General features: G+C 48.6%; 3 long non-coding RNA genes and 1 other non-coding gene across 5 annotated transcripts in view; 3 read left to right on the forward strand and 1 right to left on the reverse strand.

Annotated features, from left to right (window-relative positions):
• Positions 1-4939, reverse strand: part of LOC122701429 — a 73184-nt gene extending 68245 nt beyond the window's left edge. Inside the window, exon 1 of the long non-coding RNA XR_006343078.1 lies at positions 4611-4939. This is a non-coding gene — a long non-coding RNA (uncharacterized LOC122701429). The remainder of the gene's footprint in view (positions 1-4610) is intronic.
• A 146-nt stretch (positions 4940-5085) lies between these two features.
• On the forward strand, positions 5086-5157 carry TRNAT-CGU. Its single transcript has one exon. It is a non-coding gene; the product is annotated as a tRNA-Thr (tRNA).
• A 24607-nt stretch (positions 5158-29764) lies between these two features.
• Positions 29765-36672, forward strand: LOC122701430. The gene is made up of 2 exons (XR_006343079.1): positions 29765-30001; positions 36465-36672. It is a non-coding gene; the product is annotated as an uncharacterized LOC122701430 (long non-coding RNA).
• Positions 36673-42838: 6166 nt separating this feature from the next.
• LOC122701431 lies at positions 42839-52886 on the forward strand. Of its 2 annotated transcripts, XR_006343081.1 has the most exons (3): positions 42839-43253; positions 46016-46771; positions 52403-52886. It is a non-coding gene; the product is annotated as an uncharacterized LOC122701431 (long non-coding RNA). The 2 variants fall into 2 exon arrangements; XR_006343080.1 differs by having other exon boundaries at positions 42839-46771.
• Positions 52887-66393: the final 13507 nt, after the last annotated feature.

Consider the following 66393-nt stretch of genomic DNA (forward strand, 5'->3'; position numbering starts at 1 on the left):
ACCACAACTAGAGAGAAGCCCCTGCGCTGAACAAAGACTGCATGCCGCCAAAAAAAAATAAACATTTTTTAAAAATTAAAACTTCTGCATTTTGAGAGACAATATTAAGAACATGCAAGCCACAGCACAGGAGAAAATATTCAAAATACATATATCTGAAAAACAACTCATATTCAGAACATACAACAAGCTGGTCATTCAAAAACAGTAAGATAAACAAGCTACAAAAATGGGTAAAGAATCTGAGTAGACACGTCACAAAAGATGATGTAACAAATGGCCAATGAGCACATGAAAAGGGGCTTAATTTCTTTAGTCATCAGGGAAATGCAAATTAAAATGAGATGCCACGTATTTACTAGAGTAACCAAAATGCAAAATACAGATGGACTTAGAGATTACCATACTAAGTGAAGACAGAGAAAGACAAATATTATATCGTTTATACACAGAATCCAAAAACAAAAAAATTATACAAATGAATTTGTATACAAAACAGAATTAGACTCATAGTCATAGAAAGCAAACTTATGGTCACCAAAGAGGAAAAGTTGGGGAGGGATAAATTAGGGGTTTGGGACCAGCAGACACAAACTGTGTGTGTGTGTGTGTGTGTGTGTGTGTGTGTATGGGCACTCACACTAAGTTGCTTCAGTCATGTCCCACTCTTTACCCTATGGACTGTAGCTCACCAGGCTCACCCTCTGTCCATGGGATTCTCCACACAATACTGGAGTGGGTTGCCATGCCCTCCTCCAGGGCATCTTCCCAACCCAGGGATTAAACCCACATCTCTTATGTCTCCTGCATTGACAGGTGGGTTCTTTAGCACTAGTGCCACGTGGGAAGCCTATATATATGTGTGTGTGTGTATATGTATATTAATATATTATATACATATGTGTATATACATAATATATATTATATATGTATATATATAATACATACATAATAATACATAATAATATTATGTATATATGTATATATATACACATATATATGTATATTAATATATATAAAAGCAGATATAACCTATTATATGTAAAAATAAACAAGGTCCTACTATATAGTACAAAGAACTATATTTAATATCTTGTCATAAGCTGTAATGGAAAAGAATCTGAAACAGTATATATGTATGTGTGTATATATATGTATGTGTATGTATAACTGAACCACTTTGCTATATACCTGAAATTAACAACATTGAAGTCAACTATATGTCAATCAGAAGAATAATAAATAGAGAATTTGAAAGATGTGATTCAACTGGAACGCATGTATTTCTGGCAGGAATGAAAATGGCACCACGTAACCTGGCCCTCCACCCCCTATTCCGTGTGGCCTCCACCCATTCAGCTCACAGCTTCATATATTACAACCTGCCCAGCCCCACCAAGCCTTTGTGGTGCTCAGCCTGCTCTAAAATCCTGATTTTATCAGATAAAGCAATGAAAGGGGGCCGTGGCCTCCATCTCTGGGTTCTAAACTGTCCATTCCTGGAACTCCCCTGGTGGTCCAGTGGCTAAGACTCAGCGCTCCCAGAGCAGAGGGCTAGGGTTCGATCCCTGGTCAGGGAACTAGATCCCACATGCCACAACTAAGGGTCCTAAGAGTTCGCATGCCAAAACTAACAATCTGCTCAGGGAACTAGATCCCATATGCCACAACTAAGGGTCCTAAGAGTTCGCATGCCAAAACTAACAATCCCACATGCTACAACTAAGACCCAGTGCAGCCAAAGAAATAAATATCCATAAAAAATAAATGGTCCATCACTGACAGTGAATCATGGGGATGCTGTGAGTAGCTAAGTGAGCCTTCTTCAGGTGAAGTCTTGATTTAGGTTATCAGAGAAAACCCTGCTGGCATCAATCACCTCAGCTGACCTAAATATCCAAGCCTGATCGTTTTTGTTTTTTTTTAACCTTCTTTTGCATGAAGATGAATTTCTCCAAGAATACTTTAGCACGGTGGTTCTCAAAGTGAGGGCCCAGAGACCAGCAGCACCAGCACGGCCTGGGAGTTGTGAGAAAGACAGAACCTCAGCCCCACCGCAGTGTCCGTCTGCATTTTCCCGGGATGTGCAGGTCCAAGGGCTGAGCGTGCCAGGGCACTATCAAGGCTCCATGGAGCTAATGCAGGTGCAAGCCCCTTACACACTTCAGTCTGCTGAAACAGATGGAGCCCTTGCTCTGGGAGGTGGGGGGCAGGGGGTGGGCAGCAAGCGGGGTGAGGGTGGCCAGGACAGCAGCCTGGCTGCAGGAGTCCTGCCCGGAAGGGGACAGGGTTTTCTAGATACCTTCATTTTTTTAAGCGACCTCAACTGTGGTGAATCAATTTTAGGCGCCACTGTCTCTGAGTCGGCTCTGGGTGAATCATGAACCATAGGAAGAGGAGCGAGGGAGTAAAAAGGCTTGGTGGTTTCAAGGACCCTTACCAGGCCTTTTTGAAAACCTAATAAAAATCGTGACATCCCTTTGCCAGAAACACACACATTTTACATACACTTCTGGGGAATTCACAGATTTCTTGGTCTTGAGTGCAATGGGCACCAGATTAAGAATCCCTGCTCTGGGGAAAGGCACTGAGAAATAGAAGGGCAGGAAAATAAAAGATTCAGAACGACTTTTTTTCCAAAGTGGAAAAAGGTGACAAAATTTCAGCACATAAACACAGATGCTTATAAATTATTCAGATCTAGGCTAACTCAATTACATAGATGAAACCCAAAAGATCAAACGTATTCCATCATGTCACCTGGCTTCATCACCAGATCAATTTCAACACTTTCTCACTTAAAACAGCACTTTCCCAGACTCCTCAAAGCACCATCTGTTTCAGCCAGCCCTAGTTCTCCCTCTAGCATCTGGGGAGGCCTAGGATCAGGTCACAGTCATTTGTGTGACATCAGGCCCCCTGCCCCAGGGACCCTGTAAGGGCACAAGAAACATTTACTGGATTTAAGTTCCTTCCATAAGGGTGAACAGTGGACAATTCCTTATCACCTAAGAAGGTGAAAGTTTCTGCTTGATCAGGGAAGGGCTTATTGGAAGTTCAGCACGGGACTGTCCTGATACCGTGGTTGGAAGACGCTGTCCAGGGAAGTTCTCCAGTACCACGGAGAGGACCACACTGAAAGGAACCTACATGTTAATTTCCCCGACAATACTTTTTGAGGACATGGTTGTGCAGGGGCACGGATCCTTCAGCCAGGTGTCCGAGATCTGTGGCTGCTCAGGGCTCCTCACACCTGTGAGATAAAGAGGCTCAGACCTGTGTTCTCTACTTCAGGACTCAGGGATGGTCAGAGGGCCAGCCTCCCTCAGGACACCCCAGACCCTGAGTACCATGGGCATCCCACCTGCCCATCAAGATATACAGATGCATCTCTATCATTCAACGCCCTCCCTCCCCTTGGAAGACAAAGCTGAAAAAAAGCACCTGTTAGAATCTAATTTCCATTCCACCAGCCAGTTAGTTCTGGGTTCAGCCCACACATGATGTTCTCTCATTTGCTAATTTCTTTACCCTTTTTATAAGCCCCGTCCTTTCTGCATAATAATTTCAACAACTCAATGAACACCAAAAAAATGGATGGCGACAGTGGAACCAATTTTATCATCAACTATTTGAAAGCAATGCTCAGAAATACATGTCTTAATTGTGAATATGTTCAATTTTTTTTAAATTTAAATTGAGCTACAGTGTGGCTTGCACCCAGACCTCAAGCCCTCCTGGCGCAGTCTCAGAGTTCCTATCCTAGTATCCGAGGGTAAATGTCAGAGCCTTTTCCAGTCGCCTGACCAAACCCTGTCATTTAAAACAACTTGGTGAACACAATTTTAGGGTTTCTATTTGCCTAAACACCTGCACTGTAGGCTGTGGACATTCTTAATTTACATCTCCTTACACCCTACAAACATCACTAGTACCAGGCCGACAAAGGCTCAAATAGTAGAACGTTCTGTGCAGGGGGAGAAAAAAAAAAAGCTGCAAACAACCCAAAGCCTTACTCCCAGAAACTGATTAAATCAACTATGTCACTGGGTGGAAAGCCGAGCAGTAATTAAGGAGAATACGGCATCCCATCCATGCATGATGATATTATAGTATATAATGCAGTATATATAATTTATGACGCAATATTGTAATAGTACACATCACATTAATGTGTAAGAGAAATTTAATTCATTTAAAAAATAATATATGCTATTATCTATCGCGATTATATTATGCACTACAAGCCAATGTCTTAGTTAACACATTAACTCATAGAAAATCAAAGAGGACAGAACTGTCAAGTCAGTCCACTTGAATAAAAACAAAAGAGCTCGTTCGAGTCTATAAACGTGAATATGCGTATCAACTGTCCAGAGCATTGGGGTTCAGCCTTTGCCGGCGCATCAGCATCACCTGGAGAGCCTGTTACCGCCCAGATCGCTGGGCTCCAGCAGCAGGTCTAATTCGGCAGGTCTGGGCTGAGCGTGTAGAAGCTGCAGTCCTAACCGGCTCCCAGGTGCTGCCGCTGGTCCCGGGGCCAGGCACATTCCCGGGGCTCCAAAGGAGGAGGAGTTTGGGAGTTTTTATTTCAGAAAACTTACACTTACACATTGATTCAACAGCCCTTGTTGAGCGTCAGCTCCGTGCAGGGCAGCGGTGGATCGCCCCGAAGGGTCCGCAACCTTTCCTCCGCCTCCTGGGTGTCTCACCCGAGAGGGGAAACTGAGGCCCCGAGACCGGTCATCCAAGGTCGCCAAGTCTCTATGGAGGAGCTGGGATTCGAACCCCAGGCTCTGAAACGACGGCGAGCGTCCCGCCCGCTCCCGAGCTCCAGACGAGCTTCCCCCAGCGGAGAGCCCATGAAGATCCTGCGGACTCCGCCCGGGCCCGGCTCGGACGAGCAGGAGCCGCGGGGCAGCCCCGCCGGAGCGGCCGGCACGCGCACGCTGGAGCCCCGCCCCCGGCCGCGACGAGGGGGCGGAGCCGGGCGGGCGCGCGCGCTGGACCTGCGCTCGTGCTCGCGGCGCGAGCGCAAGGGAGCGGCGCCAGGATAGAGGCTCGCCGAGCCGCCATTCTAACGCAGGCGCGGTGGCCAAGTGGTAAGGCGTCGGTCTCGTAAACCGAAGATCACGGGTTCGAACCCCGTCCGTGCCTGTAAGGCGGACCCTTCCCCTTCCAGGGGAGACTTTTTAGGGGTGTGAGATCACAACGATCATCGATTTTCTACCCATCTTCGATCCGGTATTTAGGTCCTCGCCCAGGATCCCAAGCGGGCCAAGTGTTTTCACTCAGTTTAGATTCAGGCTCCCTCGCCCGCGCAGAAGGTCCGAGTCTCGTTGGCCTGGCCTGAGGTCGGGATAGTCGGGGGCGCCGGGCGGACCGGGGTCGCGGGCTCCAGGGCTCACGTGGAAACCGTGGCCCGAGCGCTGACTTTAGTGCAGAAGAACTTACTGCTGATGGCACTTGGCTCGAGCCACTGAGCATTTTTCTGAACATTAAAGTCCAACTGAATCCACTCTCCTGAGAGAACTGCCGTTGCCTTCCTGAGCCCACACCCAGAGTCAGCTGGTGTCTGGCTTGCTATTTTTAAAAGGAAATCCATTGTAGGCACTGCGTTAGAGGGAGGAAATCCTGCCCAGACTTGGAGCTGGTCCGACAGGAAAATCTGCACCTTTCTCTCTCTCTCTCTGAGCCTCCGTTTGCCCCCCCAGTAAAATGGGTCTCTGGTCAGGGTTGGCCGAGAGACTGGCCTCAGTCAACGCAGCTACTGTCGTTGGGCACCTGTTTTCTTTGCATCACCAGGGGGCTGCCCGCCTGCATTTAAAGATGTTATGCAAAAAGATATTATGCAATTACCCCTACCCTCCAGGAGCTGGCGTATTGTATAATCTGAAAACCAGCTTGACCTAAATTGGGGAAACCTGTTTTCAGCGCGAGATGTCTAACGGAAGAAAGCATTCATGGAGCTCCTGGTGTGGGCCGGGTGGAGCCGGACTCTGGGGGCTCTCTCAGTGCGAGAAGGTGGGGGAGATGGATGCGAAGGGGGTCGGAGAGCCTGGCAGGAGCGGCTGGGGCTGAGTCGTCCTCTGCCGCAGAGTTCTCCCACTTAGCAGTAGTCATCAGCATCACCTGGAAGGAAAGTTAAAATGCGGAGCCCTGGGCGCCACCCCAGAGTGTCTGCATTGTTTTGGTCTGCTCTGGGGCTTGGCATTTGCATTTCTAAGGAGCCCCCAGGTGATCCTGATTCTGCTAGTTCCCCGGACCACCCATCCAGAACCATTTCCCTGAAAATAAGGGTATTTTATAGCCGCATTCTAAACCCAGGAGCACGTGTATATGCATGAACACAAACATGTGAGTTACTACATATAAAACAGCGAACACCAGGGCTTCTCACACTTCAACCTGGGGATGATGTGAAAATGCAAGTCTGACTCTGGGGCTTTGAGATGGAGCCTGAAACTCCGCGTTTCTAACCTGTGTTTTGGCGATGCCAACGCCGGCTGGTCACCTCACCCCCTCACTGAATACAGGGGGAAAGAAGGATCCTGACCAAAGTACTGAAACTGATCAGGACACCAGGGAGGCTGGGGAAGGGAGATCTTCCCCCACACTCTCTTCTCTGAAGTACCTCTCGATAACAGTAGCGAATGCACATTTCCTGAGTTATTTTACAGATGTGAAAAACCTCCACCAAATGGAAGATGTCAACTACAGTACTTGATGACCGAGCACATAGCCCCCAGGCCTCCTAGAGCTTACGATCTGATAGTGGTAACCCCTGTGACACCACCCTGTACGCTCACCATCAACCAGAGCATTGTGCGCAAGCTGATCACATACGCTGCGACACCCCAACCCCCAACCTGGCCTTTATAAACTCTCTGATGGTGGGACTAAAGAATCCACCTGCCAATGCAGGGAAAATGGGTCGATCCCTGGTCCAGGAAGATCCCACATGCGGAGCAAGCCCATGGGCCTGTGCTCTAGAGCCTGGTAGTCACAACTACTGAAACCCTCACCCCCTAGAGCCTGTGCTCCGTAACAAGAGAAGCCACTGCAATGAGAAGCCCGCACACTGCAACAAGAGAAAAAGCCCATGCAACAAGAGAAAAAGCCCATGCGGCAACCAAGACCAGCACAGCCAAAGTTAAGTAAATAAAACTTGTTTTTTAAATGCTTTGCTGAAACCCTTCAGGGAGTCTGAGGGACTGAGGGTATGAGCCACCCATCTCCTTGCATAGCCCTTGCAATAAACCTTTCTCTGCTCTAAACATTGATGTTTCACTTTGTTTGGCCTCCCTGTTCATCAGACACATGAACTTAGGGTCACTAACAATAACAGTTACCTTTGTTACCTTGTTACCTTGTTAACTTTCTGGAGGGAAGTAGGATGGGGGAGCTGTGCAAAGGATTCCTTCACTTTTCACCCTGTGAACTTTCACATTGCTTGGATTTTCTACCAGATGATCACCTCCTAGAATCACCTCCAAAGTCCACAAAGGCAACGATAACCTATTAGCCTGCAGGCAAATTAAACAATCCAGAATTGCCACATCAATCAATGCTCAAGTGTTCTGTGCTCTCCACTGGGGTGTGTCATCATTTCTTTTTTAAGTGACACAAAAGTACATTTATGTTCCTCCCTATTAAAAATATCCCCAAAGAGTTCTCCCCATTAAAAGACCACACTGCCCCCAACAGGCAGGCCAGTATCTGTGGCGCTGGTTAGATGTCCACACAGATTTCCTGTCCTTCCCTCCAAAACAATGAAGCGACACTCCTCTGTGACACCATCCCAGGAAAGAGTTCATTCTCACCCACCACTACCGCTGCCACACCCCAGTCCACCCCACCCTGCAGAGGGTGCTCCCCTCTGTGCCCCAGGTGAAGAAGGACTTTAGAAAATTTACCCAATGGACTGTAGGCTTCCATTTATGCACACACACAGATACAATGCATAAAACATCTATTGAGAATCCCTTGGACAGCAAGGAGATCAAACCAGTTAATCTTAAAAGAAATCAACCCCGAATATTCATTGGAAGGACTGATGCTGAAGCTCCAATACTTTGGCCACCTGATGTGAAGAGCTGACTCATTGGAAAAGACTCTTATACTGGGAAAGATTGAAGACAGAAGGAGTAGGGAACAACAGATCTTATGTCTGAATAAGCAATATGTTCTGTGTTAATTTAAACTGCTTGTATTCATGAGTATATAAAGTCATGTTTGGATCTCGGTAACTTTTGTATGAATTTCATGTCTGAAAGTCACTTTGAAGTCAGAGGTCTTTGTTCTGTGAAGAATCATATTCTGATCTCCCTTAGAAATGTAAAGAGAATAGAAGACCCCCAATGCTGGTATTAGGAGGAAAGAGAGGCAGGTGTCACTGACCTTAGAGGGACCTCCCGAGACCTTGCTGTGCAAACTGGACTACTGGGAAGGAAATGGGTTTGCATAAGGAGCCCAGGGATTTCTGGGAAAGTGGAAATTAAATTAGAGATCTCTTCAAGAAAATTAGAGATACCAAGGGAACATTTCATGCAAAGAGGGCACAATAAAGGACAGAAATGGAATGGACTGAACAGAAGCAGAATGTACTAAGAAGAGGTGGCAAGAATACCCAGAACTGTACAAAAAAGATCTTAATGACCCAGATGACCACAGTGGTGTGATCACTCACCTAGAGCCAGACTTCTTGGAGTATGAAGTCAAGTGGGCCTTAGGAAGCATCAATATGAAGAAAGCTGGTGGAGGTAATGGAATTCCAGCTGAACTATTTCAAATCCTAAAAGATGATGCTGTTAAAGTGCTGCATTCAATATGCCAGCAAATATGGAAAACTCAGCAGTGGCTACAGGACTAGGAAAGGTCAGTTTTTATTCCGGTCCCAAAGACAGGAAATGCCAAAGAGTGTTCAAACTTCCACACAATTGCACTCATTTCACATGTTACCAAGGTAATGCTCAAAATTCTCCAGGTCAGGCTTCAAGAGTATGTGAATGGAGAGCTTCCAGATATTCAAGCTGGATTTAGAAAAGGCAGAGGAACCAGAGATCAAATAGCCAACATCTGTTGGATCATAGAAAAAGCAAGAGAATTCCAGAAAAACATCTACTTCTGCTTAATTGACTACACACTAAAGCCTTGACTTGTGGATCAGAAAAAACTGTGGCAAATTCTTAAAGAGATGGGAATACCAGACCACCTCACCTGCCTTCTGAGAAACCTGTATTCAGGTCAAGAAGCAACAGTTAGAACCAGACGTGGAAAAATGGACTGGTTCTAAATTGGTAAAGGAGTACATCAAGGCACTATATTGTCACCCTGCTTATTTAACTTATATGCAGAATACGTCATGCGAAATGCTGGAATGGATGAAGTACTAGCTGGAATCAAGATTGCTGGGAGAAATATCAATAACCTTAGATATGCAGATGATACTATCCTTATGGCAGAAAGTGAAGAGGAACTAAAGAACCTCTTGATGAAGGTGAAGAAAGAGAGTAAAAAGCTGGCTTAAAACTTAACATTCAAAAAACTAAGATCATGGCATCCAGTCCCATCACTTCATAGCAAATAGGTGGAGAAACAATGGAAACAGTCACAGACTTTATTTCTTTGGGCTCCAAATTCACTGCAGATCATGACTGCAACCATGAAATTAAAAGATGCTTGCTCCTTGGAAGAAAAGCTATGACAAACCTTGACAGCATATTACAAAGCAGAGATAAATAAATAAATAAATAAATAAAAAGCAGAGATATTACTTTGCTGACAAAGGTCTGTCTAGTCAAAACTATGGTTTTTCGAGTAGTCATGTACGAATGTGAGAGTTGGACCATAAAGAAGGCTAAACACCGAAGAATTGATGCTTTCAAACTGTGGTGTTGGAGAAGACTCTTGAGAGTCCCTTGGACTGCAAGGAGATCCAACCAGTCCATCCTAAAGGAAATCAGTCCTGAATATTCATTGGAAGGACTGATGCTAAAGCCGAAACTCCAATACTTTGGCCATCTGATGCAAAGAGCCAACTCATTAGAAAAGACCCTGATGCTGGGAAAGATTGAAGGCAAGAGAAGAAGGGGACCAGATGGTTGGATGGCATCACTGACTCTATGGACATGAGTTTGAGCAAGCTCTGGGAGATGGTGAAGGGCAGGGAAACCTGGTGAGCTGCTGTCCATGAGACTGCAAAGAGTTGGACATGACTGAACAACAACAACCCACTTTCCCGTTTTCTAAAGTGGGTTTCCCATTTTCTATAGGTCCCGTTTAGACCTATAAGGATAGCTCATGATATTCAGTGGCAGAAAGAGGTTCAATATGACTTTTGAAGCCAAACAGGGAGCCAGAATCCAAGTGTTAGCAAGGGAGGGCTGTTTGTCAACAGAGACTGCACAGGAGCAATCCTCAACAGCAACACCATGTGGCAGCAAGAACAGCACTAGGCGGATCTGCCCCGCATCTGCAGGAACCGATGGGAGACACAGACTGGCCTGTAACCTCTCTCTGCCTCTATTGCTCCATAACAGCAGGGTGGTACACATTCACTGGCTTCCCCTCTCATGTAATTCTTCTGGTGACAACATCATAAATATTCACCAGCCAGAATGGTTCAGTGAAGGGTGAGCCATCTGCCTCATGGCATCATGTTGTTTTAGTCACTAAGTCGTGTTGGACTCTTTGCAACCCCATGGACTGTAGCCCTCCAGGTGCCTCTGTTCATGAGATTTCCTCAACAAGAATACTGGAGTGGGCTGCCATTTCTTTCCCTAGGGGACCTTCCCCACCCAGGGATCAGACCCAAGTCTCCTGCATCGCCTGCGATGGCAGGCAGATTCTTTACCACTGAGCCACCTGGGAAGCATCATGGGCAGTCATTAAAAGAAACAATTGGTGGTCCAGTGGTTAGGAATCTGTCTGCCAATGCAGGGGACATGGGTGCTATCTCTGCTCGGGAAAGACCCCACATGCCTCCGAGTAAGTAAGCCCACAACTGAGCCTGCGCCTAACTACTGAGTCTGTGCTCTATGAGCCGGCGAGCAGCAGTTAGAATCTCCATGCCTAGAGCCCATGCTCCGCAACGAGAAGCCATGAGAAGTCCACGCACTGCAATAGAGAGTAGCCCCTGCTCATCGCAACTAGAGAAAGCCACACACAGCAACAAAGACCCAACACAGTCAAAAACAATAATAAGTAAATACATTTTCTAAAGGGGGGAGGAACAAATAATTTTTAAAAAGAAATGACTGATTTATCGGTTTGAAGAAGTGATAATGGGATACAGCTAATTGAGCAAAGTTGATATCCTGGTTTGGGGCTTTTGTCTTACAGTTTTACTGAAGTATATAACTGATGAACAAAAAATGGTGCATATTTTATATATCCAACTTAATGCATTTGGACACTTGCATATACCTGGGACATAGCCCCACATTCAAGGTAACAGACACACCCATCATCTTCAAGTTTTCTGTATTCCTTTGCTTTTTTTGTGTATATGATAAGAACATTGAATGTGAGATCTACCCTCCTAACAACGTAGTGCTGTTAACTATAGGCACTGTGTTGTACAAAACATCTCTAGAACTTACTCATTTTTTCTTTTTATTTTAAAAAAAGTTTTTAACTGAAGTACAGTTGATTTACAATGTTGTGCTCATTCATTTTATATAACTGAAACTAATGTCCTTTTTAAAAAAATAAATAACTATAACTACTACATAAACAATAGAGCACAGGGAACTATACTCAATATCTTGTAATAAACCTCCTAAAGTTTGGAGATATGTGTACAGGTATAGCTGATTCATTCTGCTATGCAGAATTCCATGGACTGTATAGTCCATGGGGTTGCAAAGAGTCGGACACGACTGAGCGACTTTCCACTTCACTTTCACTTTCAGAAACTAACACAACATTGCAAATCAACTGTACTCCAATAAAAATTGATTAAGAGGAACTTCCCTGGTGGTCCAATGGTTAGGTATCTGCCTTGCAATGCAGGGTACAGGGTTCAACTCCTGGTCAGGGAACTAAGATCCCACATACTGAGGAGCAATGAAGCTTGCAAGCCACACCCACTGAGCCCACGCACTCTGGGTCCACACACTACAACTAGAAAGTCCATGTACCACAGCAAAAGAGCCGCACAATGCAATGAAGATCCCACATGGTACAACAAAGACCCAAAACAGCCACATAAATTAAGAAACAATTTTTAAAAATATATCTTATATATCTTATAATATATATCTTATAACATATATTATATATTTATATATAATATAATATATATTTACATATATTATATATTTATATATAATATAATATATATTTATATATATTATATATTTATATTACATATATATTATATATTTATATTACATATTTATATATATTATTATATATTTATATATATATTTAATAATATATATAATACATAATAAAATATATCTTATAATAAATCACCGACTCGATGGACATGAATTTGAGCAAGCTCCGGGAGTTGGTGATGGACAGGGAGGCCTGGCATTATGCAGTGCATAGGGTCACAAAGAGTCAGATCTGACTGAGCGACTGAACTGAACCGACTGATGTGTGTTTATGTACACACACACATATATCTGAATCACTTTGCAGTACACTTGAAACAAACACATTAACTATACTTCAATAAAAACTTTTTAAACATATGTGAACCAGTCAATCCTAAAAGAAATCAGTCCTGAATATTCATTGGAGGGACTGATGCTGAGGCTGAAGCTCCAATTCTTTTGGCCACCTGATCTGAAGAGCCAACTCATTGGAAAAGACCCTGATGCTGTGAAAGATTGAAGGCAGGAGGAGAAGGGGAAGACAGGGGGTGAGATGGTTGGATGGCATCACTGACTCAATGGACATGAGTTTAAGCAAGCTCTGGGAGTTGGTGATGGACAGGGAGGCCTGGCGGTGCTGCTGTCCATGGAGTGGCAAAGAGTCGGTCATGACTGAGTGACTAAACAGCAAGATGCAATAAATAAATAAGCAATTGACCAATACAAGTAGTGCAGTGTAAACTGTTTTTCGAATGTGAAGAACGTCCATACTACAGACAGAAGGCTCAATGTTATTTGTACAAAATAAGTCAGCATAACTACTGCATATACAATAGGGAAACAACAAGGACCTACTGTACAGCACAGGGAACTATACTCAATATCTTGCAATAAACATCCTAAAGGAAGGGGATATTTGTATAGATATGGCTGATTTATTTTGCCATGCAGTAGGAATTAACATAACATTGTAAATTGACAATGAATTTGTGGGGCAAGAGGTGGAGGGGAATTGCAAGAAAAATAACTAATTTTTCCCCCTAATATTGTGGCATTGGAAAGAGAAACTGTGTCCCTTTGGATTCACTATTAACAATAGAAACAAGAGAAAATGTAAAGAAGCTGGAGATGGCAGGCTCTGGGGAGCACAGGCGCTAACACAGAGCTGGCGCGGCATCCGTGAGACACAGCGTGTCCGGCGCGATGGTTCTCTCATCCTCCGCTCTGAGCCTCTCCGAGGGGAGCCTCCCCTCCACTGCCCTGGCACGTCTCCCATCTGGGCTGACATCATGCGCTGAGAAAACCTACATTAAAGAATAAAAAATGGGACGCTTAATAAGGGAGTGAGTGGTTTGTAGCCGAGCAGGAGCCGAGAACCGTGTTTCAAAACCAGACGCGTATTTCAGGCATGAGTAGCACTTAAAAGAAAATATTGTGGCAGGCCTCTGGAAGCAACAGACGTTGTTTATGTCACATCGACTTGAGTTTTGCTTAGCAAATCACCAGGCTGGCGCACGACACGCTTTTCCCGAGGCTGTGTTCCCTTCGGCCCCTGCCCTGCCCTTCCGACACAGGTGAGCTGAGCTGATCTGTACTTACTGGGGGATTAAAAGGAACCCCTGAACCCGAGGCCCTGCTGGATAAAAAAATATATATCTGTAATAATTCTTGAAACAGGCCCCGATAAGAAAGTCCACATGGTCTTTGAGACGTGCTGGCGAATGGACTCTAAGAAATCCACTACCCCCGCCTTTTAGGATCAACACCCTTGTGTTAATCCCTTCCTCTGAAGTGTGAGTGGGGCCACAACAACCCACAGGATACAGCAGAGGTGTCACAATGTCACGTTAGACGGCAACACCCATCTTGCTAGCAGACTCTCTCTCTCTCACTCTTGTGGGGAAACAGGCGGCCGTGTGAGGGAGCCCCACCCGACAAGAAAACGAAGGCTTCTCGCCAAAACCAGGAAAAAACCGAGGCCCTTAGTCCAACAGGCTGCAAGGAACTGAGTTTGTCAACAGCCACATGAGTATGGAAGCCAGTCCTTCCCTGGGTGCTGTGGCCTGAGTGTTTGCATCCCCCCAAAATTCATGCATTGAAGCCCTAACCCCTTGTGTGATGGTGTTTGGAGGCCTTTGGGAGGTGACTGGGGGTCAATTAGGTCATGAGGGTGGGACCCTCATGGTAGAATTAACACCTTATCAGGCCCTCTGTCTGAGTGAAGTCCATCAGAGAAGGAGAAATATCATATGACATCCCTTCTATGTGCAATCTAAAATGAAACGATACAGACGAACTTACTTAAAAACAGAAAGAGACTCACAGACTTAGAAAACGAACTTATGGTTGCTGGGGTGTGGGTGGTGGGTGTGCAGGGGGAGAAGGGGTACCTAGGGACTTTGGGATGGTCCTGTACACACTGCTATTTATAAAATGGATAATCACCAAGGACCTCCTCATGGAACTCTGCTCCCTGTTATGTGCCAGCCTGATGGGAGTGGGGTTTGGGGGAGAATGGACACATTTTTATGTATGGCTGAGTCCCTTTGTTGTTGATCTGAAACTATCACAACATTGTTAACCAGCTACACCCCAGTACAAAATATTTTTGGTGTTAAAAAAAAATTAAATTAAAAAAAAAAAAAAGCTCTCTCTGGGCTCTGTGAGGACTCAGCAAGCAGGCAGCCATCTGTACACTGGGACGAGAGCCCTCACCAGACACTGAATCTTCTAGTACCTTGATCTTGGACTTCCCACACTCCACAACTGTGAGAAACAAATGTGTGTTGTTTAAGCCACCCAGTCTGTGGTACTTACTTACACTGAACTGACAAGGACCCTGGCGGGGCATTGAGAACTCAGCCCCAGCCGACACCTGGATTGTTGCCTTGCAGAGAATGCAGCTAAGCCATGCCTATACTCTGATCCCCAAGTCTGGGAGATAACGCACGTGTGTTGTAGTCAGCTGCTAAGTTACTGGTAATACTATTATGCAGGAAAAGTTTGATGGGGAATACCAAAATCTCATTGTCTGAGTTCCCATGTGGTTCATGATGACATGTACCTAGTAGCCCAGCAAAAAGCCTGGGATTTATCCTTGTGTTCGTTTTCTCCACTGCTGTACCAAGCTCCTACATTTTAGTGGCTTAAAAGAGCACAGTTTCTATAGGTCAGAGCCCAGGTGGACTCAGCTGGTTCCTCTGCTCGGAGGTCTCTCAAAATCAAGTGAAAGCAAAGTGTCAGTCGCTCAGTCATGTCTGACTCTTTGTGACCCCATGGACTGTAGACCCCCAGGCTCCTCAGTCCATGGGATTCTCCAGGCAAGAATACTGGAGTGGGTTGCCATTTCCTTCTCCAAGGGGTCTTCCCGACCCAGGGATGGAACCTGGGTCTCCTGCACTGAAGGCAGGCTTTTTTTTTTTTTTTTTTTTTACTGTCTGAGCCACCAGGAAAGCCTGTCTGACCAGATGAGCTACTCCAAGGAGGCTTATCCAGGTTGTTGGCCAAATCCAGTTTTCTTGCACTTATAGGACTGAATCCTCTGTTTCCTTGGCTCTACAAGTCTCACCGTCGTGGCTGCACTTGGGGTCCCACATCTGGGTCAAATCCTTCTCCTATTTCAAATCTCACTGACTTCCCTTTCTGCCTCTTTCTCATGCAAGCCAAAGAAAGTTCTCTGCTTTTAAGAGCTCATGGATTTGGGGACTTCCCTGGCAGTCCAGTGGTTAAAATTTTGCCTTCCGATGCAGGAGGTGAGGGTTTGCTCCCTGGTCAGGAAGCTAAGATCCCACATGCCTCGTGGCCAAAAAACCAAAATGTAAAACAGAAGCAATATTGAAACAAATTCAATAAAGATTTAAAAAAAAAGAAAAAAGCTCATGGATTTAGATTGGGCCCACTTGGATAATCCAGGCTAATCACTTTATGGATTTCAGAGTTGAAAGCTTAATCACATCTTTGAAATCCCCTTTGCCACAAAACAGGGCATAGTCAGAGGTTCTAGGGATTAGGGTGTGGACAATATTTGGGAGATCATTATTCTGCCTACCCCAACCCTTGTCTCACCCCTCCACCTCCCCTGCCCATCTCATTAGTCACTGCCTTAACCTTTCTCCAAATCTGTGTTGCTCTGGCCTCCTCTGCGTTGCTCTGGCCTGACTGGCCCCTTTCTCCTTTGCTGTCTGGCCTCTGGACTCTTGCAGGAGACTCCTAACTGGTCCCCTTGCTTTCAGCCTTGCTCTTCCTTCATCTCTTCCCATGGTCCCCTGACCTCTCTCAGACACAGCAGTGAACATGTCACTTACATCCTTTGGTCCTTCACAAGGAGCCCACCACTGCCCAGGATAGATCCTCCTTCCCTCCCTCCTTAGCATGGCATTCTGGGCCCCAGGTGTCCTTTCTACCACCCTTGCTCTTGCCCCACCAGCCTTTGTTAGTCCTTCAGTTCAGCATGATGTTTAGTCCTCTGTGTATATGCTGTTCCTTCAGCCTATAATGCTCTTCCTTCACCCCCATCTTGGAAAACTCCTACTCATTCCTCAAAACCTTGCCTAACTGTAACTAACTTTTTTTAACCTATTTATTTGGCTGCACCAGGTCTTATTTGTGGCATGGGGGATTTTTAGCTGCAGCATGTAGTGTCTAGTTCTCTGACCAGGGAATCCAGGCCTCCTTCATTGGGAGCTCAGAATCTTGGCCACTGAACCACCAGGGAAGTCCTGAACTATTACTAACTTCACTATGATTGGGCCTCATTTCCCCAACCTCTTAGTTGGAGCTAGTTGCTATCTCCTGTATGCACCACCAGCACCTTGGGTGTATCACTTTGATAGCACTTATCACAGGATGTTACAGTTACCAGCTCACAATGCCAAATATCTCCCGAGAACCTGGAAGTTGAAAGCCCAAATGTCCACAGAAGCCAGATAGATCATGTGAACACATGAAATTGTTTGGGTACAAGACAACAGGGACTAGAGTGCAGAGAAGAACTTGAGAGGACATACCAGGTGAAAGGCCACCATATTTCTGAAAACCTCATGTAGGCAAGACCCAGGAATCCTATTCTGAGATGCAAACCATGCAGAAATTCTCATTCATATTCACCAGGTTGCTCAGAGCAACGTTGTTGGGAATAGCTAAGTGTCCATTAAGGGAAGTGGAAGAGTAAACAATGGTTGATCCACAGGGTGGAATCAAGTTCAATGGTCCAAATGCATAAACTATAATTCCATCATAAGATGTGGGTAAAATTCACAAAAAGAGGGGTAAAAACGGCAGGCATAGAAAGATGATACACCATGATACCATCATACAGAATCAACACTTTGCAAAGTGTTGATTTTTGTTGTTTCTGGCTATGGAGGTAGCAGAAGCACAGAAGTATGCTCAAGAGTGATGAAGTCTAGATTCAGAATGGTGTTATCCATGGGGATGTCAGAAGATGGACCGAAATGAAAAAAGGTCACACGAGGGTCTCAGTTGAATCTGGATTTATGTATTAATTCAGTTGGGTGGTCAGTACACAGGTGTTTGTTATTTCCCCTCCTTTTTGGTTGGCCTGAAATAGCTCACAGTTAAAAAAACAAAAAGTGGGTCAAGTGCGGTCTAACCCACATCTCATCTAGCACAGAGCCTGGCACAGAGATGGTTAGGGAAATGCTACCTCCACTTCACAGATGGGATAATTGAGAGGAAGAGAGAGGAGGCCCTCTCCTTGGGCCCTGGAGGATGTCCTGGTGTTGGGTACCAGGCTGGAAAAGCATGGGCAGGTGTAGGAGTGGCTCATCTCTGGGCAGTTTCTGAGGTCTCCCCTGGAACCAGCCCTCCCTGGGTCAGGCTTATTCTGATCTTTGCAGAATGTGGCATTTCCAGGCGATACCAATCCAATACTGAAAAGGAACTGACCAGCTTTTTTGGCTGCGCTGCATGGCATGTGGGATCTTATTTCCTGGATCAGGGATCAAACCCAGGTCCCCTGCAGTGGAATCATGAAGTCTTAAGTACTGGACCTCCAGGGAGTTCTCTGACCAGCCATTTCAGCGTCCACTGTGGGCTCCCAGAAGGTACCAGAGGGGCTGGGGGTGGGGAGTACTCCACCAATTACACCGCTTGGCGGCTTCTCCACTGTCCACACATCTCAGTGAGAAGCAGCCCCTGGCCTCTTCCCAGACTCTGTCCCAACCTCCCGCCGGCCGGCCCCCCACACGATCAGTTATCTTCCTCAGACTGTCTCTCGTGGGTGTATCTCCGACCTGTCCAGGTTCCTTTTGACCTGTCCCCTCACCTATTATCCTGTCAGACCTACCGAGAAACCTTGTTCCCAAGGCTAAGAAAGAATTTTTCTGAGTCTTTGGGGGAGAGGCTGTGGCTATTTAAAAAAATGATACTTTCTTTTCACAAGGCTGACCACTCTCATGGATGTGACCCAACAACTCCGTTCCTCCCAAATTCCCAGCCCAGAACAGCCAGGGTGACCCACCACCCATCCCTGTTTGCCTGGGACTATCCCAGCTTTATTCCCAGAAACCCCTCAATCCTGGGCAAACCAGGATGCTGGGGTCTCCCCAGTTCCTTCCTTCCCAAGGAAGCCAGTTTGAATGTCGTCTCCGGGACTCTGTTAAGAGGCTTGGGGACAAGCCGCCGCAGCTCTCGTAACTCCTGTTAGGAATGACTGCCAGCTTCTGACCACCCGGGAAGGCCCTGCTGCTGCTGGAACCCCAGGCTCCACAGCTTTCCCTGATGGGGCCCCAAGCTCACGTCTCTCACACCCCGCCATGTTGATTTCCGCCATATCCTGTGCCGCCTACGCGGTGTTCCGCTAATATTTTTCTTTGACTTCACTCACCTTGATAACCTGGATGATTTTTATTTCAAAAGAAACATGTTATCTCATTTCCACAGATGGAAAAAGAGCACCATCTGCCATAAATAGATGATAATTATTTTAAAATGCAATGAAAGCAAAATGGTGTTGGTACGTTGCATATCAACAGTGCTACCAATGAAATGTTCTAAGCCAGAAGCTTGGGCTCCCTTCCTTAACAGAGGATTTACTAAGGGTTAGGAAGCTATTACACACAGAGCTATACCCCACTGAGACTGTCTTCTTCACAAGATCAGAAGAGGTATAGGAAAAGTGAAAAGGGAATGCATTTCTACTTGGTTATTCAGAGCTATCTAGTGCCTCCTCCATGCAGGATCTAAAATCAACCTTATTTTACCATAGAGGCCTTGTTTGTTAGCAGGATGTGCTTAGTTGCTCAGTCCTGTCCAACTCTGTGAGACCACATGGACTGTAGCTTGCCAGGCTCCTCTGTCCTGAGATTCTGCAGGAATCTCCAAAAATACTGGAGTGGGTTGTCATTTCCTTCTTCAGGGGATCTTCCCAACACAGGAATCAAATCTGAGTCTCCTGCATTGGCAGGTGGACTCTTTACCATCTGAGTCAACAGGGAATACTCAAAAGAGTAACCTGTTCCCTAACCGGGAATCAAACCTGGGCTGCGGCAGTTAGAGCGCTGAATCCTAACCACTAGACCACCAGGGAGGGTCGTAGGACAATAAGCCAATAGCTGGCAGCAAGCCATCTAATCCTTTGGTGGCTTTCAGAGTGTAGCGACCCCACCACCAGCCAACATCTACTGTGAACTCTCTGGATGCTGAGCCTGGGAGAAGGACCTTTACATGACAAGTTGCCGAATCTTCCAGCAATGCTCATAGCAACCAGAAATGAAAGCTGAGAGAGGTTCACTGGCTTGTCTAAGTTCACCCAGCTAAAAACTGCAGACCGAGGGCTCAGATCCATATCTGCTCATCTTGTGGTCAGTGTCACCCAAGGATTGCTGTATCCCTGAGAAGCAGGTAGAGATCCAGACCCTGGATGAGCCCAGGTTGTCCCTGAAAGCACTGATAATTGCACATTGCATCCGTTAGTGGTAAAACACTTACGGTCATGTGAAGATCAGCTGGCTGAACTGACCTCAGTTCCCACTAGAAAACGAAAGCATTCTAAGTCAAGAGGTCAAAACTCGAAAACATACACGGCCAGGCAGGTGACCTAAGTGGATCAGTCTGGATACTTTATTCTATAAGGACCAGGAATTTCTTGGCTCAATCTCACTTAAACAATAAGATAATTTATTATGCATTTCTCAGGAAATCTAGAAGTAGGGTAGGTTTCTGGATTAGTTATTTGAGCAGCCCCATCAGGAGCTGGAGAAGATTCTTGAAAGTCCCTTGGAGAGCAAGGAGATCAAACCAATCAATCCTAAAGGAAATCAACCCTGAATACTCATTGCAGGGACTGATGTTGAAGCTTTAATACTTTGGCCACCTGATGCAACCAGCCTACTCACTGGAAAAGGCCATGATGCTAAGAAAGATTGAAGGCAGAAGGAGAAGGGGGTAACAGAGGATGAGATGGTTGGATGGCATCACCGATGCAACGGATATGAACTTGGGCAAATTCCCAGAGATGGTGGGGGATGGGGGTTTCGAAGAGTTGGACATGACTTGGCGACTGAACAACAACATATTGGGCCATCAGACACAGAGGTTCCTTCCAGCTCTCTTTTCTGCCATCACTGTGTTGGTTTCAGCCCCCAAGGCTGGTCCCCAAATGGCTCCCGACGTTCCAGGCGTCATATCCAAATCCATTTTGTCTCATTGGGTTGGGATTGTAGCACATGACTCTTCTCCAACCAGTGACAGTTTCCCTTGGGCCCAGTGACTGAGCTGGGGAGAGGTGGGGAAGGACAATGGGAAGAATAGAACTCCCATTACTAAGTGGAGAAAGCATGTAGGGCGGCCACTTGAAACAGAGATGCTGCTGCTTATAAGCCTCTGTGTCCTCCTCTTTCTCCTGGTCCCGAGACAGGCACCACATTTCACAGCCCTGTTGGGCCTCATGACTGGTTCCTACCAATGTGGGACACTTCCCAGTTGATGCAGTCAAAACCTGGTCTGCTTTCCTATAGCCTCCCTCCTGATCCTCCAGCTCAATGAAGGAAGAATGAAGTCCTAGAAGACAGAGCCGTGAAGTGGGAGACACTTGTGTGCCTAAAAAACACCTCCAACCCCTGTGATATTGTAATAAAGAATTTATAATCTATTACAAATTAATCCCTAAGGGGATGTTGCCTACAAGCTTAAATTATACATAATGGCCCATCTCTGGAAACCCTGTTTCTCAAGTAAGGAGCATTAAGCTAAAATACCTTTGTTTAGCTCACAGGAAACAGCCTGATAGTCCCACCTATGAATGACTACAGGAAGGAAGAAATTAACTCGTCTCCTCTGGAGGCTGATGGGAACCAGAAAACCTTTGACTTTACTCCCTCCCCTTGCAGTATAAAAGAAGCCGGAACTCTAACTCAGGCAAGATGATTCTTAGGGACACAAGTCCACCATCTTGTTGGTCTACTGACTTCCTGAATGAAGTCACTATTTCTTACCCCAACAACTCATCTCTCCATTTATTGGCCTGTTGGTGAGCAGTATGAGCTTGGACTTGGTAACAATATGAGCAAGAAAGGAACTGATACTGTGGTAAGCCACTGAAAGCCTGGGGATGTTAGTTATAGCTGCTGGCCTTTGCTGACTAACACTTTTTTATCCACTATTCTGCTCCAACCAACTGTGACCCTGCAGGAAGTCAGGCCCATAGCTGCCAAATCTTCTGCTCATCAGTTTTGTTTTGTTTTTAAGAAGCTTGAAATCTGGATTATTTAAATATGAAATTTCCTGATTTAAAAATGTTGGCCACCAAATCAAACTTATTACTATTAACTTAAAGACTCTGTAGGCCAAACGAAACACATCTGTGGGCCCCACTTGGTGTGTGAGCTGCCATTTGCAACCTCACATCAAAAAAGCTCCAAATTCAACAGCATTTATTTTCAAATCACTACTGGTCTGAGAGGTGGTACTGGGTCAATGGTCATGTGAGTTCCAGAGAAGAATTCTATGAACGAGATGTTGGTCAACTCTCAACCTGGGATGGATGTGGAGCATTCTTCTAGTTTCGTGACACAATTTGGCCACCCATGTTGAAATTCCAAGAAGCCAACTCTGGGTGACACTTTCTGGGTGAGCAGGTCTAGCTGGGTGGAGCTGGCCCACCCACCCAGACCCTGGAGCTGCTTCCACTTTGGCGTCATTGGGCTGAGAGGCAAGCGAGGATGAAGCTGATGGCAGGGACACCAATCACATCTTAAAGGAAAAGCCCTTGCCCTCGTAAATCTATTCCTACATCCCAGGCATGGCTGCTTCAACACCCCTATTGAAGAGCTAATGATAATTGCTACAATTTATTGAGCACTTAGTATCTGCCAGACCCAGACAAGCACTTCATGAAAATCATACAATTTAATACTTTTAACATCCCTACTGCTGACAATGAGGGAACAGATTCAAGAGGACTAAGGATTTGTCCCAAGTCAGAGTCTGATTTCTACCTTCTCTCTTTTTACTTTTTTACTTTAAAAATCCCATGTATTTGGAAATTAAATGTCTACTTTTAAATGATGAGTGTAACTAAGAAACCATAACAAGGAAATAGAAAATACTTGTAATAGAATAAAAATGAAAAGAGAATATATCAGAATTTGCTGCATGCAGCCGAAGCTGCTCAATGCAATACAATGTGGAGTCTTGAATAAGGTATGAAAACAAATAATTCTACCTTTTCTTTTCATTACAAAGCCTTTCTTAACCAGTCTCTTGGGGACTGAGGTCATGATCCCCTTAGCAGGAGAAGATCTTGTTCCCGGCCCACCAGGAACCACTCACCCCTTGGTCTCACCAATAGCACTTTGTCTTTCTGTCTACCCAGGGCCTGAAGTTACCCACCTCCTGGGGAATTTGACATATCAGGTTCATTACCTCTTTTTCGGTACTTTTCCTTCCTCCTCTTATTCATTTTCTAACAAATCTTTATTTTGCCCTACCATGTGAGAGTTGGACCATAAAAAAAGGCTGAGTGCCAAAGAATTGAGGTTTTCAAACCATGGTGCTGAGTCCCCTGGACAGCAAGGAGATCAAATCAGTCAATCCTAAAGCAAATCAACCCTGAATATTCACTGGAAGGACTGATGCTGAAGTTCCAATATTTTGGCCACCTGATACAAAGAGCCAACTCATTGGAAAAGACCCTGATGCTGGGAAAGATTAAGGGCAGGAGGAGAAGGGGGCGATAGAGGATGAGATGGTTGGATGGCATCACTGACTCAAAATGGACATGAGTCTGAGCAAATGCTGGGAGATAGTGAAGGACAGGGAAGCCTGGTGTGCAGCCCATGGGGTTGCAAAGAGTCAGACACAACTTAGCAAATGAACAACAAATGTGCCAGATAGGCCAGGGTGGCGGGCCTATAGGACCTGAGTGAGCAGATTGCCTTCATGTTTTCCCGTTTCATAAAGAAACACAAGGCTACAGGCCCACAACAGACTGGTTCAAAATGGGGAAAGGAGTATGTTAAGGCTGTATATTGTCGTCCTACTTATTTAACTTATATGCAGAGTACATCATGAGAAATGCTGGGCTGGATGAAGCACAAGCTGGAATCAAGATTGCTGGGAGAAACATCAATAACCTCAGATATGCAGATGATGCCACCCTCATGGCAGAGAGCCTCTTGATGAAGGTCAGAGAGTGAAAAAGCTGGCTTAAAACTATGGCTGATTCATATCAATGTATGACAAAACCCACTGAAATGTTGTGAAGTAATTAGCCTCCAACTAATAAAAAAATTAAAAAAAAATAAAATAAAATAAAACTAAAAAAACTAAGATCATGGCATCCGGTCCCATTATTTTATGGCAAATAGATGGGGAAACAATGAAAACAGTGTCAGACTTTAATTTCTTGGGCTCCAAAATCACTGCAGATGGTGACTGCAGCCATGAAATTAAAAGATACTTGCCCCTTGGAAGAAAAGCTATGACCTAGACAGTGTATTTAAAAGCAGAGACATCACTTCACCTACAAAGGTCTATATAGTCAAAGCTATGGTTTTTCCAATAGTCATGTATGGATGTGAGAGCTGGACCATAAAGAAGGCTGAGCACTGAAGAAGTGATACTTTTGAACTGTGGTCTTGAAGACTCTTGAGAGTCCCTTGGACTGCAAGGAGATCAAAGCAGTCAATCCTAAATATTCACTGAAAGGACTGATGCTGAAGTTTCAATACTTTGGCCACCTGATGTGAAGAGGCAACTCATTAGAAAAAATCCTGATGCTGGGAAAGATTGAAGGCAGGAAGAGAAGGGGACAACAGAGGACGAGATGGTCGGGTGACATCACTGAATTTGAGCAAACTCCGGCAGATGGTGAAGGACACGGAAACCTGGTGTGCTGCAGTCCATGGGGTCACAAAGGGTTGGACATGACTGAGCAACTAAACAACAATAACAGGCCCACAGGGACCTGTGACTCTTGGTGGCCTTAATAAAACTCAGGCAGGGGACTTCCCTCATGGTCCAGCGGCTAAGACTCTGCACTTCCAATGTAGAGGGCCCCAGGTTCAATTCCTGGTCAGGGAACCAGATCCCACATGCCACAGCAAGAGTTCACATGTCGCAGCTAAGACCCAGTGCAACCAAATGAAATAAATAAATATTAGAAAAAGAAAGAAAAGACAACTTAGGTGGACCAGGATGTCTCCATCTGCCATCATAGAGCCCGAGGGCCAGGGCCACGGAAATGGTTTCCATTTCCTGCTCTTTGTCCCCAATTCCTCTCGTTCCCTACGGGGCACAGGCACCACCGTGGCGGGTGGGCACGGCCAAATGTATGGCCTTGCAGTTGCTCCCACCCACTCAGCAACCTGTTGAGGGACCCAGGCTAGGGTAGGGTGAGAGTGTGGGGACCGCTGGCTTTAAGGGAGCTTCAAACCAAACTTGAAAGGACCACTGAGCCTAAGGCCTGGTATTCAGAAAGCTACTTTAGGCTAGATTCTGAACGTTATCTCCAGAAGTTGTCCCAAAGTTGTGGTCACTGTCGCCTCCTGATCAGACTTCAGCCTTATGTCCCGGGAACCTCGGTGGACACACCTAAGGATGTATTTTCTGTAAATCCTGCCACTCTCTCATGCCTGGTGTAACTACTTCGTTATGACTATAATCCTGTTTGGGTGTATGTTTTTTTAAAAGTCCACCCCTGTTTGATGCAAATGTTTAAAACCTATTGTACAGGGGCTTCCCTGGTGGCTCAGAGGTAAAGAATCCACCTGCCAATGCAGGAGACAGAGGTTCAATCCAAGATCTGGGAGGATCCCACAGGCCTCGGAGCAACCAAGTCCATGTGCCACAACTACTGAGCCCCTGCTCTAGAGCCCCTGAGCCTCAACTACTGATGCCTGCTGGCCCCCGGGCCTTTGATCCGCAACAATGTTAATCAATCTCACAGCAAGGAGTAACCCAGGTACCACAACTAGAGGGTAGCCTCTACTTGCCGCAACTAGAGAAAAACTCTAACTTCTAGCAGCAATGGATTTGGACCCAGCAGAGCCAAAAATAAGTAAATAATTTTTTTTTTTTTTTTTTAGAAAAGAGGGTAAAAGAAAGATTTTTTTTTTTTTTTTACAAGAATCTTTTGCACAATGACTTTTGTCTGCCTGCTTTGGAAATCTTTCATTTTTGATATTCTAGGAGTCTCAGGAGATGGCCTCCTTTCTGCAGGCCCAGAGGGAAACCTACAAAGAGGCAGAGTGAGACTCCTGCCTGGCTCAGTCTCTCTCTCTCTCTCCGGGCCTGGGAGCCAGGAGTCCAGGCCTTTCCAGGAGGCTCGCCCTCCATCCGTGTGGCCTCTCTGCACTCCTGGCCTGGGCCCTGGCATCCTCCCTGGGCCAGAAACCCAGGTGCGGGTGGAGCTCCTTCCTGGGAGAAGGCCAGAGCCGGCCTCTGGGGCTTCCGGCCCAGGAGCGGGTTGTTTTTGGGAGTCTGGCGGCACTTCCGGTGCTTAACTGGATTTCAGGCCTGCCACTAGCTTGAGTCATGGGAAGCTGAGCCAGAACAGGCAAGGGCAGGCCTCAAAGGGATCCAGGGGGCATCTTTTAGGGTGCTTTTAAAGTGCAAGGCAAAGGCAGGGCCCTCAGTGCCTTTGGTGAGACCTTGCCCATGGGCCCTGCTGGTCCCATTAGAACCTGCTTTTTCCTTCTGCATCCAGCACTTTAGAGTGTGAACTGGGGAGTGATGAGGTGAGCTTCCAGAATCCTGCGGCTCAGGGCACAGATGTGGGTTGGGGGGCAGCTCGTGCCAGGACCCTGAGCCAGGCTGCTGTAGTCTGGGAGCCACTTCAAGCTCCCCAGAGGCGCTTCCCATGGGCTACACCACCCCTCTCACTGCCCCAGTATTTTTCCTCTTTCCAATCTCAGCACAGACATCCCCTCCTCCACGTTAATAACACAGGGCACAACCAATCGTCTGGTGAGTGCACTCAGAGGTCCTTCTTGATCAAATGTTAATATTACAGGAGAAATCCAGTTTTCAGTTTTGAATTACCAACGAATTTGGCAAACCTTCTGCAAAATGAGAGCAAAAAGAGAAGAAATCTGAAATATAACCCTGAAGCTGCAGGAAGATCAGAGCAAAGAGAAAAAAAGAAGCATAGGGACACTTACTCAACAGAAACATCTTTAGATGAAGGAACAGAACAGTATGTCAGCAGGATCTCCGAGTGACCATTTCTGATGTTTGTCAGTATTGCATTCAGACACTGAGTGACTTTCTACTTTGGGTATAGAGGGTGAAGACCTGAAATGCTTCCTATTTAGAGTGATTTGGAAATGTTAATCCATCTACAAAAGTCATATCACTAATTTCCAAAAAAGAATGTATTAAGTAAATGTCTCAATATGTTAATGAAGCCTGTTTTTTCAGCAAAATTTTTTTTTCACTTCTTAGGAAGCTTTTGTTATGTTTTATCAGTATATTTAAAACTGCAACTTCTGCTATTTCCCTAGTGATCCAGTGGCTAAGACTCTGTGCTCCCAACTCAGGGGGCCTGGGGTTCAATCCCTGGTCAGGGAACTAGATCCCACATGCCATAACTAAGAGTTCATATGCCACAACTTAACCCGCATGACCCAAACTAAAAAAGATACTGCATGCCACAACAAAGATCAAAGATTCTGCATGCTGCAACTAAGACCCACTGCAGCCACATAAACATTTTAAAAAACACTTCAACCTTTAAACACAATATAAATAAAAAGAAAATATTTCGAAGAGAAACGGGAATTTTGATTGCCAAATTCTCCTACATGAACTTTGTCTCGTTATTTTCCCCCTAAAAGTTCTATATTGCTGGTACTGTTGTCCTATTTTACAGATGAGAAAACTGAGGCCCGGAGATGCTAAACTGGGCTCAGGGACTTGCAACTGGTGAGAAGCAGCAGGGGGTACAAAGCCTCTCTCTGGCTCTACCCCAAAGAGGGGACCGACCCAGAGGACAAAGCAGCCTGAATGGAGGCACGCTGAGTGGGACCAGTAGCGAGGCCCAGGTGGGACGTCCCAGCCCAGCCTCAGTCTCTCCTGTTCCCTGACCCCAGGCAGCTGGCCTCCAACACTCACGTCCTGGACCAAGAGGGAAGCATGGTAACCTGTGGCTGACTTGGGTCTCTTCCTGGGACAATGAGTTCCTCGAGGGCAGGGACCTATCCAGTTTGCCAGTGTGGTCCCAGCATCAGCTCTGTGGTCAGCAGACAGAGGGCAAGCAAGCCTTAATTCAATGAACAACCTCCAAGCCTCAGCCTTCTCTCATGGCCGAGGTAAGGTAATGGGGTGAGTTCAGTAAGAGTATATATACTATGTGCTTGGCACGTAGTAGGTCCTCAGGAGGAAATGGGGGTTAATGATCATCAGTCCTTTGCCTTAAGAGGGGTCTGACTTAGCCCCCCTTTCCTTCAACCCTCCTCCAAGCCCTTATTGGAGAAACCATCCCGCAGGGGTGGGGGCGGGGGTTGGGAGGGCGTCCCCCAGCCCGGGGTGAGCCCAGAGGCCCCCACCACAGACTTCCTTGCCTCTCCTTGAGCACGACCCCCCCCCCCCCGCCCCCAGACTTCTGGAGTTGGAGCCCAACACAAGGGAGAAGGGACACGAGCTGCAAGGCCAGTGGGTCAAAGTCCAGTGCAGAGGCTACAAGCCACCTCCCAGGGAGGTGGGGGCAGGGTAGGGGCGCAGCTGGGGCCGGAGAGGAGGGGGCTGTCTGTGTGGCTCACTTGCTCTGGCTGGGGTCCCTGGGAGCCAAACCACCCCCCCCCCCCCCAAATGGCATCAGGATCGCCCACGGGGTTGGGTGATGTGTTTTCCGAGTGTGACACCCGGCCGCCAACAGAGGACAGCAAATACATTTTTTATGATCCTGGGAGGCTCAGTCCAGTCACGTTTGCGTGAAAAGAGGCTGGGCGGCCAAAGGGAACAAGTCATGTCTCAGTTATGTGAATCCTCTTCGGGCAGAGTGGTCACTAGTGGGATGACCTGGGGGTTCTGGGAAAGGGGTGCAGCGCGGGGGCAGATTTGAGGAGGGGGCTGGGTTGTGAAAGAGGGTTGGAACCTTCTGAAGTTTATGGAGCGGGAGTAGCTTATGCGGGGCGGGGGGCGGCGGTCAGCACCAGGGGTCGGATCTTAGCCAGGTGGAGAGGGTACCCTCATGCCCCACCCTTCAATTTCGAGACTATCTCCCAGAGCCTGGGACTCTGAAAGTATCAACAGGACTGGACTGGATGAGGGGAAGCACAACTTTAGGTTTGGGGTTGGTATTTTGGGGAGTTCTTGGGAATAGAGCATGTCCTTCCAATTTCAAACCTGGGGCTTTTGGGGGACTCCCAGGAGGGGGTTAGGAGGCCGCCAAGGGGTGGGTGACCAGGTGTGGGGCCAGACTTGGTGCAGCCCCGACTTCTACTGTTGGTTCACAAGGGGAGGGGAGTGAGAAGGGCTGAAAGCGCCGGCTGGCACTGTCACTGAATGTTCCCGAAAGTGGGGGGGGGGGGGTGATCTGGGGGCGAGGTCTGAATCTTAAGCAGATGTATCCCCATTGAGACATCCCCGGCTGAGGGATCCCTGGAGCGCATCTGGGGGAACCCTATCCTCCCCCCACCTCCTCGGAGGGAGGCCCAGCCTAGGCTCCCTCCTCTGGGCCGCGGGGGTATTGGAAGTGGGGAATCTCCCATCTCCCCCGTTCCCCCCCTCCCCAGTTTGGAGAACCCCAGCCTCTGCCCCCCCCCCCCATAGGTCGGGGCTGACGTCGCCGCCACATTTCGAGGAATGCCCCTATCCGCCGACTATATTTGGCGAGGGTTTCTAGGAAGGCCCCCCCACTCCAGACCCGGCCCCCGCCCCAGCCCCCACCCCGGGCCGGCGGGCGCGCTCGGCTTCCAGGCTCTCGCCCTCTCTCCCGGGCCGGGGAGGAGCGGCCCAGCCGCCTGGGCCGCCGCCGCCGCCTCCCCAGCGCGGCCAACCCCGGGCTGGCCCAGCCCCCGCCCCGGGCCGGCCATAGGGCGTGGGGGGGGGGGCGGGGAGCGGGGGAGGGTGGGGGCCGGGCCGGGCTGGGGGGGGCGGGGGCGCGGCTTTGTGGCGGCAGCGGACCGTGGAGGCCGGGTGCAGCCCCGTCGGCTCCGCGCTCCGGCAGAAAGGGCTTTTCTACACCCCCCGCCCATCACTTGGATCTGGTCTGGGTAAGGAAGGGGGATTTTTTTCTGGAAGTCCCCCCCCCCCCCAACCCGCGGTGTAGGATTTGAGGCTGGGCTCCAATCTAGGCGGAGGCTGCAGGGCCCGCGGGGTGCCCCCCGCCCCGCGCACGCCTCCCAAAAGCCCTGGAAGGCACAACCCCGGGGGGCCCCCCTTGCACCCCCAGAGGCGGCAGCGGCGGTGAGTCTACCCTTTCTTTTTTTCCTGCATGGCACCCCTCCCCCGGGCCAGGGTAGGGGCCGCGGCAGGTGGGTGCCCAGGCCCCCGGGACGGAAAGGGGTGCGGGGCGGCTGCCTGGGGGGTGGGTGGCGACGCGAGAGGGGAGGTGGTGGCGGGGGAAGCGCGCGACTCTCCCGGGACGCAGCGCTAGACGCTCGTCTGGGAGGGGATCCGCCGCCGCTGCGCGCCCCCCAGGCAGCGGGGCTGGGCTCCCCCCTCTCCCCACGCCCCTCCCTGGCTCCGGAGAGGGGCGTGTTAGGCGGGGAGGTGGAATGGGGGCGAGGCAGCACCCCGCAGCACCCCTCACCGCCCTAATGCCGAGGCTCGGAAATTAACGAGGCGCTTTGGAAGCCTCCCACCCCGCCCCCACCCCGGAAAGCCCGTTCGGGAAACTGACTCGCGGCGTGACCCCGATATCGGTGCCACGCGGAGCGCAGGCCGCCCGCTCGCCCGTCCACGCCCGCCGCACCGCGCCGCTCCACGTGCGCCCGGGGCCGCGCTGGCACGGGCAGAGGGGCCCGGCTCCAGCCTCCGGGGGCCGGGCCCCGGAGACGACCAGCGAAGCCGGGAGCATCGTCCCCGGAGAGTTACCACCTCCCCGAAGTAAAGTTGGCCGCCCCCTCCCTCCGAGGAGCAGGCAGCCATGGCACTGTTGGCTGTAGCTTTTGCTGGACAGGAGTTTAAAAAAAAAAAATCTAGGTTCCGGGGTGCGGATCCGGGTGGCAGGGCCCGAGACCACACCAAGTTGCTCTGGCAAAAGTTAGGAGAAGAAAAAGGAAAAGTCATTTTGATTTGGGGGTGGGGGGGTTGGCGTTTCTGGTTTCTCCTGCTTCCGAGCCCCACCGTGGGGAGCGTTGGAATGTGCCGCTAAGATCCTCTGAGGACACATCCATATTTATAATTTATTTTTAGGAGAAGTTGTGAAAAAGGGAGGGGGTTTAAAATGGGGAGAAAAGGTGTGTGTAGCCGGTGGCCTTTCCAGAACCCAGAGGCTAATTGAGCTATTAAGATGGAAATCACTTCCCCCAGTCTGGGCAAGTTGCAAATTTGACTTTAATAAGACAATTAAGGGCACAAACAACTAAACTTTAGCTGCATTTGGGAAGGAGTAGGGGGTGTGGGACCGCAGGAGGCACGGGGCACTCCTTTTGCGTTTCGGCTGATGGACATTTTGGATGCTGAAAGTCTCTGGGAAGATGTCAGGCCCAGCTATGGGTCTAGGGGTAAGGGAGGGAAAAGATAACCCATGGGGCAGGCAGAAAACGCGCTCCCCTTTTACCAAGCAGCCCTGGCTTTGGGGAGAGATCAACTGTTATTCCGTCATTCCTTCAGGAAAACCCAGTAATGATTCCTTTAATTATCCAGGATTCTCCAAAAATCTGCCTCAAAGGCAGCCTGCCCCACTTGCTGTGTGAGCTGTGGAGGGGGAGAAAGGAGGCTTTGGAGGCTGTGGTCCCAGAATCGGGGTTTTGAGGGCGAGATGAGTTTATGTTTTATCCAACTGGCCCACAAAGTCCCGCTTTTGGGGTCATTCTAGACGGCGAGGGATGCAAACTCCGGCAGCCCCGTAGGAGAGGACAGAAAGCTAACCACTGCGAAGCTGGTGGTGGTGGAGAAGAGCTCTGGTGGGAGAAAGTGGGGAGGTTTGCTACTTTTGGTAAAGGCGAAAGGCTGTGTCTAGATGATCATTTCTGTGTATGTGTATGTATGTGTTCTCTGTTGAACCTGCTGTTTTTAAGGGCCTTTCTTTGGGAGGCCCAGAACGGTATGAGAAGGTGAAAGTAGCCCCCCCCCCCCCGCAGCCCCGCCTCCTGCCAGTGGTTTAATGAGATGTTTCAGTAGACAGGATTTTAAGGGAATGAGTGATAATATGGGTCGTGTCAAATCGTTTGACACCCTCGAAACCAAACATAGCTGAAATCCTGAATTGCAGTTACATTAGATTTGCCTGCTTGCCCCCACATGGAATTGCAATGTTTCTTTGCAATTCTGTTACCCTGGATCTTAGTTATTTTATTAGGAACTCTGGATAATGTATTGTCAGGGAATTCTTTAAGGCAAGGGTGATGGGGGTACAAATGTCCCTCCCATTAACCTTATTAAGTTCTGTTAATTTACACACACACCCCCTACCCTCCAGTTGTAACTTACATGAATTTTCACATTGCTTAAGTTTATTTATTTGCAAACCTGGATTTCAATCAGGTGTTCACAGCAGGGCATAGAAAAGGAAGCTGTAACCTGAAAAACTTTTGAACACAAAGTACCTAATAGAAAATTCGAGTTCAATAGAAATGGCACATAGATACACTGATGACATGTGCGCTCCCGGGGCCTTGGCAAAAACCAGTTCTTTACTTTTCAGAGTTCTTTCTCTTTGTTATGGGACACGATGAAACAGCACAATTTTCAGAAGTCCACAATCCCAGCGTGGCTGGGCGATGGGAAATTGTCACGTTGTGAATTGCTGAATCGTCACCCCCATCATAGTGCCAGAGAGCTGACTGTCAGGTCCTATTTGCTTTGCTAAATAAGGACATCTCACCAAATTAGCCTCTAATGATACTTCTACAAATAGGGTGTTTTACGTGAATTAACGAGGCCGGAACACCAAATGTCGCACCAAGATACGGAGCTCTAATCGCAGCGATGAAGCTGCATGTTAAAATGACTGAATTGTTAAGTGTGAAAAATCAGAATTGAGTGCTGAATGCGAACCGGGGGCTGCTTTAATTTGAGCATTTGCAACAGGAAAGCCCCTGCTTACACTCAGCCCTCTGAAAAGGGTGCATGTAATTATGAATACGTTAAGCAAACTCACCCCACAACACACACACAGCTCCCTGCCCCAAGCCTGGAAACAGGCATAGTAGTATGGTGAAGGGGTTATAAATCGGCACTTTGCAGTGAGAAGTGGTCATTAATTCGGCAAAGAATCACAGTTTCTTTTCATATTCTGACCACTGCCCTCCCCCCACCCCAACCAATAAGAAAAAAGAAAAGCTCAACCGTGGGACTGCTGAATACAGCTCCCCTGTGTGAAATTTCACTAATCAGATGTCATCCCGCGCCGCCCCCCCCCAAGTGGATTTCAAAAAACAAAAAATAGCAGCTCTGAATTTCACTCTTAGCAATACACAAGCTATAGGACTCCCCTAGGGGGAAAAAATGTTTCAATAGAAAAGAATATAGAGTAGCTGGGGTGTGTGTGTGAAATATTTAGAAGAGGGGCTCCAATGAAACTCCTGCTTCCTTAAAAATAAAACAGTGTGTTTCTGACTCAAGCCAATGAAAGCTGGAAAAGTCCCTAAGGGAGCACTCTCTCTATTTCTTGCTTCTCAGCCTCCCACCCCCTGAGATTAAGAGCAGAAAGAAGAGTCTGGCCAGAGAAATTTACAGCTTCCTAATAGTAGACCAGCTCAGCCTCTTGTAATTGCGATTGTAGAGTAAATACAGCTATTTTAGGCATGAGGATAGAAATGGATCTGATGAAAAGTGAAGGCAAACTTGGTCCTTAGACTACTTGCCAGAAAAGGCATCCTCCAGTAAAATAATCCATTTTCTTTCTTGCTCAGCATCCCAAACTTGGGAAAAGGCAAGGTCCTTTTTGCTTCTCACATGGGGAACAAGGCGAAAGTAAGCGCCCAGGAAAAACACCGATGCAAATGCCATATAAAAACGGTCACAGACTTTAGGCCTAGTGGCCGTGCAGGCTTTTCAGTCCAAAGGGTGCGTGTAGAAGAGAGTTTGGAAAACCCCCCCTCCCCTGAAGTCCTCTTTCCCAGCAATGTCCATTGTAGGGGGCTGCGCAAATATTTACAGTTTTCGAGTTTCTGGTTTTACACCATCTTTGTGATATAAAACATTTGAGTTGAAGGAACCCCAAGGCAAACCCCTTTTTTCTCAGTGTCTCTGGAAAGGCTGCACCACTAGCATGAAAGGGGAGCACACCTAGAAAATGAAAACTCGTGTCGGTGTCCCAGGAAAGCCATTGGCGAAAGGCACTAACTGGGAAGAGGGTGGCAAATTTAGCGTTTGGTGGAGGCTTGGGCCCAGGCGGGGAGGGGAGAGCCCCAAGGAGGCTGCGCAGCGCGGTGTGAAAGTTCTCTGCGAGACGTGCCGAAAACCAGACTCCCTGGTTGGAATAACCTGTGAGATCAGTGCCTGGGCCTGTTGGCATCTCTGCCCAAAACATCCTGGACCTCCGCCAGCCCAGGCCTGAACGTGGCCTTGGAGCCACCACCAGAGCCCAAACAAGCCCCAGACAGGTGCTCAGCAGGGTCTCTCCTGCTGGGGCCCTCGGAGGGCACGCAGCATTTCTTGGCTAGAAGGGTGGTGGCCGGTTGTGGGGGGTGCGGGGAGCTTAGACTCTTGAGGACAGCCTCCCCAGAGACTGTTTGGGGTTGACTGTCCCAGTTACCACGTGGCCTCTGCGGAGGGCAGAACCCAACTTTGTTCAGAGCAGGCTAACAGGTTCCAGGCCCGAGAGTGCTGAGCATTCTCTCAGCAGCCCCCTTCAGGGCCGCGATCTTGCCATGATCCTGCCATTTGGGGTGGGCCAAGCGGGGGCATGGCATGGGGCCAGCCCCGGAGCAGGGATACATTGAAGCTACCGTGCAAGCCACCCCTGTGGGTGTTATTTTGCCTGCCTTCTCCAGCCAGAGGCTGCCCCGTCCACCTGGGGTCCTGAGTCCTCTTGTTTCAATCTGAGTATAGGAAAACCCATGCCAGGAGGCCAAGGCTGCAGCCTGAAAGTGGGGAGAAGGCTATGGCAGTCACCCGAGGGCCAGGAGGGAGGGTCACAGTGGGTAGATGAGGGGCCCTGCATCTGAGCCAGCCCTCTGGGGGTCGGCAGAGAGAGAGAGAACTGCGGGATAAAACATGCAGCAAAGAAGCCTGCTCAGCCTTGGCACCGGGACGCCCGCTCTGGGGGGGGGTGCACCCCGCCCCGAGCCAGCCAATCCCACGGGCCTCCCATTTGGTCTCAGTAACTGGACTCCGGGCCACCAAAAGGCCCGTGGGTTCCTGATTGTATATCTTCGAATGGCATTAAAAGGTCCAGACCAGGCACTTGTAGGCCAGGCCATATTTAGCTGCAGGTTCACCCGGAGAATATTTTAGGTGCTGTCTGAAAGGCGAGATCTGGGCCTGGTTGCCGGCTGTCACATGGCGAGTGTAGGATGGCTCCCTCGCAGGCCTGGCCGGGTGGCTGCTGATGGCCACGGATGCCTGAGTCCCTGCCAGAGCGTCAGAGCCACGCGACACGGTGCCAGGGAGCCAGGGAGTGCCCGGGTCGTGGGTTCTGAGTCAGCACAGCTTTTCGCCCCGTTTTTCTCTCTGATGGCGATAAGGCCACTTCCATTCACAGAACTCACAGAGGCTGTTTTCAGCCCCTTCTTCCCCGATGGCCCAGTGTGATATGCCAGCTTGCTGAGTGAGCAACCGCCTCCTCCTTGTGTCAGCAGCAGTGGAGTGGTTAACCCTTTCAAGGTCAGGGTGGGGGGACAGGGTGCTGACTGGCTAGCAGGAGGGCCCTGTCCCCAGAGACCCTTGGAGGTCATGCATCCCAGGGAGGCCCTGCCCTTGATTCCTTGAGTCGGCACCTTGGACCTTAGCCGTGGTTTTTCCACTCTGGACCCATCGGTGATAACCACCAGGCTCCCCGACCCAAGCTCTCGCCCTTCACTTGTTCATATGGCCCTGGAAACCCCTGCTTGCTTATAGATATTTTCATCCGCGTTTCTGAGTTGATAACTTTCCACATCCCAAAAGAAGGAGGGATAGAAGGATCCGTGATTCACTCAGATTAGTAATGAGGGTTGGGAATAGTCATTTGTGGTCTGGGGGAGACGGCCCCAAGTTCCCTAGAGTCACTTGACCTGAGGGACTGATCCTTATCACCTGCCCTGGGATCCCAGATCCTGGTTTTCTGGACATGGAGGAGGTGCATCTGTATGGAAACCGCTGTGTGGAGACCCATTTAGCCAATTCTTAGCCTTTAGGGAGCCTGGGTGGAGCCACCGCCGTGCACCAGGAAAAGCGTCGGCCTGTCTCACGTCTGCTCTAACTTTCTGCTTTTTTTCCTTTTTAGTTTTGGCTCTTGGGGTTCCAAGAGCCCCCACTTCCTGCCCAGCTGGTTGGTTACCGCAGGGAAAATGAGGGACTTTTGGGGGCAGATGTGTTTGCATTCCACTATCATAATGCCCCTAAAAATCCTTATTGCTCTTGCAGTATTCCTCGGGGTTCCCTGGGCCGGCCGTGGCAGCTGAGTTTCTCCAGCAACTAAAAGAAGAAAGATGTCCCCCCCCCCCGCCCCCGCCCCCGCCCCCAACCCTCCTTTCTGGTCCCTGGGAGTGCTCCCCTCATGGTGCTCAGAACTGGTTGGTGATCACCACGGAAAATAAAAAGAATGCCATCCGCAGATGGTTGCTAAACATGCTTTTTGCCCTCCAGGGTCTGAATGTTGGAGATGAGGCTTGGGAAACGGGACAACTGCAGCTGCTGTCCGAGTGTGCTGTGGGGGTTCGTGGCGGGGGAGGTGGGGAAGAAACAAGTGTTACCTGTTTGACGAGGCCGGTTCACATTTAGCCTGGGCCTTCCAACAGGGCCTCTGGGCTCCTCACCTTGGCAGAAGCCCTGGACAGCCGTGACTGGCTCACCAGCTTCCCGGAATCAGCCCACTTTCCCACTCTCTGCCTCGGTTTCCTTCCCTGGGAAGGGAAGGACCACCACCCCCGTCCTCCAGCCTGAAATGGTTCTCACTTGTACCTGCTGCATTATTGTGAAGTTCAAGTGATAGACAGGCTCAGAAGGCGCTGGGAAAGTGGGGACAAGCATTACACATGGAAGCCGTCTGCGCTGATACTAATACCCGCGCAGGCAGAGACAACTCAGACAGGAGCAGGACTGCGGTCCAACATATGCATAGGTTTCTGCAATCCTGGAATCAGGCAGCCCCAGCTCTGCAACTCTTGGCCGTGTGTCACCCCCCTAGGCAAGAGATTCAACCTCTCTGGACCTCCATTGCCTCTCATAGGAAACCCACGTTTTGGGATAAAAGTTTCTCAAGTCTGATAGGCACAGGATTTTAAGCGGTTCCTGGCTAGAGACGTAAATTATTCGAACAGGTATTTCTTTTGTACGGCGGATTTTTACTGTGGCAAGCGGTTGGCTTTCAGTTTAGGGTTCCGGGGAGAAGGGCTCTTTTCTTTTTACATCAATTTCTTGCCTGGAGAATCCCCATGGACAGAGGAGCCTGGCGGGCTACAGTCCATGGGGTCGCAAAGAGTCGGACACAACTGAGCGACCAAGTACAGCACAGCATGTAAGATGAGGAGGGTAAGTTGTTTGCAAGGAAACGTTCAACCAAAGGGAAATACAGGTGGTAGGATGGGGCAGGACTCAAGATGATCCTTTGTAAAGTTTCATCTGCTTTTCTGTTTTGATCCTGGCTTGTGGGATCTTAGTTCCTGGATTAGGGATTGAACCCGGGCTCTCGGCAGTGAGTGCTCAGAGTCCTAACCGCTAGGCCACCAGGGACGTCCCCATAGTCCACTTCTTCAGAATTATTTGTCTTAGGGATTTTCTGCACCCGTGGAGCTGGTGTGCCACTTCCAACCTGTGGCGGGCTCCACCTGTGACAACCTGGGTGCCATGAGCCCCCCCCCCCAGCTCCGGCCCTGCATGCCAACACCAGTGAGACGCCTCGGATCTCTGCCCCCACGCCCACCCATAACTCTGACTGGTCTCTTATTTTAGGATCTTGCTTCCCCAGTGCCCTCTTTCCTGGCCAGGGCACCTCTCTGAGCCTCAGTTTTCTCAGTGAGATGGGGAGAATAATTACTCCCCCCCCACCCCGCCCCCGAGCAGTGTGAAGATCCAGAACTCAGTTGGGCAGCTCTGGTGGTTCACAAACAGGGCATGGCTCAGAAGGCGGTGGGCACCAATGACCCTGGGATGGGCAGGGGCACAGCGGCACCCTTGGCCTGGAGGGGCACTCCTTGGACAGGCTGGTGCCCGGCCCAGCCATCCTCTCCCCGCCCACCCCCTGGGATGGGGAAACAGCGGGCATTGGGTCCCAGCCAGCAGGGGCGGGTCTGGTTTCACTTTCTGCTGTGTCATGGGGTGGGGGGTGGCATCGGGGCCTGGCTGGCCAGCTGGGGCGGGCACCGAGAGGCTGGCGGACAGCTGGGGCCCAGCTGCCAGAGCACAACCTGTGCCCTCGTCCTGCTGCCTGCCGGGCTGGGGGCTGGGCCCCAGGGCTTCCCTTTGAATGCCTCTTACCCGCCCCTGCCCCCGCCTTGCACAGTGGGAGAACCCCAAGTGAGAAAAGCCAGCAGGGTGTGAGATGGTTCTTGTAGCCACGAGATCGCCCCCAACCCAGACACATTCTTCAGCCTGCAGTCTTGAGGTTCCCGGAACTGCAGCTATTGATTCTGGGTCAGAGCGCTCTGGCTGGACGCCTGCTCCCTGCTGCCTCCACTGGAGCATGCCTCCTGAGGGCCTCCTCTGTGCTCCGCACGGTCCCCGGCACCAGGGATGCCTCGGGAAGCAAGACCACGCCTGCCCTCCTAGGGCTCCTGGTTGATGCGCGGCAAAATCAATAGACTGAGTAAAGAGAGAAAGAATCCCACGTGATGGGGACAGTTCCACACGGTCTGCTTCACATTAGCATCTCAGGGAAGGGGCGTGTGTACGTGTGTGTGTGTGCACATGTACTTGTCAGGGATGTGGCAACTCCTGGAGCACATAGGTCAGTTGAGAAAACAGGCCTGGGGGGCCAGGTGTCCCCGGTTTGAATCTGGATTTTTCCACTGATGGGTGTGAAACCTGAAGCAAATTTCTTCTCTTTGGGCCTCGATTTCTCCGTCTCTATAATGGTACCTACAGAGCGGGGCTGCACCGAGGATGTAATGAATATCCGTAAAGAACTAAAGATGGTGCCTGGCATCGACCGTCTGCTGTCTAAGTCTCAGCCACTGTCTACTAACTAAGCATCATAAATATGCCCTGTTCTCATAGATGACATGAGGCCATCGCCGCGGGCTGAGAGCAGCAGTGATAGTGTTGAGCCCACCCTCCCCCTCTCAGAGCTTTACCCGCCTCCTCTCTCTAGCTGCACCAGCCTCAGGTAGGCCTTAGCATCTCTGTTCGGATGAGGAAATGGAGGCTCAGGCAGGTGAAGAGATGTGTCTAAGTGGACCCAGCTTAAAAGCAGTCTGACCCTGGGGGTGGAGTCAGCTTCACAGTGTGGGCCCTGCTGGTTCAATGCTTCACCCTTGACATCCTGAAATTCTGAATAATTTTGGGAACGCGGGGTTCATGTTTTCATTTTGCAAATAGCAAAGCCAGTCTTACCCAGATCTGACTTCCTCCAGAGCCGGCCCTCTTAAATCCTACCATCAATCTCTTGTAGAAGGATGGTCCAGAATAGTTTTCCAGTTCATCATTAAAGTATTTAGTGTGGGACTGAAATCCTAGGGAGCATACAGGACTTCCTACGGGGCCAGATTGCCCTAGTGTTTATTTGATTGTCTGTTGCCCCCATTAGAAGGAAGCCAGGGCAGCTGCCAAGGGCAGGGGGTGAATCATTCATTGCTGTATCCCCAGGGCCTGGCATGTACTAGCTGCTCAGTTAATAATTGTGAAATGAAGCAAATTAATGGCAGGCCGCTGGATCTCCTTAACTAAAACAGATTTAAATGACACTTCCAAAGCAGGTCAAAGTGGTGGCCACCCTCCCCTGGCTTCTGGACAATCCCCTGAAGGGTGTGTAGACAAAGGTCTCTTCCCTTCCCAGGCGGCAAACCTGAATGCCAATACCTTGCAGCAGATTACTGTTTAAACAGGTTCTGGGACTTCCCTGGTGGTCCAGTAATTAAGACTCTGTGCTCCCACTGCAGGTTCAGGAATTAAGATCCTCCACGCCATGTGGTATGGCCAAAAAAAAGCCAAAACAGGCTCTGGTGGGGACCTCAGAGGCAACACAACTGTTTAAGGAAAACACAGGCCTGGATTCCTGAGCACCAGTTATTGGAGAAGAGTCTCAGCCAAAAGAATATTTTAATTCTGGGCAGGTTCAAGTCCCAGCCAAGGATCAGGGGGTACAGTTTCCTGGACTGCTAAGTGAGAGTTTGGATTTGGGGGGGTTCAAGTTCCTCTTTTCCTGTGAAATTAGAGTTTTTCTACATTCTTGCCATTCCTAATTTGCTCCCTTAAAAAAAAAAACAAAACAGTTTTACTAACAAGCAAAGAATCATCTGAAAATCCTTTAAGAGATTTACAACAATAATTAATGTGTTTTTGGCGACCTGTTTTCACAGGCTCGATCTCTGTTGCTTCAGAGAATCGGCATATGAAGTAGGAGTTACTGGTCTCATTTCTAAAGAACATCATAACCGCCAGCACACACTGAGGGTTTTATATGAGCTAAACACTTTACATGTATGAAGTCTCGTTGCATGAGCAACCTATCGGGAGACACTGTTACTGCCTCTGCCTTCCTGATGAAGCAACCAGCTTAGAGAGAGGAACTGACTTGTCCAAGGTCGCACACCCAGTGTGTGATGAGCCAGAGTTCAAGCCGGAACCTTCCAGATCAGGGGTCAGCAAACTTTTTCTGGAAAGGGCCAGATACTAAATATTTTAGACTTTACAGGTCATACAGTCCCTTGTCACAGCGACTCCACTCTGCTGTTGTGACAAGAAAACAGCCAGAAACATTAAGTAAATGAGTGGTCCTGGCTGCGTGTTCCAATAAAACTTTATTTACAAAACCAGGAAGGGGGTTAATTTTGGCCCCACAGGCTATATAGTTCACCCCCGCCATTCCAAACCCTAACACCTGCCTTCCAGTTAGGAAGTACCTGGCCCTGGCCACGTTCTTCCTCACCGTCTCTCCCTACCTGTGAGGCGACTCAGTCATGTCTCAGAACAGAGCCCACTGGGGCTTGGGAGAGGGTGAGTTGGCCCCTCTTTCCTTGGGATTATGAAGCTCTTGGAATTTACAACTATTAGGACTTGTTAGTGACTGCCATGATCGATCGGCACGGGGACTCTAAAACTGTAATTTTAATAGGTGTTAAGTGAGTAACTTAAAGAGGAAAGTGTTAAAAGAGTTTTAGGAAAATACCTCAATGGGGCACTTTGGCTGTGGAAGGAAGTTCTCTTTGGAGAAGGCAATTCTCTGGAGTTGGTGAGAATGGCAACAGGAGGGAAAATGTCTTAAGGCAGAAGAAGGTAACGAGAAGGGGAGATGGGAAGAGTGTGTGTACACACGCGTGCGTGCAGAGAGAGGGTGGAAGAGAGAGATCTCCCAAAGGCAGGAGGCTGGAACCCATGGATTCCTGACAGAAGGGGTGGGGCGGGGAGACATGACTTTTTTCCCCAACAGCTTTATTGAGGTGGAATTCATTCACCACATAATTCAGCCATTTCAAATAGTACACCCCCCAGATGGCTTTGAGTATGTTCACAGAGTTGTGCGACAGTCATCACCATCAATTTTAAAACATTTTCATCACTTCAAGAAGAAAACCCTGTACCCTTTACCAGTCCACCACTCCCACCGAATCTTCTAACCCCCTCCCCATCCCCCACTCCTAATCAATTGCTAATCCCCTCTTTATCTGTATAGATTTGCCTGTTCTGGATCTTTCATACAAATGAAATACATATTTCATACGGAATGTGACCCTTTGTGACTGGCGGGGTGTGGGGGGCATCCCTGAGGAGAGAACAGGTAAGGACCTGGCAGTTCCAACTGTTCTCTGTGGGATATTCAATGAATGCATGAACGTCCATTCATTCAATTTCTTAAACTGTTGTTTAGTCATTGGGGTCACAAAGAGTCGGACACGACTGAGTGACTAATACGTTAGTCACTAAGTCCTGTCTGACTCTTATGATCCCCATGGACTGTAGCCTGCCAGGCTCCTCTGTCCATGGGATTTCCCAGGCAAGAACACAGGAGTGGGTTGCCACAGGAGTGGCTTGCCATTTCCTTCTCCACGGGATCTTCCCAACCCAGGCATTGAACCTGCATCTCCCTCTATTAGCAGGCAGATTCTTTATCACTGAGCCACCATGGAAGCCCAATTATTTGAGTACTTACAATATTACTATAAATTATAAATTTGGGGGGGCTCCAAAATTACTGCAGATGATGACTACAGCCATGAAATTAAAAGATGCTTGCTTCTTGGAAGAAAAGTGATGATCAACCTAGACATCATATTAAAAAGCAGAGACATCACTTTGCCAATAAAGGTCCATCTAGTCAAAGCTATGGTTTTTCTAGGAGTCATGTATGGGTGTGAGAGTTGGACTGTAAAGAAAGATGAGCACCAAAGAATTGATGCTTTTGAACTGTGGTGTTGGAGAAGACTCTTGAGAGTCCCTTTTGGACAGCAGGGAGATCCAACCAGTCAATGCTAAAGGAAATCAGTCCTGAATATTCATTGGAAGGACTGATGCTGAAGCTGAAATGCTGATACTTTGGCCACCTGATGCGAAGAACTGACTCATTAGAAAAGACCCTGATGCTGGGCAAGATTGAAGGTGGGAGGAGAAGGGGGTGACAGAGGATGAGATGGTTGGATGGCATCACTGACTCGATGGACATGAGATTGAGCAAGCTCTGAAAGTTGGTGATGGACAGGGAAGCCTGGTGTGCTGCAGTCCATGGGGTCGCAAAGAGTCAGACACGACTGAGCCACTAAACTGAACTATAAGAGGCTAAGTATGGGGCATGAGCTGTAACCAACAAGACAGACAAAGTTCCTACTTAGGAACAGGAGAGGAAATCATAAACCAAAGAGGAAGAAAACATTTTGCATTTGATTAAAGTAATAATAAGCAACAATGGCAGGAAACGATTACACCACCAGGTCTGAGTAAATCCTTGCAAATATGGGGTTTACAGACAGCATATCTCAATGCAAAGCCCAACTGAGGGTTGTGGCAATCTTCCCCTGAGAATGACTATGGAAGCAGCACAGCCAGAAGAAGGCTCTGGAAGAGGTAGGTGGCTCTGGGTTTTTTGTTTTTCTTTTCCTGCCAGCACTTTCTACCCCTCCGAGTAAGAGACACTATGCCCAGTGGGAATATGGCCAAAGATGGCTGCTGACAACACTCAGGCCTCAGCTACAGTAATAGGTCCAGGTGTAGACACGTGACTTGATATGAAAACTCATAGCAGCCCAGTTCTGAGCTGGGCTACAGTGCTTGGTCCACGTGTCGTCACGTGACCTAAGCAGGGCCAAGGCAGGATTGTTTTAAGTAGAGCTGGGGAGAGGATTGCTTTCCCCACCCACTCACCAGCATCCAGAGCTACTAGTGACCGCAAAGACTGAGGCCAACATGGAGGGAGGGAGAAACAAGGGATGGGCTGGAGGTTTGGGGAGGAGACAGAGAGACTGGTGCTGTGTTCTGTCCCTGGACCCAAGAGTGACTCAGCCTCTCTCGTCCTTCAGCATGGTTACCCGAGTAATGAATCCCCCATCATACCTCAGTCAGATCAGCTCTGGTTTCTGTGTGCACCAGAGCATCCCAGTTCAGGACTTGGGAACTGTTTGTTCCTTCTCATGGACTCTGTGAAACTAAGCGGGGTAGGTTATCCTCAAAACATTCTCCCCTCGGTTTGCCTTGCTGTATTTGGGGATGAGAGGTTCCCCCAGGCCCCTCTCCATCTCTGCCCACCACCACCACCACCCTGCTTTCAATTAATTTACCGCTGAATCAGAGCTCAACATTTATTCTTGGGCTTCAAGTCCCAACCTCTATCTGCTTGCTTGCATCTCCCTGACCTCATTCCACTTCTCCTCACCCTGCTCTCCACCAAGGACGGAGCCCGCAGCTTGTCCTGGCCTCTGCTCCAACGCGCACCACGTTAATGGAATGATTTGCTTACATGCATGTTCTCCCTATGAGTGGTGACCTTGAGCCTGGAGACCCAGGTCTCACTCATCTTTGCACCGCAGCCGCTGGCTTGCAGCAGGCGGGCAGCAGGTGTGGGAGGCAGGCAAAGGAGAGGGGGAGAGAGGGTCGCTCCTTCCTACTGATTCAGGTCAACCAGTGGGTCAGGTTCTATGCTTATTCCTCTGCCAGATACTCTTGCATCAGGGGAACACACAGCTCATGCCCTCATCTCCTTCAGGCCTCTCCTCCAACGTCAGTTCTCCAACGTCCTGTACCGCAGTTCCCATGAACTGCATTCCCCCAGTCCCCATCTCGAGCCTTACCTTCCTTCATGCTTTCTTGTTCCCTTCCACCACCACTGGTCTCTCTGCTTCTCTCACTGAGATGTCAGCTCCAGGTGGGCAGCTATCTTTGATTTGTTCTCTGCTGTGTCCTTAGCACCTAGTAGATGCTCACTAATCATCTGTGGCACAAATTCACCAAAACCCAGCCCTACCAAATTTGTTTCTCCCTATGCACTTCATATGGTCCAGGTGTGGTCATGTGACCTAAGCAGGACCAATCCAGGGTTGGTTTCCGTGGAGCTGCTGAGACGATTGCTTTTCCCACCCACCCTCCCAGCATCCAGAGCTCCCTGTGGCTGGTGAACTGCATTCCATATGTTGATATGGAGAAGGAAATGGCAGCCCACTCCACTCTTCTTGCCTGGAGAATCCTCTTGGACAGAGGAGCCTGGTGGGCTACAGTCCATGGGGTTGCAAAGAGTCAGACACGACTGAGTGACTAAGCAACAAAAATGCCCTTCATGCATTTTACAGGTGCTATGAGTGTCAGGTGATGTGTTAGGTTCCTAGGGCAAATTTTTACAAACTGAGTGGCCTAATACAACAGAAACCTATTATTTCAATATTCTGCAGGCTAGAAGCCCAAACTTGGCAGGGCGGCACTCCTCCCAGGTGCTCCAGAGGGAAATCCATTCCTTGCCTCTTCCAGCTTCTGGTGGCTCCAGTATCCCTTGGCATGTGGCCGCAGCACTCTAATCTCTGCCTCTGTCTTCCTGTCTTCTTCCCTGTCTCTCTCTGCTTCTCCCATTAAAGGATGCTTGTAATTGCATGTAGTGCCCATCTGAATAATCCAGGGTAAATTCCACCTCAAGACCCTTAACTTAACCACAGCTTTTCCATATAAGGAAACCTGTGAAGGCTCTGAGAGAGAAGTGGACATACCTTTTCTCACTCGAGGAGTCACCATTCAGCCCTCTATATTATTTGCTTAAAGACCAGAAAAGCAAAGGTTTCCCACCACCACTTCATTGGCCTGACAGATATGTGATGAAAAGAGTATTATCATCATATTACCTTGCTCCTGTCAGAGTGTGGAAATGATTTTTTAAATGCCATTTTCTGTGTTTTTAATTATCCCAATTTTCGAAAATAATATCATGCATATGGTAAGAAAAACAGTACAGAAACATGGGAGATACAGGAGCCCCTTTGCAATTTTCCTCTTAACTCCAGTTTCACTTTTTAAATGTAATCACCATATGCAGTCTGCATAATCTTCATAAATTTTCTAAGCATATTCGAGAGCATACACTTTTTTGGCTTCTAACATTAAGAACAGTGGCAGGGGGCTGGGATGGTTTATATCCTGAAGGCAGGACAGCCCTCTGACCCACCAGAAGCTGTCTAATGACTTCTAGCAAAATGCACCACACTTAACCTGTCCCCTGCTCTCAGCACTTCGGTTAACTCCAGGATTTTAACGTTATATATACTCTCTGGTATCTGTCCAGCTATACTCCATCGGATACACTCCTAGATGTGGGATTTCCATGTCAATGTGTACATTTTAAATTTCTACAGCTATTGCCCAGTGCCATTCACCAAGGCGGTGAAATTCACACGCCCATCAACAATGCACAGGTGAGGGTGTCTGTTGCCAATACCCTTGCCCATCCTGGCAAGATAGCAGCATGTCAGATCTCAAACTCAGGTAAGTGGACTCTCCACGTGGGCCTGGTGGGGTGGACACAGCCTGAGAGGTTGTCCCCATAGCCATCTGAGGCACTGAGCTGCTCAGAGCTCTCGTTTAGGTTTTTATAAAACAAAGACAGAGTCTGGCGAGGTGAGCCAGAACCATGCAGTGAGACGCATTGTGCAACTCAGTATTTATTTCTTTAGCACAGCTAGAACTTAAATATGGTCAAAACATATTCTCCTTTTAATTTACACAAACAAATATGTTCCCGGGCTGACACCTCCGGTGCCAAGTTTCTAGGGGAAACGCAATTCTACTGTGAGATGAGAAACCAGCAGAGAGAAGATGAGGGTGGAAAAGCCACCACCGTTTGCTTCGCACGTCCGAGCTGAGCTTCTCAGAAGGGTGTTTCAGAACTGGGCTGCTGCCTCTTGATCTCTTTCTGTCTTTGTTGCAGATAAACCTGCCAGTAATTTCAGCAAATGAAACGTGGAACATGTAAAGGCCAAATGATGGAAAACACTCCGGTTTTAATAAAAGGAGGTCTGCTCGGCTGGGACTCCTCTGTCCTGCTAGTCAGGAGATGCAAAGATTTATCCAGAGAGGGGCTGATGAATTGAAGAAACAGAAATGAGGCCAATGTGAGTTGCCTTTCAAGAGCTGTGCTAATATAAAACCAAGCAACTTGAATTTGTTCCAAGAGGGGATTAAAGCAACATGTTATTTTGAGTGATTGCTTAATTTATTGAGCTGTGGCTAGATCGGTAATGAAATACAGCCCTTGCAACTGATAACCTCTCGCTGTAATTGAACTTCTACAATTAAGAAATATCTTCTGAGAGTTTCTCTGGAACAGCTCAGAATTTTTAGTCTCGGTAGTTGGGTACTTTTGAGCTCTCATTTTCCAGGCAAGTTTTCCTTTCTTTCTTTAAGAAGTGACAGGCTGATGTTAATAAGGAAAATAAGCAGCATTTTATTGAATGTCTTGTGTATACCAGGCACTTAATATACATTATCTCTAATCCCGACCACAACCCAAGGAAGTCATTCTTATTCGTCCCTGTTTTATAGAGATGAGGCCTAGATGTTATGTGATTTCCCAGAGTGGTGGTGTCCAGGATGATAGCTACTAGTCACTTGTGGCTATTTCTGTGTAAATTAGTTTAAAATGTTTTAATCTAAAATTTCACGCTTAGGTTGCACTAATAGCTATATAGGGCTAGTGGCCACCACATTGGATGGAGCAGATATATAGACCATTTTGATGACTGCAGAAAGTTCCATTGCTCAGTGCCATTCCAGAGGTTTCCTAGGTAGAGACAGGCAGTGCTAGGTTTCAACCTCAAGTTAATGGGCTTTGAAGGCACCATCTACCATAGCCCTTGTTTCCTTCTCTTCCGTTGGCTGAGAAGGACGGACTAGAGCAGTGATTCTAAACCCTGGCTGCACGTTAAAATTACCTGGACTCTTATATAATCTCCTATCTGGCCATTTTAATGACTATATTCCAGATAGGCAAAATAGCTGTAAGACTGAATTATTTCCTTTATCAATGTTTTATTATCTATTAACATAACTATACTGACTTTCTAAAATTTTGGTGAATTGAACATTAAAAAAAAAAGAGTACCTGAACTGGAACTTCCCTGGTAGTCCAGGAAAGCATGGATCTGCCCTCTCGATTTGGGGGTGGGGCGAGGGGAGCACTAAGTACGACTCCTGGTCAGGGAACGAGATCCCACATGCCACAATGGAAGATCCCACATGCCACAATGGAAGATCCCACATGCCACAATGGAAGATCCCACATGCCACAACTAAGACCCAGCACGGCCACATAAATAAGATTACCTGGACTGCTTTTTTAAAAAGTGTTAGGGTCCCAGCCCCAGAGATTCTGACTTAAGTGTGATTGAGAGGGGTTTTTGTCATTCCTCATGTGACTCAAATGTGCTGTGTGGATTACGAGCAATCAGATGCGAGGCTCCACACACAGGGTGGTGAAAAGAGCTGGTTCATTTGCCATGAGAATGTGATCCCTTGTGGACCATGACATAGGCTTCTCTCAGAGCCACTTCTAAACCTCATTTCTGAGGGGAAGACTTAAGTGCTTTCTCTCATGCTTCCTGCTTGATGGGAGACCCAGTGGGGAGCTCTGCCCTTAGAAACAGGCTTTGTTGCACGGTCATGCAAGAAAAGAGATGTGGATGTAAGATCACAGAGATGAAGTGAAAAACCTGGAGTCCCCAGTCCAGATGGGAAGTATTGGTATTACAAAATAATACACTGGTATTACACCTTGCCTTACAAAATAAAGCATGTGTTTCCTACGCCTGTCCACTGAAAAGGTTTGACGTAACGGGCAATTCAGGAACAGTGAGCACTCGCAGCGCACACATTGTGGTCTCTAAACCCCACTTCTGACTAGAAGTGCTCTGTGGAGATAGGGCTGACTCCAGGTCTGAGGCAGGAAACGTGCAGGATGAGCGTGAACAGCTTGTCATCCAGGTGGCTCAGAAACTGTCACAGACCTAAGGGGACTTGTCAGAAAGGAGTCAGGAAGACAATGTGAAAAGATTCCCACTGGCCAGAGATGGGACATTTTGAGCATCGATAAGTATAATAACAGCAGTGGATGAAAATGGGTTATGTATGTCCAAACCTGTAAGTTCACAGTGATACTTAGAAAAACAGGAAAACATAAACTCATTTATCATCTTTGGAGGATGTTGGGACTGACTTTTTTTTTTTTTTTTAATCTCAGTTCCCAGACCAGGGATTGAATCCAGGCCACGGCAGTGAAAGCCTGGAATCCCAACCACTAGGCCACCCGAGAACTCCCTGGGACCAGCTTCTTAGTTTGAAAACTGTCAAATAGAGAGGAAAGAGTCAAGCATGTATCCTCCTGGTATGAGCCATACTTTACAGGAACCGAATGGCTGATTAGGAGAGGTTTCTTTATAGATGTATTCCAGCTAACAAAAGACAGAAGAATAGAATTAGTAAGCCACCATTTTCAACCTCTAATGGATCTAGACAGTGGTCATCAATGGTTGCTAACATCATGAAGGGGGACAACCACAAATTATGTGCCTTCAAATAGAAATAGGAAGCATCCACTAGGAAGCAGTCATACAAACACACACACACACAAACAAACATGAATCTAAGTGGACTTCTAGATCTAACTACTGATTTATAAGAAACACAGTGCAGAGAGGAACAGGTATCAGTATAATACCAGCAGAGGGATGCAGTAAGCAAAACCCAGACTGGGACACACTACAGAACAACCAACTCAGTTTCCACAATAAATTGCGGGAGAAGAAAAAGAGAGGGGAGGAAAATCTGTGGGTGCAGATCAAGAAAGGGGTAAGAGGTGTATGAATCAATCACAATGTATGAACCACATATGAATCTTGATTTTAGCCAGCTGTAAAGAAGATAGCTTGGAGAAGGCAATGGCATTCCACTCCAGTACTCTTGCCTGGAAAATCCCATGGATGGAGGAGCCGGTGGGCCGCAGTCCATGGGGTCGTGCAGAGTTGGACACGACTGAACCGACTTCACTTTCACTTTTCTTTTTTTTTTCCACTTTCACTTTTCACTTTCATGCATTGGAGAAGGAAATGGCAACACCCACTCCAGTGTTCTTGCCTGGAGAATCCCAGGGATGGAGGAGCCTGGTGGGCTGCTGTCTATGGGGTCGCACAGAGTCAGACATTACTGAAGCAACTTAGCAGCAGCAGCAAAGAAGATAGTTAATGAGACAACCAGAAAATTGTGAACAGTGGATATTTTCTGATTATTAAAGCATTATTGTTAGTTTTAGTCGGGATGATGGCAGTAAAAAAAAAAACCCTTATTTTTGGAGTCATAAACTAAAATATTTGCAGAAGCTGTCTGGAATTTGCTTGTAAGTATCTAGGATGAGGAAGGAGGGGAAGGGGGGTTATAGATGGAACAAGGTTAGCTGAGACTTGGTGATTGTTGAAGCTGGGTGATGGCTAGCTAGGGTTTATGGTACCATGTACTTGTGTGCCCTTGTGTTATTTGTTCAACCTGCCTACCCATTGCTGGCATCTCTGAGGCAAGCCTGGGTCGCAGGTTTGCGATACATCTCAGTGCATGCGTGTGTGCACACCCTCTTCTGTCGCCATGGCAACTAGCGAGGTGAGAAAGCAGCGTCCAAAAGGTTCCTGTCCACATGAGGATCAAGCCAGGCTGCTGGTGTTATGCTCGGCCCATCATATTTGCTCCCTTCGGAGAATTCCTAGTCAGATCTTCACAGCCCTACTCCCTCCACCAGATTTCCTCCTGCACTCCTTTGCCATCACTCACGCCTTCCCTATGCACCCCCTGAGGAAGCAGAGGCCCATAAATGGAGAGAACAAGACCCTGAATCAGTTCCAGGCTCAGTTCTTGACTTCTCCACTTAATGGCAGGACTTTTCACCTCCCTAAGCCTCAATTCTCTCACCCGTAAAATGGGCATGATACAACCTCAATGAACTCAACAGATCTTTATTATGGGGAGACAGTGGCAAAAAGGACCTTATCTCCACCTCATGGAACTAGACACCTGAAGGTGAAAGGCAGTCAAGAGTATGTACTGTGATAGAGCTATGACCAACATACACAGCGTACTAAAAAGCAGAGACATCATTTTGCAGACAAAGGTCTGTATAGTCAAAGCTATGGTTTCTCCAGTAGTCATGTACAGGTGTGAGAGTTGGACCATAAAGAAGGCAGAGCACCGAGGAATTGATGCTTTAGAACCCTGATGTTGAAGAAGACTCTTGAGAGTCCCTTGGACAGCAAGGAGATGAAACCAGTCAATTCTAAAGGAAATAAGTCCTGAATATTCATTGGAAGAACTGATGCTGAAACTCCAGTACTTTGGCCACCTGATGCAAAGAGCTGACTCATTGGAAAAGATCCTGATGCTTGGAAAGATTGAGGGCAGGAGAAGGGGATGACAGAGGACGAGATGGTTGGATGGCATCATCAACTCAATGGACATGAGTTTGAGCAAACTCCGGGAGATAGTGAAGGACAGGGAAGCCTGTCATGCTGCAGTCCATGGGGTCACAAAGAGTTGGATACGACTTAGTGATTGAACAACATTAGCAACTGAAGAAGGGACTTCCCTGATGGCCCAGTGGTTAACACTCTGTGCTCCCAATGCAGGGGGGCTAGGTTTGATTCCTGGTCAGGGAACTAGATCCCACATACTGCAACTGAAAGTTCACATGCCACATTGAAAATCCCAAGTGCCGCAACTAAGACCCGGAGCAGCCCCCCCAAAAAAAGAGTATGTACTGTGATAAAGTACATGCTTAAAAAATTTTTTCTTTGAAAACTGGCAGTCACTAGTTAGGAAATACCGTAACTCATTTTATTTGACCCTGCAGCTTGTGGGATCTTAGTTCCCCTATGAGGGATTGAACCCAGGGTCCTGGCAGTGAGAGCACCAAGTCCTAATCACTGGGACCACCAGGGAATTCCCATAACTCTTAATCATAATGTCATAATTCTTAATCACACTTTTTGTTAACCAGGATATCCATACTTTGCAACTTGAGAGTATCCAGCTATGCCAGACCCATAGAATATTTTTACTTAACTGAGTGCTCATATTTCCATGAAGTAAGTACTATTCTTCCAGTTATTTTATGGAGGAGGTGAGATACTTGCCCAGGGCTACACTGTGGGTACATGGCCCTGCCTTCTTTGCTCAGCCCTCTGCATTGATTCAGCTCTGAACGCAGGAGCAGGGCCAGGAAACCAGAACTTCCAGGAGATGAAAAGCTCACCAGGTCAAACTCTTATTTTGCAGTTGAGGAAACAGTGGCCCAGAGTGGCCAAGTAACTTATTCCAAGCCACACAGCAAATTGCCTGCTTAACCTGTGTCCTAGCTGCTTGGGGAAGTCCCACATGCTAAGGGAGGCTGCTTCCTGCCCCATTTCAGCCTGTCCCAGGGTGGGGTGACCAGTCATCTCGGGGTTTCCCGGGACTGGGAGCTTTAGGTGCTTAAATCAAGAAAGTCCTGAGCCAATTGGGATGAGTCAGTCACTCTGTCTCAGAGTGAGGCGTCTAAAGGGATGTTTTCGAGGATGTGAGAACCAGCGCCAAGTCCCCACAGAAGTACTGGGGTTTCATGCCTTATATAATTAAAACTGATTATTAATATCTAGGCTCCCCCACCCCAGCCAGACTCCCCACCCACGGGAGGCAGGGATCAGTATGTAATGTTCACTTCTGTTTTACAGCCCCTGATTCAACGGTGACACATGAATGATGTTCAGTAAACAGTCATCAGATGGACCAACCAACCAGGCTATCATCACCTCTGACTGCGCCTCCATCTGAAATTGCAGAAACCCTCTGTAGCCACTGTGACCTCCAGTTCCCATTTCAGACAGGCTGACATCCACGATGTCACATGATAGAAGGTGACTCCAGAGAGACTGACTACAACAAGGCTCCTGGAGGGAGCTATGGCAGACAAGAGTGGGTGTGGTTTTTCTTTAATTATTGTACCTGTTTTGTCTGCTCTTTCTTGGCTCTGTTCACATCTCCACCCCAGTGCCAGTACAGGGGGAAAAAAAAAAAAAAACAGAACAAAAAACATCGCAGAGTTTGAGACAAGATAGCTGGCCGGTTCCCTCTCTGCTTGTAATTAATGCTGAAAATGACTTGCCTTGGCCACAAAGGTAATAATAAAGTCAGGGAGTCTGATTATTTGGCTACTAATTTCCTTCTAGTTTTTTTTTCCCCCTTCTCGTTTCCTTAAATTAATTCCAGAATTCCTCCAGATTTCTCGTTGCTAAGCTATAAAGTTCCAGGTTTCCCAGCGCCCATGCTGATTGGCAGGGAGGTTCCAGGCAGCTCCAATCAGAGGCAGGTTGCTGAAAGGAGCATCCACATTGCAGCTTGCCCCGGGGTACTGGAATTTTTTCCCTGATGTTATGAACCATCAAAGTCTTTCTCTAACTGTGCAAAACCTGTTCTCTTGATCTTGTCTGCCTCTCTCTTGGTGTGCAGGCTACTGGGGCACGCCAGAAATCCTGGAAAACCCCCCTGGTCCTGGAGGAATAGAGAGTCCCTGGGTTGCCAGGTTTGGGGTCAGTGAAAGAAATGCCCAGGGCCTGTTCATGGCTGACCAGAGATGACAGCGTGGTGTCCTGCCACGGGCTGGGGGCTGCCTCAGACCTGACCTGTCAGACCTCTCTCATGCCATCTCTTAAGCTTGGTGAGAGGTTCAAGGGGGTTGAGGGACAGTAGATGCCACTGCATGTAGGGTTGTTCGGGGGTAGAGGCTACATTTGTAAAGATGTTAAAACAGGTAGATGGGGACTTCCCTGGTGGTCCAGTGGTTAAGAATCTGCCTTGCAATACAGGGGGTGCAGGTTCGATCTCTGGTCAGGGAACTAAGATCTCACATGCCGTGGGGCAACTAAACCCACGTGCCACAACTACAGAGCCCGGGCACCACAATGAAAGACCAGACGCAGCCAAGTAAATAAATAAAAACATGCATATGGTAAGGGCACCTGGGAGAACCATTCTGGTGTTTCATCTCCAGAACACAGATACAAGCAGCCACTGTGAACTAAGTTCCTACTGTGCACCAGAAACTTTTATTTTTTAGAATCACTTTATTGAGGTGTGGTTGACATGCGAAAAGCTGTCTATATTTAATGTAACAACTTGAGTTTGGAGATACCTATACACCAGTGGGACACAGAGAAGAGAGTGGTGGTTGCCAAGGGGGCAGTGTGGGGGAGAGAGAAAGTGGGAGGCTGGGGTTGGCAGAGGTAAGCTTTTATATATAGAATGGATAAACAACAAAGTCCTACTGCATAGCACAGGGAACCATATTCACTATCCTATGATCAGCCATAATAGAAAAGGATATTAAAAAAGAATATGTACGTATAATGGAACCACTTTGCTCTACAGCCGTAATTAACACCCTGTCAATCAATTATGTGTGTTAAGTGACTTCATTCGTGTCCAACTCTTTCTGACCCCATGGACTGTAGCCCGCCCGGCTCCTCTGTCCATGGGATTCTCCAGGCAAGAATACTGGAGTGGATTGCCGTGCCCTCTTCCAGGGGATCTTCCTGCCCCGGGGATCGAACCCACATTTCCTGCAGCTCCTGAATTGCAAGTGGCTTCTTTACCACTGAGCCATTGGGGAAGCCCCCCCCCCCAACAAATAAGTATATACTCATGAAAGTATCACCAGAGTCAGTCTATGCCATAAATATATCCATCACCTCCAAAAATTTCCTCCTGCCTTCTTTATATTCTTCTTTTTATTATGATAGGAAAATTTAACACAAGATGTACCCTCTTGGCAAATTTTAAGTGTACCATACAGTGTTGTTAATTGCCAGTACCATGCTGTACATTAGATCTCCAGAACTCAGTCATCTTGCAGACCTGAAGCTTTGGACCCCTTGACCAATATCCTCCTCTCCCCCTGCCTCCCACCCCCAGCAATCCTCATTCTACTCTCCAGTTCTCTGTGTTTGACTATTTTAGATTCCATACAAGTGGTATCACGTAATATTTGTCCTGTGTCTGGCTTATTTCACCTTGCGTAATGCCTTCCAGGTTCATCGGTGTATTCACATAGGACAGAATTACCTTCTTTTCAAGGCTGAATAATATTCCATTGCATATACCACATTTTCTTTATCCATTCATCTGTCCATGGATATTTAAGTTGCCTCCATGTCTTGGCTATTATGCTAGAAACTTAGGACATATATATCTCCTTCCACCCCCAAAATTCCCATGGACACAGGACGTGATGGATGTCTACTGGTTTTCCTGCACTATTTCATCTTTCACTAACAGGGGCGCCATGACAGAGGGGAAATCATGTGACCCAAGCCTGGCCACAGTGATTGGCTCTGGGATGGGCATACAGCCAAGCTGGGCCAATCAGAATCCTTCTGCGTTTTTTTTTTGTTTTTTTTTTAGCCAAAACTATAGGAAGAACCTGGCTCTTGCCACTGGATTTGCTGACCTAGTGACCACTATGAACACAGGTGGAAGGTGCCTGAGGGAGATAAGGAGCCCCTGTGATAATGCTTGAGTTCTGCATGTAGGAGATCTCAGATCTATTTCCTGGGTTCTAGTTAAAGGAACAGAAGCTCCAATACTTTGGTCACCTGATGTGAAGAACTGACTCATTGGAAAAGACTTTGATGCTGGGAAAGATTGAAATCAGGAGAAGGGGACGACAGAGGATGACATGGTTGGATGGCATCACTGACGCAATGGACATGAGTTTGAGCAAGCTCCGGGAGTTGGTGATGGACAGGGAAGCCTGGGTCCTGCAGTCCATGGGGTCGCAAACAGTTGGACGTGACTGAGCGGCTGAACTGAAATTATTATTTAGTGTGTTCAAGCCAGTTTGACTTGTGTGTCTATTGCTTTTAACTGACAGAGTGTGAATAATACTGATACATGTTTTCTCCTTGTGGTGCTTGACTCTGGGGTGGGCAATTTTCAGGTCTTCCCACATAGGGTCCTCACAATCACCTGGTGAGGTATTCCATTTTGCAGACAGGAAAGCCAAGGCTCAGAGGGATGAGGGAGCCTGGTGCAGATAATACTGCCAGTATGTGCTCAGGGATTCAAACCTGGTCTAATGGATGTCTTGGTGGTTCATCAAATTCAACTTGTCCAAAGCTGAATTTGAGAACCTCTCTCCAAGCCTGATTTCCCCCCAGGATCCCCATCTCACGGATAGCACCTCCTTCAGTCTGGTGGGGTTAACTGGAAGCCAGGCGTTCTCCTTGACCCCTCCCAGCCTCACCAAGTCTTGTCCGCTGCTGTTCCACAAGCCTGGAAGCAAGCAATTTACTCCTTCCTCTGCCCACCTCCCCACCCCTGCCCAAGCTGTCCTCACTTCTCAAAACCTTGGCCTTTTAGAATTGCCTTCCACCTGGTTCTCCTATGAAAAGTGAAAGTGTTAGTCACTCAGTCCTATCCAACCTTTTGTGATCCCATGGACTGTTGCCCGCCAGGCTCCTCTGCCCAAGGGATTTTCCCAGCAAGAATACTGGAGCAGGTAGCCATTTCCTTCTCCAGGGGATCTCCCTGACCCAGGAATCAAACCCAGGTCTCCTGCATTGCAGGCAGATTTTGTACTGTTTGAGCCAGCAGAGAAGCCCCAGTTCTCCTATACACACTGTCATATACATTCCTGCCCCCTCCTCCAAATACAGCTCCCCTCGGCACTCAGAGGATTTGGCTCAGAATGCCAGTCTGGTCATAAAGCCTTGCTGGGAGAGTCTGCGTTTATTGATCTGATGGCACATTTGTCTCTGGGGAGGAGTTGAGAGTCATACAACCCCTTGGTCCTACCTGACTTTCAGGCAAAAAGTCAGCAAGGCCAGATCTGGGGAGGACACAGTCGCCTGCATCCTTAGCCCCTCTGTCGTTTATTTCAAAAAGACTTGCAAGCTCCTCCCAGGCCCTGTCCCCTGCGCTGGGGGTCCAGAGACGAACAGCAGCAGACTGAGCAAACCTCGTGGTGTGCTCGCTGAGGGCCCAACCCTGCATGCTGGGCCACTGACTGGCTTGCTCCTCCAGCCACTCTATGAAACAGTGACTGTTATTTTTAAACACTTTTTGGAAATTTGTTTCCTTCTCTTATTTATTTACTGCAACACTGTGTGGCATGAGGGATCTTGGTTCTCTGACCAGGGATTGAACCTGTGCCCCACTGCAGTGGAAGTGCAGAGACCTAACCACTGGGCCACCAGCGAATTCCCCAAGCAGTGATTATTATTCATTTCACTTTCCAAATGAGAAGGAAAGGATCCCTGTTCTCATGAAACTTCTATGCTAGTAAGGAAGACCAACAAGAAGTTAAACACACACACGGGTGACATAATACACAGAATAATGGACCAAAGGTAATTCTTAGAGTCTGAGTCCAGAGGCTCCTAGATGCTTTCATCTCATCTCACAGTCTGCACCCCAGAAGGCCAAGGCTGAACTCAGACCTCTCCCAAACTCCTTGGGAGTTCCACAGGCCACCACCTTCTCTCCCCACTCTCCACTCTGCCTTGAGGGACCTGTGATCACACCTCAGGTTAAAAGTCCAAGGCTTGCCCCAAGCCCCTCTTGGGTTTAGGCGTGCACACACTGGAAGCCAGCGGGGCAGATCTCGGGGAGACACCTGGGCAGGCTTTGCAAATGGCTCAGTGCTGCTAGGGCAGGGAGTCTGATAGTCCCGGACACCCAGGACGTGGCCCAGAAATGCGGAGGTGGGGGTCCATGTGGGCATATCCCTTTGGCTCCATGGCTCCCTACCTTGTGTGGAGGAGCCTGGCTGGAGAACTGGGATGGGCCCCTGCAAGTCACAGGGCCAGACTTGCCCGAGTCTAGGCAGTTCTGCTGTGCTCACGGCCTTCTGGTCTATTACGGAGCCATTGTTCTCTGCACCCTGACCCTCCCCCATCTCTATACGTCCGCCTCTGGCTTCCCTCCTGTATGGACTGAATGACGTCCCCCCACATTCACATGTCTACTCAGAACTTCAGAATGTGGCCTTGCTTGGAAGTCGGGTCTTTGCAGATGTCATCAAGATAAGATGAGGTCACACTAGAGTAGAGTAGATGTTAAATCCAATGACTGACATCCTTATAAGGAGAGAGGGGAACGTTCCTGGAAGTTCCGTGGTTAAGACTGCACCTTCCGATACAGGAGGTATGGGTTCCATCCCTGGTCGGGAAGCTAAGATCCCACGTGGCTGGCGGCCAAAATACCAAAATATAAAACAGAAACAATATTTTAACAAACTCCACATAGACTTTAAAAATGGTCCACGTAAAAAAAAGTCTAAAAAAGAAAGAAGAGAAGACACACAGGAAGAAGGCCTTGAGACAGTGGAGAGAGTGACTGTGGTGATGTAGCTACAAGCCAGGAATGAACGCCAAGGGTTATGGGAAATTTGCTGGAAGAGGCAAGGGCAGATTCTTTCCTAGAGCCCTTGGAGGGAGCATGGCCCTGCTGACATCTTGACTTCAGACTTCTCGCCTTCAGAACGGTCAGCTGGTAAATTTCTGTTGTCTTACACCTCCAGGTTTGCGGTGGTTTGCTATGGATCCCAAGGAAGGTCATGCACCTCCCCGGCAGGTCTTCCTTCCCCCTCTCCAACACCTGGTGTCAGGATGGGGTAGGAAAAAAATGTCACTAGCAGATCCCCCTTGCAATTCACCTGGGCAATCCCAGAGGCAAGATGTTCTTAAAGACCACCTCTTCCAGGAAAATTACCTCCACCCTTGCCCTTGGCAGCCCTGGAGAGAGGCTCTGGCTCTAGGGGGATGTGCCCCATCCATGAAGCAGGACCTCAGAGAATGTGGGCTCTGCTCTAAGAGCTAGCCAGGGAGCCCCTCACTGCAGCCCACCCCAGCCTCATGCACACCGGCCAGCGCCTGACGCAATAGATGTCAGAACCCCCCTTGGGCTGCGACCACATGTGGTTTGTTGCTCAGCATTCCAGTGGGAAGCTTGGCTGTGTTTGTCACAATTGTTAATGTTTGGTTACATTTAACCAAGGCCAAGGAGGTGGCGGTATGTGTGTGTGCGAGAGAGAGGGTACACAAAGCCTGTCAGAGGATCGCCTGACCTTCCCCACTTGCCAGATACAGATGACCAAAAAGTAAACTGAGCAAGATGGCAGGTCTCTCTAGAAATCAGAGTGTTTGAACTCAACAGCAAAGAGCTGCTGTTTATTCCTAACTCCATAAAATGAGATGACTTCTCACCACCAGATGAGTATATACTGTCATTGGGACCATATAGTGTTTGAATGTCAAAGCCATTTGTCTGCTCATCTATCCATCTACCCACCTACCTATCCATCCATCCACCTGTCCATCCACTTGTCCATCCACCTATCTATCCATTCACCCAACGTTTGCTAAATTCTCATTATAATTACTATAATAACAGTTCCTATTCAATGGACACTTTCAATGAGACAGGCTGTGTGCTAAACACTTGGCATGCATCATGTTTAATTCTTACAAACAATTCTATAAAATAGACGCCAACAGACCCGGTTCACAGAGTGGGGAAGTGGGGTACAGGGAGGTTAGGTCACTTGCCTAAGACTTTATAACCTACTGACGGTAAAGAATCTGCCTGCACTGCAGGAGCCACGGGTTTGATCCCTGGGTCAGAAAGGTCCCCTGAGGAAGGAAATGGCAACCCATTTCCATGTTCTTGCCTGGAAAATCCCATGAACAGAGGAGCCTGGTGGACTACAGTCCATGGGATTGCAAAGAGCTGGACATGACTGAGTGACTAACTTTTCATTTCTCATGGAAGATCAAATATGGCCAGAAATTCCCTGCTGCTCTTTCCACCAAGAGGCAGATTCTATTTCTGCACTCCCCTCATGACTTGCTTTGACCAATAGAATGTGCCAGAAGTAATGTTGTTTGAGTCCCAAGCCCAGGCCTCAAGAAGCCTGGCAGCTGCTGTCTTTGTTGACTCAGAATGCTGACCTGAAGCCTCCACAAAAGGAAGCAGGTCTTGCATGTTGGAATATGAGAGGCCAACTGAGGCCACCCAGCCAACAGCCAACACCAGCTGCCACACATCTAAGGGAGGACATCTGGACCTTCCTGTCTGGCTAATCCTCCAGCCAAAGGAACCCAATGAAAACTAACAAAGGGATCACCAAGCCAATCACAGAATCATGAAAGTAATAAATTGTTGTTTTAAGCCATTATGTTCTGGGGCGTGTTTGTTATGCAGCCAAAGCTCACTGAGACATGTTATAAGAGGCCAAGCTGAGATTCGAACCTCAGTCTCCCATTTCTAGAATCTGGGTCTCTCAGAGGCAGGGACTGTGACCACACAGTTCAAGAGGATATAGCCCCTGAGCGTGAGCAGCTCAGGTACAGAATCCTACAAAGACCCTTCTGGGGCATCCATGTGAAGGAAGGTGTTCTCAGGACATTGACAAATGTGTTTCACTTACACAGAGGCCAACTGCCGCACACCTGCCAGGTGACAGTCACCTAGCTAGGTGCCGTGTCTGTGGAAGCAAGCAACAATCTCTGATCCCGGGAAGCTCGAAATTTAGGGAAGAAGGCAGACAAAAGTTAACCAGTAACCGAGCCACGACCAGTTGTGAAAAAGTGTTGTGAAAGAAACTAAGAGGCCCTGAGGAGAGAAAATGATGGGATGAAGTAAGTTTAAGCCATTATGTTCTGGGGCGTGTTTTCCTGACCTGATCAGGAAAGATGTCTCCAAGAAGGTGATGGTTAAGCTGAATCCACCAGAAGAGTGGAGAGACAAGCAAAGAGTTACAGGAAAAATAATCCAAACTGAAGCAACTGCATGAGCAAAGGTCCTGAGGGAAGATGGAGACCTGGAATTTCTAGCAAAGTGGGAGCAGGGTGGGTAAGGAGAAGAGCAGATGCAGACCAAGAAGGAAGTGTGGGCCAGGCCAGAGCATGTGGTCTTGGAGGCTTTCTTAGTCCCTTTGGGCTGCTAGAACCAAAATACCACAGACTGTGTGGCTTATACACAACTCAATTTATTTCCAGCAACTCTGGAGGCTGGGAATTCCAAGGTCAAGGACTGTGTTAGTCACTCAGTCCTGCCCCAAGGTCAAGGTGCTGGCCAATTCGGTGTGTGCTAAGGACCTGCTTCTGGTTCATAGATGGCCATGTTCTTGCTGTGTCCTCAGAGGGGAGAAGGGGAGAGGAACTCTGTGGTGTCACTTTTATAAGAGCACAAATCCATCAATGAGGACCCCCACCCTCATGGCCTAATCACCTCCCCAAAGACCCACATCCAAATACCATCACATGAAAGATGTGGTTTCAACATATGAATTTGCAGGGGATGCAAACCCTCAGTCCAAAGCAGGAGTTATGGGACTTCCCTGGTGGTCCAGTGGTTAAGACTTCACCTTCCAATGAAGGGGGTGCAGGTCCGATCCCTGATCAGGGAGCGAAAATCCCACATGCCTCATGGCCAGAAAACCAAAACATAAAAGTAAAAAGAAAAACTCAGAAGCAGTGTTATAACAAATTCAATGAAGATTTTTAAAGAAATAAAAATAAAGCAGAAGTTATGAGAATAAAACTAGAAATTTTTTCCAAGTGTTTTGGGACAGCCATGGGAAGTTTTGAGCAGAAGAAGAACATGATTTTATTTAGATTTCAACAGATACCTCCACTGTGTGTGGATGACCTATTGAAGGGAGGTCATGGAAGGAGGGACATTAACAAAGATGCTGCTACTGCTGTCCAGGAAGATCTGTTGTTTGGGGCAGTGGCTGTGGAATTGAGGAAGGGATTTGAGATGTGTTGTAGAAAAAATAAACTCAATAGGACTTAGAGATTGGATCGGGTGGGAAAAGAAGTATCTGATGTTAGCTTGAGCTGCCCCGGGAGCAAATGCTGAGACAAGGATCAGAATGGTAGACGTGAGACTTCCCTGGTGGCCCAGTGGTTAAGAATCCGCCTGCCATGTCCGCCTGCGACATGATCCCTGGTCTGGGAACTAAGATCCTACATGCTGCAGAGCTACTAAACCTGTGAACTGCCAGCCACTGAAGCCCATGCACTCTGGAGCCCGTGAGCCACAAGAAGAGAAGCTACTGCGATGAGAAGCCTGTGCACTGCAACCAGAGAGAAGCCTCCACTCGCCACACTAGAGAAAAGCTCACATGCAGCAACGAAGACCCAATGCAGCCAAAAATACAACAACAACAAAAATTTTAGGTGGTAGAAGTAATCTGGTGGGAGAGGATCTGAGGCAGCCTGGGTGGGGAGGAGGAAGGGAGCCAGGAAAGAAAGCCAGTGGTGATGTGTCACAAAGCGCGTGACTTCTGTGGGCAGCCAGGGCTCATTTCCACTGAAGAGCCTGGGGAGACGATGGTGAACATCCACTGTAGAACGGATCCAGCAGAGAGGCGAGGGAACTGGGGTATTTACACACCATCTCCCTCCAGTCACTGGTCAAGGGCTAGTTGTCACTGTTCAGAGCATGTATGTGTTAGTTGCTCAGTCATGTCTGACTCTTTGTGACCCCATGGACGATAGCCCACCTGGCTACTCTGTCCACGGGATTATCCAGGTAAGAATCCTGGAGTGGGTGGCCATTCCCTTCTCCAGGGGCTCTTCCCTACCCAGGGATTGAACCTGGGTCTACTGCATTGCAGGCAGATTCTTTACTGTCTGAGCCACCAGGAAAGCCCAGTCACTGGTCGAGGGCTGGTTGTTACTGCTTAGAGTAGTGAAAACATACCTTATTTCCCCAGATGGTTTCTACCTATGGCTGGATATTTCCATTCAATCTTGACATAATTAGGTTCTATCTCTGTCCCATCTGAAGGGGAGCCAGTGGGCACAGTTCCCAGCCTCCTTCACGCCATGCATGTCTGGAACCATGTTCTACAACAGATACAGGGGTTCCCATTCAACCCCTAAACAAGCAACTCTGTACTTTCCTCCTAACTCACTGTGGCCCCCTCAAACATGGGACATGGATGATGTGATGTAAGATCCCTCTCTGTCCCCAGGCACCAACTCTGACGCTTGCCAGCTGTGCCCCCTTGGGCAAGTCACTCAACCTCCCTGATCCTCAGTTTCCCCATCTGAAAGATCACAGTGATAAGCGCACCCACCTCGCTGTGTTCATGAAGGCCTTGGAGTGCGGTGCAGCACGCAGAACCCACCGGATAAACATAGTCACTCCCATCGTTAGCAGAGGACCTAGCTTGGTACCTTTCTAAGGATATGTTGTTTTCAACTTTCCTTCCAAGCTAGAGGGGTAATATACATTCCTTGAAACAAGCCAAGAAGCAGAGGTGAACAAAGAAAACGACAGATCTCCTTCTCTGCCTTTACTCCAATCACACAAGTCCAGCCCCTTGGCACACACCCTGTGTGTCCCTGGAGGAGGTAACAGTGGTTATATTTCCTTCCAAACCGTTCTCTTTGCAGAGTCATGCGTTTGCCTGTGTGTGACTTATTGCTTTCATTTGTGCAGCTATGAGTTCATTCCATCCATATTTCCCCAGGCCAGTACCATAGAAATCAATCTCCCTCTTTTTAGTGGCTTCCTAATGTTTCTCAGACAGCAAGGAGATCAAACCAGTCAATCCTAAAGGAAATCAGTCCTGAATATTCATGGGAAGGACTGATGCTGAAGCTGGAGCTCCAATACTTTGGCCACCTGATGGGAAGACTTGGCTCACTGGAAAAGACCCTGATGCTGGGGAAAGATTGAGGGCAGGAGGAGAAAGGGGCAGCAGAGAATGAGATGATTAGATAGCATCACCAACTCAGTGGACATGAATCTGAGCAAACTCCAGGAGATAGTAAAGGACAGGGGAGCCCGGCGTGCTGCAGTCCACGGGGTGGAAAAGAGTCAGACATGACTGAACAGTATTCCCCGCTGGGGAGTTGCCCACTCCCCTCCACTGATGCTATTTAGGATGTTTCCAGTGCTTCACTCAGCCATTCATGCTGCCCTGACCCCCTTAACATCCACGTCCTCATTTCTATAGTAGGGGTTCTCTAGAGTGAAGTCGATGGGCACAGTTCTGTTTTCTTTAATAAAAATGTGCTGCTGAGTGTGTGCATTGAGTGACTGATAGTGGGTGGCCTCAATTTTATTCTGCTGTCTCCAGAAGCCCCCTAGGGCCCTGATGGCCTTAGCAGTGCAGACATCCACCCGGGCCCACAAAAGGGACATGGTTTCACCCACCAGCAGGGAAAAGAAAGCTCTTAAGCTACTTTCAGAGCTTAAGAAAGGCCTGGGGAAGGGACTTCCCTGGCAGTCCAGTGGCTAAGAATCCGCCTTGCAATGCAGGGGACGCAGGTTCGATCCCTGCTTGGGGAACTAAGATCCCACACCATGTGGGACAACTAAGCTCATGTGCTACGAGAGAGCCCACATGTCACAACTAAAGACCTGAGACAGACAAATAAATAATGTTTGAAAAAAGGGAGGAAGACCCGGGGAAGGAGGAAGAACCAGGAGCACAGGTGGGCCCTGGAGGTGACCTCAGTTCTGGATTTTCACAGAGCCTCACTTCCCGACACGAGGCTGGAGGCTGTCTCCAAGCTGGCAGAGATGAAGACAAATGTCACCCTCATCCTTTGCCAGTGCTCCTGGGGACGGGCGGTGGCTCCAGTGGCAACACTAATGAGATTGGGAGACAGCAGAGAGCCTGCCTGCCCTGGGGAGCCCCGTGGTCAGAGAGCCCTCCAGATAAGAGTCTACGACCTGAGGATCCCCAAGGTGCGGTGCAGACTGAGCCCCTGTAGTGCCGTGAAGTACCACATCACGCAGGCAGGGAGGGGACCTCAGTCCTCATTTACAAATGAGAGACTGAGCTGTGACCCCAGGGACGCCGCCGCACCTGTCTCCACACGTGTAAGACGGGGCCATGGTAGCCTGTCCAGCCCTCCCAGGTTGGCCGTGTCCCAGGTTGGCCGTGAGGGTTCAGCCGAAGTGGTGGGATGCTGCTGGTGCCAAGCGCCTGCCTGCCCACCCCCTCCCTGCCCCCGCTCTGCCAGCATCCTTGCTGACCATCCTCTGGGGTCCTTGATGGCGGCTCCGGCACGCCATCCTTCTCCCCATCCCAGCCACCTGCACCGGGGCTAATTCCTGGTCCTCACCACCGCCGATAACTGAACATCACAGTAACGCCACCTCTACTTTCTCCCTAACCGCCGCACCCTGGCTTCTGGACCGCTTTCCTCCCTGGGGGATTATCGGCACCCAGAGCAGCAGCTGGCACATAGTAGGGCCACAGAAATGATGTGTCAGATGGATGAACAGACAAACAAAGGTTTGGCAGCTACTACTAGCAAATGAGAATTGCTACAATACTAGGCATACATTCCTACAGGAAAATGAGGGGAAAGCTCTTTAGAAACGGGTAAGTCTTCCTGGAGAGTCAGCAAGAGGCAAAGCCTGAGGCAGAGGAGGTATTTAATGCCCACAATGTCATGCAAGCATTCGTTCAACACACACGTGCTGGGGATGTCCCTGGTGGTCCAGTGGCTAAGACTCCATGCTCCCAAAGCAGGGGGCCCGGGTTCGATCTCTGGTCAGGGAACGAGATCCCACATGCTGCAACTACAAAGATTCCCTGTGCTGCACCTAAGACTTGGCACAGTCAAATAAATAAATAATAGTAAAGCAAAACATTTGAGCTGCAGGTGAGCAAAATAAACCTAGGACTTCACCAGGAAGAGGAAGAAATGAACCGTCAAAGGAGCAGAGAGGTAGGCAGGGCGGCGATGGGCAGGAAGGATCTGACCTTGGCCACCCAGAAGCCGATCAGAGCGTGTGCCTGCCCTTGTCCCGTGGGCTCTGCCCTTGGTGCTGGTCACGGGCACTCTGGGGGTGGGGCCGGGGTGGCGGGGGTGATGGGGTGCTCTGGGAGATCTCCAGACTACAGCTACTTGCTGAGTCTGGAAATGTTTCAGTATTCCGATACCTCAATAAGCGTGACCCAAGCCAACAGTGTGGCAAGAACATGCCAAGTTGGGGGGACCGCCTTGGGCAAGGGTTTTATGCCAGCCGCCTCTAGCTAGCTCATCAGCTGGGTCCTGGGGGAGACCCAGACCTCCCGGCTCTGGTTCCCAGACCAGGGGCCTCGCCCTGAATGGCGCGTGGTGACGTCCTCCAATCTCCCTCCCTGGCACCAGCCTTGTGGGCTCAGCCATGCCCTCCCTGGGAGGTTTATTTTGGGGGTGATGGGCAGGAACAGCTGGGGCTGTGGGCCGCTGAGGCCCTCGGAGGGGAGGCTGCTCTGGGAGTCCCCAGGTGCCTCCGAGGGGTCCCCTGGAGGGACACCCCAGGTGCTCTCTGTCTACCCAGGGTGAGTGGGAGGGAGCTTGCCTGGCACTCACAGCTACCAACATCCCCCAGACATCCACAGAAGGGACAAAAAGCTAGGGAGGAGGGAGGAAAGTTGGAGGGACCCAGTCCTCCTCCCAGTGTGGGGCTGGGCCCCTGCTCCAGAATGAACAGCTGACTCACCCCTAAGCCAGCATTTCCCAGAGGATGGAGCAGGGAGGCTCATTCCTTATGCCCCAGAGACCCAGGGATGGGGCTGGGGTCTGGCCAGAGGATCTGAGGGGAGGCCTGGCTCCCTTTTCACAGTCCTGTGGGCTGACTTCCAGTGTGTGTCACTCAGTCGTGTCCAACTCTGTGACCCCATGGACTGTAGCCCGCCAGGCTCCTC

The sequence above is a fragment of the Cervus elaphus genome, chromosome 10 (genome assembly GCF_910594005.1).
Source record: "Cervus elaphus chromosome 10, mCerEla1.1, whole genome shotgun sequence".
Taxonomy (NCBI): domain Eukaryota; kingdom Metazoa; phylum Chordata; class Mammalia; order Artiodactyla; family Cervidae; genus Cervus; species Cervus elaphus.